The 72,089-nt window shown below is 43.0% G+C and overlaps 1 protein-coding gene across 1 annotated transcript; it reads right to left on the bottom strand.

Moving 5' to 3' along the window:
* Positions 1 to 20,450: 20,450 nt before the first annotated feature.
* On the bottom strand, positions 20,451 to 70,980 carry DHX35 (DEAH-box helicase 35). Its single transcript, XM_075011521.1, has 22 exons — positions 70,941 to 70,980; positions 67,932 to 68,065; positions 66,910 to 67,002; positions 62,674 to 62,751; positions 59,627 to 59,731; positions 57,391 to 57,452; positions 55,542 to 55,611; positions 54,896 to 54,955; positions 53,665 to 53,777; positions 49,839 to 49,935; positions 48,118 to 48,276; positions 45,966 to 46,176; positions 41,495 to 41,619; positions 40,082 to 40,136; positions 37,659 to 37,754; positions 36,015 to 36,109; positions 35,294 to 35,371; positions 32,778 to 32,907; positions 31,794 to 31,875; positions 31,258 to 31,329; positions 27,538 to 27,649; positions 20,451 to 22,209 (listed from the first exon to the last, which is right to left on the bottom strand). The coding sequence occupies exons 1-22, from the start codon at positions 70,978 to 70,980 to the stop codon at positions 22,165 to 22,167; spliced, it is 2,112 nt and encodes a 703-aa protein (XP_074867622.1). The 3' UTR covers positions 20,451 to 22,164.
* Between the last annotated feature and the right edge of the window lie 1,109 nt (positions 70,981 to 72,089).

Here is a 72,089-nt window from a genome sequence, read left to right as displayed (position 1 = left end):
TGCCGAATTTTGTCAACCAACTGTCGACAAAACGCAGTTTGCGTGTGGATGTTCCACTCATTTGGTCAACAAAACCAGGTTTCTGTCAGCAAAACACTGTAGGGTAACCATACCCCATGAGATTACTTACTCTTAGGAAACTAACAATTGTGACATATGCCAAACTACTCACATGACAGCTCACAACTGCAGGGTTAGCCTACTAATCAAGGGCCTGATTCAAAGCCTGTTGATCCCTGTTCTCCTAGGCCATCACCAACAATAGCTCTCCAAAACAAGCCCTGAGGAGGGTCATGCTGCTATTCTTTCAGATGGACAAAAGGGAGAGAAGGTTTGGGTTTACCAAGTCAAGGGTGGCCTGGAATTCCCAAAAGGAGTTGCAGGCACTTGCAGAAATGCTACATTCCCCTTGTTCCTTGGGTTGGGAAACTGAGACAGACATTGACTCACCCAAAATCGACAGGTATGGCCTTCAGGAAAAGAACCATGTGCTAAAGATGAGAAGGGCCCTGACTAGTCCCACCAGACAACACTGAACAGCTCTCTGCCATGATATTTGTCAGATGTTATCCTCGCTGGGCTGGTATCACTGAGCTCTGACCATCAGTCTACCCAGAGTTCCCATGAGAACCATTTGGCTACTGTCAGTGGGAAAGACCCCTCCTAGGTCTGGGACACCAGCCTAGCCCTTTCCAAGGGGCAGCCCCAGCGTTCGCGCCACAGCTTGGATGTGTTTGGCCAACACTAGTCTGAAATGAGCAAGAGTACTCAGGGTATGGGGGATTCTGTCTGAAAGGCTTGGTAAACAAAATTGGACTAAGTGGCTTAACTCTGTTCATTCAGATACATTGCCAGAGCTTTGCAGGAGCAGCCTGCACAGTGCCTGGCTCTAGACATCGCTGTTCACTCCTCTTTTTCCACAGGCATTACAGCCACCCAATTTTCAGTGGGTTTTATTTGTATTTTGAAAGTGGGAGTGGGGTTAAATCCATTAGCTAAACCACTCCACCAGGTTCTTTCTTCCTTTTGCACTTCACAAGACGAAGAAGGTGGTTAAGGAGAACTTTCACAAGCTAAGCTTTTTCTGTGGGTTTTTTTTTATTTTATTTTTACGACCTTCGCAAGCCAACTCATCTGCTCTGATGGGCTCCTTGCTGATATGTCTCACTTTATTAGTGAGTTTGGCCTTGAGCAGCTCAGCTCTTTGATCAATACTGCGGGGGTCAGTGATATTTTCTCACTTTTAGTGTCTGGCTGCCTTTAACTTTGTCACCTGATGAACAGCGCTACCCCTGGAACGCTTATCTCGTATCGATTTTCTCGGGGCTCCTACTGCATTTCCAGCTGTCCCACCATTTCCTCCCCTGTCACTGGCTGCCCATTTAATGTTAACTTATCCCTTTTCTCCCAGGTGCCTCATTTGTACAGGGATTTCCTCCTCCCCCCAACCCCCACACAATAGCAGATTGTCAGAAACACAATTTCCTTTTTTGAGCCAGACTCATTGTTATCCTTCGGCCATTTATTGTTTGTTATCTGGGCTCCTGCTGGCCCTGCTACCCACTACTCACATGCTCCACCAGCCCCTTTAGACTCTACAATAATGACTCACAACACCAAAATTAGCGTAAAATTCACTGCCTGGGGCCCTTCGTGCAAAACATGGCCATCTTTGCACTGGGCGCCTCTTTGCTCTTGGTGCCCACCACTGACTGCCTTCTTGGCAGTGCGGAGCTCTTCTGCCTTGCTAGGTTACAGCCTCTCCACAGTCCCACGAACAGCTCACTTCCAAACAAATCACCTCCTTAGAACAGTGCCCAAAAGCCATGCCGCGCTTTCCTAAACAGCTACTGGGAAAGGCCCGGGCTGATGGAGCCCCCTCAGCAAAGGGCTGGCTCCAAAGGTGACAGGAGAGGTGCCTATACCCTTTCTGTGGTCCAGTGTGAGAAACACCCCAGGACTGAGTCGTTCTTGGACCTCCCCCAAATGAATGTGCTAAGATTTGCTATTAATTTCAGTATCACTGGAACAGCTAGGTCAGGCCAACTGCTAACTCTGGAACCTCTCATCACAGGGGAAATTCAGCCCAGGTTTATAGCCAGTACACACTGTTAGGTTTGTGCTCTTGGGGACAGGAAATGCCTTTTCCCCTATATTACCCTGCAGTGAGGTAAATGACTGAAATCCCACTTTGGAGAACCTGTGTTAAATGGACTGATAGTTTCAGCTCAGTGACCCTGGAAATATCCTGTCAGGGAAGCCTCAGCATGGAACAGGCCTGCAGCCTGAACTGCCATCTCTTCCCTAGGGGCTGGGCCCTTGTACACGATGATGATTTGCACTGTGGTAGCACCAAGGGGGACCAATGGTGGACCAGCATGCTATCGTGCCAGGCTCTGTAGAGGGCCAAAGGGAACTGGAATGGCTCTGGTCAGCAGCATTAGAAGTCTGGTCAGAGGCGCAGCTGGGCCTGTGGCTAAGGTACGCTGCCTACCTTCCCTGGCTCTGGGCAGCTCCTGGAAGCAGCCACGAGGTCCCTGTGGCCCTGAGGCTCAGTGATGCTCTGAGCATTGAACCTACCCTGATTGCTGGCTGTACAGCTTCAGTTGACCAGAAACCATGAGCAGTGAGAGCTGTGGAGGTGGTACCTGAGGGTGTGGGGTGGCACCAGGAGCCTCCCTGGCCACAAATGTGCCTACGGGCCACAGGAACATATCAGCCGCTTCCTATGAGCTTCAGAAAGCTCTGACGTGAGCCTGCATCCTCTCCCACAGCCCAGTCCACTTCCCCAGCCCAGAGTCCCCTCCTGCAGCCAAACTCCCTCCTAGAGCCTGCGCACCCTGCACCCCCACACCTGTCCCAGTGCAGAGCCACCTCCCGCACCCTGAACTGCTCATTTCTGGCCTCACTCCAAAGCTGGCACCCCCAGCCAGGGCACTCACCCTCCATCCCAACCTCTGCCACAGCTGGGAGCCCTCTCCTATACCCTGAACCTCTCATTTCTGGCCCCATCCAGAGCCCACATCTCTGGCCAGAACCCTCGCCTCTCCCCTGCATCCCAGCCCCATGAAAGTGAATGAGGGTCAGGGAGAGAAAGCAACAGAGGGAGAGGGGATGGAGCGAGTGAGGCACGAGACAGGAGGGTGGGGCTGTATGTGATTACCAAGACAACCCCAATTCAAACCCAGAACAAAAGATGTCCTGGCTGCCAGCAAGTTCTACAATTCAGCATAAGAGAAGGAACAGCAGCTGGGGTGTACCCAGAAGCAGTGAGACAGCCCCAGCACACATGGCAGACAGTGGTCTCCTCACAACAGCAACCTAATCCTTGCTACGTTTTGCATAGGTAGCCCAGCAAAAGGAGGGAGCTTTGGGAGTGCTTACGAGAGCAGGAGCAAAAATACCACAGAGCTTGTGTGAAAATATAGTAATGGAGGCAGGTATCCAGGGCCTGTCAGAGGTGGGAGTCCACCTGCTGACACTGAATGAGAGTGGAGAGGACGGGGAGAGCCACAACTGGCCAGGACGGAGAAAACAAGTGGCTCCTATTTAATGTGCCTGAGAAGAGAGAGCCGCTGGAGGGGTGCAAGGAGAGGGGCCTCGTGGGCCGAGTGACTGGCTAGGAGAATGTTCTTCACAGCGGCCTTCAGAAGGGCTCCGGGCAGGAGGAGCATGCATTTCTCAAGGCCAGTGCAAAAGAGGAGAGTTAACTCCAAGCCACACTGCCAGAGCAGGGCGTACACTGCCCAGGCTAGTCTTGCACCACCAAGTGGCTTGATCGATCAGGACTAATTCCTACCAGCACTAAAACCAAACGCTCTCTTTGAAACACAGATCCACTAATGTCATCTGACACATTGATCTGTCAGGCTTGGCAGAGATTGCCAGTTGCAGATACCGTGCAGGATTAGAGACCATCTAGCTAATTAATCAAAGAGGAACAGTGGTAGAATCGCCTTCCTAGCCAGGAGGGGCATTCTTACATCCCCCTTTATCCTGCAACACTGGGCTGGAAAGCGCCTCTCACATTCCATTAAAAGCTTTGAGCCACATGGTGCCCAGTTCCCAAGCTCCTTTCTCTACTCAAAAGTAATCTACACCTGAACCAATTGTGAAGGACCTCCTGGGAAACTCAGAGATCTTCCCGCAGGACTTTCCAAGCCTCTCATCTGTTTATTTGCATTGTATATCGCCCTGAAACAGTTGGCGCAGGGCACAACTTTTACCTATCATGCTACATTAGCCATCATGCTACATCATCAGTTTTAAGTGGCTGGTTCTAAAACTAATAAGGTGCTGGTCCACAGGGAATCAAATCGATATTTCTCATGAAATATATCTGACTGCAAAACATTCCAGGGCACAAATGTCACTGCCCACAAATGCTCCTGCTTCCCAGATGTTTGGGATCTTTAATTGCAGATTCCCTTGCATTCATTTCCTCCCTGTTCCTCCCCCCCAGGCATTTGGGAATTGCAGAAAGAGCTTAATTTAGCATAGTTTTATTATTAGAAAAACCAACCTGCACATTAAATGCATCTCTACCCACTCAAGTTCCCATTTGCAAGTGCACGGATTAAGGAAATCCTGAAGACTGCAACAAACTTGATCCAAACCATTCAGTTCCTGAGGTTAATTGAGTTATCAGACGGCACAACATGGCACGTCGCATGGCCCAGTGACATATGTGGCCTTGTGTCACTGTGTGGGTGAAACCCACTCCTGTGCAGATGGACAATAAAAAGCCTGTGCACGTGTAGGCCACCTTTTGGGCGATGAATGGTCACACGACTGCACCATAGGTTTGTGCTGGCCTCTTGCATGGAGTGCAGCTTGCCCCACATAAGGCAACGCAATATGCAAAGGTAACTCAAAATGACTGTATTAACACCAACTCAGAGGGAGAGAGGGGGGTGTACTGAAAGTTTGCACCTGAAGTGGCCACACAAAGGTGTTACAGCACAGCCCTGTGGTACACACTGTTAGTCACTCACCCTTAGCCTGAAATGGGTGGCAGTACAGAGATGCCTTACTACCACCACGGAATTCAAGTTCACTTATATGAGCTCTGATCTCGCGTGTTCCACCCATGTGACCCCTGCGGGCAGCCCCACTGACTTCAAAAGACCAGGATTCATCATGCCAGTTCACTATTTGCAGATCTGAAGTGGTGGGTGTGCCCCACGAAAGCTCATCACCTAATCCATTATTTTGTTAGTCTTTAAAGCGCTACATGAACTGCTTTGTTGTTTCCTTTCTTTGATCCTAATACAGATCATAGTATTTTCTTCACGAGGCCTGTACTTGGGAACGCAAAAGAAATGACAGGGCTCGGTTTACTGTTCCGATGAGTGGATGGCTGTATCTGTGATGGCTCATGATTTAGGCAAATAAGAAGCCATGACAAGAGCAGCAGTTTTTTGGCCTGCAACGTGCAGGAGGTCAGATTAGATTATCACAATGGTCCCGTCTGACCTTCACATCTGAGAATCTACAAAAGGACAATTTATCTCCACTGCGATTTTCTCAGAAAGTTGTCACTTAATCCCAGCGACTTGCTACTCAGAACCTTCAACTTTCACACAGTTACTACTTTGATATCACACACACACCTTAAATTCTTTTGCCGCAAAGTCAACTTGAACTTTGACAAAATATGCAGATTTTTGCATCAAAATAGGAGCATTAGAAAAAAAAAACAATAGTATGACATTTTCTTGATTTAGTTTGGTAGTTTAGCATTGAAAACTAGCAGAACAAAATGCACTGGGCGGCATTGCAGGGGGGGAGTTTGAAAGTCTCCACATCCAAGTTATATAATGCACAATATGAGCCTGATGCCACAGGACAGAATACCTGTGTTGCATGCCAATGGTAGTTGCAAGCATTCCAATCACTAGCAAACACTTCCTGGAGCAGCCTCTGAATTTGTGGGCCAAGACTTGATACACAGCACTCTAGGAAGATCTCATTAAATTGAGAAAAAACAGCCTATTTCTTTTAACAGGCACACTCCTTTCAATCTGAAACACTGCTGGAAAAAGCCTAACGTCTTGGGGCTCAGAGAAGATCAGTTACCACTCGTCAACCTTCTATTGCATTTTGCTGTTTTGTGCCCTGAGCGTTTACTGCTCTATATCAGTGCTCCTCTGCACTAACCTCACCGTGTTTCTGAAGTATTTGATTGGTCTATACTATAGAAAACTAGTTTGACACTCATTGAATGCAGGGAGAGTATATGGTGCACTTGCTTGTGACTGGGACCAGATCGTCCCATAGGAAAACCCAAAGGAGAGCTTGAGGGGGATGAACTCTGTAGGTCAGTAGTTCTCAAACTTTTTCCGCCCCCACAGATCACTTGAAAATTGCTGAGGGTCTTGGCAGACCCCTTCATGATCTTCATTTGTACCATTAGCTAGCTATTGTAAAGTGCCTTGGATAAAAGCGCTATATAAAAAACTTCAACAGTTAATGCTTTTTTGGTCTATTCATAAGAGCACATAACTCATATTTCAATATCAGTAGGTGTGTTTCCCCAGCCACAGCAGTCACAGATAAGAGGCTGGGAAGAAGGGCCAATCTCCACAGAAGCCTCAGCCCTGGAGCTGGGGAAAGTCACCTCTTTCTCTGGCTGCTGCAGCCCTGAACATCCTATATTCCATTCACCCCCTCTTCTCACCTCACTGTTTCCCCCACCACCCCCTCTCATCTACCCGCTACATTCCCCCAAGGCCACCACTTCACCATACACATGAGGGTCCAGGCCCCTAATTAGTGGAGCCACATCTGCAAGCCACTGATTAGGTGGGCAGCCCTTCATTCTCTCCTGTGCAGCCACCCAGGTGCGTACGTTAGAGGGAACTAGCCATGGTCCGCCTGAATGACGCTCACAGACCACCGGTGGTCCATGGATCACAGCTTCAGAACTTCTGCTGCTGAGTCTTCACTAGGCTGGCTGAGGGAGGGGGGCAGAGAAGGGACAGTGGTTTCCACTGCAGAATAAGCGATAGGTTCTTACTTAGAACAGCAGCCCCCGCCCCGCCCCCGCCCCCCCCCCCCCCCCACACACACACGAGATCTGCAGGAGACCTGAGATGAGATCTCTGGCAAGACAGGGCTTTGCCTAGGAGCTCCAGTTTCCTACTTGTGATGGGAGAGAGAAATAAGGTTCACAAAGCCCCTGTCCAAAGTCAGGGTCCCAGAAAGCTGCCCAGGAGTGGCAGGGGGCAGTGCTACCGAGACATTATTTCCCTTCCATGGATAGGAGCAACACTGCCTGGATCCCATGTGTACATCCCAGCTGGGCCAATCAGGGTAAAGGGGAATCTGGACTTCATTTTATTTCGACTCCTGCCACTTTGCGATATTTGGGAAATCACTCACAGCTCTTTGTGCTCTCTCTCACCCATCTCTAAAGTGTTCCTAAAACCAGACCTACTGCATGGAGTTCCTCTGGGGCTAGAAAACTGCCATGCACTAAGCCGCAAACAGGCCTGCGTAGAGAGGTCTCCATTCACTGTGGGTGTGGCCTCAGGCTGCTGGGGCTGCCAGCTACCCCAGCCTGGAGACGGAGACTTCCATCCCAGGTAGAACCTCCAGAGCAAACAGTTGGTGTTTCCCATTTTCGCTGGGTTTAATACCTCTGTCACGTGTGGTGGGCCCATTGCAGAGCCTGCACCTTACACCCATGTGTCTTTGGCATGGCCCCACACGCTCTAACGTAGACATGCTCTTATCTCCTGAACAAGTTTATACGTTTGTCAGAGGCAGCTTCATAGCCAAAGGCTTTGGTGAGACGGGGTGCAGAAAATTTATGTCTCCAAGAGGTTTATTCATACGGCAGCTATTCGTTTAGGCAGACTCCCCTGTATTTGGCATCTCTGTGCGCAAATGGGGTGAGGCAGAAGGGTGCTTGGCTCTCCAGCAGTGCACAAAGTGAACCGTCGGCACCCCCTTGTGGTCAGCTGCTGCTCCTGGCATCCTGAACATTAATCATAGCAGCAGGAGTGTAAAATTCAATTTTACCTCTCCATTCATTCTGAGATGAGTTGAAGGCCGGCCTTGTACACATGAACCACACTTTACTTCATCAGAGCCGTGGTAACAAATGGAGTGTCTTCTCCAGGGAGTTTAACCATCAGAAAACACTGCGCCAGTTAATTCCACTTGTGCCTAGGGTCAGAGGAGGAGCTCGTGGCATCAGCAAATGCCTCAGCCCTCAACTGCGCAGTAAACTATGTTTTAGAGATTGTTCCTCAATATGAAATGATCAGTCCATTTATCTACTAAAGAAGCCTGTCTCTTTGCTCAGCCTCCCAATATTTTTTCTGCTGACCTGATCTGGACAATAAACCAGAGTCGTCTTAAGATATTCAATTTGTTCAATTTGTTACTTGAGTGCCTCCGAGCCAGCTGTCTCTGCTGTCAGCATCCCAGACTCTGTAGCTTTCACTTTTGCCCAGTGTGCCTCGCTTTCACTCCCCAGGTCTCAGGAGGATCGGAGCCAGGAAAATAACTGGTGGGAGCCAGAGATCCCAGGAAGCCGCTTCATGCCCTGTAAGACTGGCTCAGGCAGAAGAAGGCCAAGAGCCTTAGGTACATCTATGGACCTATCACCTTAGCATTGGAATATCCATAATGAAGCAGGGAAACACTATTATCCTCCTGTTAAAAAGAGGAACTGAGCAAAGAGAAGTTCAGGGACCTGTCTAAGTTCACAAAGACTATGGTGACAGAGGAAGGTCCACCAAGGTCCCTGGTGCCCTAGCCTCTGGACCACCCTTCCTCTCATAGACAAGGGACTGAGCTTCACGAACAAGCTGGCCCTTTAACAAAAAATCCTACAGTCATCACTGTTAATCCTAACACACGGACAACCTTCAGTAGTTCTCTTTGCCACAGTATGGCTGCATTCCTCCTTTAGGAAAATAGGGATAAAGCTATACACGAGCAAGATTTTAACAGTAGCTAGTTAATAAGAAGGCACTTCGGCTGCATCTACACTTGCATTCCTGTTTCAAGAGGCATGCAAATGAGGGAGATCAAAATGCAAATGAGGTACAGATTTACGTATCTGGTGCTTCATTTGCATATCCTTCTTTTGAAAGAAGAAAAGCGGCACGGATGCAGGTCTTTCAAAAGTAAACCCCATCTTTGAAAGAACCTTTCTCCCCCCCCGCCCCCTTTTTTTTTTTTTTTTTTTAAGGGGAAGATGGGGTTTACTTTCAAAAGGGCCGCATCTAACCTGCTTTTCTTCTTTCGAAAGAGGATATGCAAATGAGGTGCCAGATATATAAATCTGTACCTCATTTGCATTTTTGATTTCCCTCATTTGCATGCCTTTTTCGAACGTGGGTGCATCTACACTTGCATTCCTTTCTGTTTAGCCTCCTTTACAGGACACACACTCCAGCCAAACTCATAGGCAGTGTCTACACTAGCCAAAAACTTCGAAATTGCCATGCAGATGGCAATTTCGAAGTTTACTAATGAAGCGCTGAAATACATATTCAGCTCCTCACTGACATGCGGGTGGCTGTGGCACTTCAAAATTGATGCGGCTCGCAGCTGCCTGGCTCATCCAGACGGGGCTCCTTTTCGAAAGGACCCCGGCTACTTCGAAGTCCCCTTATTCCTATGAGCAGATGGGAATAAGGGGACTTCAAAGTGGGTGGGGTCCTTTTGAAAAGGAGCTCTGTCTGGACGAGCTGCGTGGCAGCGAGCTGCGTCAATTTCGAAGTGCCGTGGCCGCCCACATGCTAATGAGGAGCTGAATATGTATTTCAGCGCTTCATTAGTAAACTTCGCAATGGCCATTTCGAAGTTTTTGGCTAGTGTAGATGTATCCATACAGAATTAGTGAATGAGAAATGCCCACAGCCTAGAATCTCATTTCCTCATGTCATGCCACGTGTGGGTGTGAAGAACACTGCTGTGGAGAGCTGAAGCTGGATGCTGTAGGCTGTAGGGCTCTAGCCCTGCAGATAGGTTGGCTGTGGAGAGTTGCCCATGAGGGGTCCAGACCTGCACCTCATAGGCCTTGGTCAGAATAAGTGACTAGATGGCCAGTTAATATTTTTAATTGCTGGGATGCTGGTTTTCAACTGGTCACACATATATCTGCTCATATTGCTTCACTGTAATAGTACAGCTACTTACAGTCTCAGGGTAGAGCTACATAGCAAAGTTATTTTGAGATAACTATCCTAGAGTCTATTTTGAAACAATTTCATAACTGGTTGAGCTCATTGCAGGAGGAAAAGTGCCTATTTTGAAGTGGCTGTTTCAAAACTGGGGCTGAGCAGACAGGAAATAGAACCTAGTGTGTCTAATGGCCCTGTTTCAAAATCGGCTCTGTGCGTCTAGATGCTCTATTTCGAAACAGCTGAGTGCTCTTTGGAAATGCATTTCTGTGTGAAGCAGTTTTGTTTCAAAATAAACCATTCTGGGAATAGCTTATTTTGAAATAAGGCTGATATGTAGATATACTGCCCCAGCTTCCTCAATGCCTTATACAAAAGTCTCCAGTTGCTAGAATGAAATCCAATGCATGAAAGCTTGCCATTAAAAATGGGTAGGCCTTGTGCAGGAAATCTGTATTTTCCACCCAGTTAAATTGGTCAGTATTGTCCCTGTTTCTATCATTTTTTTCCAGGGGGAAAAAGGTCGGGGAGGAGAAATGGGCAGAAAAACCTGACTGTCTCTCATTGAAATGCTTTCCAATAGAAAAATGTCCTTGCACCCATTTTTCCAATCACTTGAACAAAGTGAGTTGAGGCAAAGGAGTGGGTTTTCTATGTCCTCCCTTTCTCCAATAAGAAAAAGACGGGAGTAAAAACAAATCCAGCCTTCCCCGTCCCAATAAAAAAAAGTCTAAAACACCAAAAAAAGGTTTAAAAACAAACAAAAAGTACAACTCAGAACAGAAACATTCATGCAACCTTTTCTGTCAAATCAAAACATTTCATGCCATGACACTTTCCCACAAAATCTAGTTTTCAGCAAAATCCCAATTTCAGCAGGAAAAATCTTCACTTGAAAGATTTCAGCTGGGAACCATTTTAAATTCAGACCAACTTGTCAAAACTCCTGGCTTTTCCCAAAGGCATCTTATCCACAGAGATCAAACTAATTAACAAACATTAAAACCTCCCCAGTCCCTTGGGAGATAAATACTGCACCCATTTTTACAGTTGGGTAACTTACCATATAGAAGGGAAACAAACAGCCCACTAAGTAACAGACCCCAGAAGAAAACCCAGAATTCTTAACTAAGCCTCTACAGTAAAACACTTGGGAATTGGAAGAAGGACCCCATGTAATCAAAGCTGCCACATAGCTGCATACATATGAAACAGCAGGAAGTGAGTTATGCTCCAAACGAATCAATACCACACAGCTCTCTAAAGCTGCAGCACTGCCAGCCAGTTCAGTGCTGGTTTTGGGATATCCATAGTTGTTTTAATGGAAGCTGTCTGGAGTTCTGTGTCCTTGTCTCCACGTGCAGTGTTTGCCTGGGTACGCCCAAAGTTTCTGCTGCCCTGGGCACTGTGACTTGCAATGTGCCTGAGGCAAGGATTCTAGTACAGCCTGGAACACCAGCCTAGGCAGGAATTATTGCTTACTTTAGGTACAAAGCCTCCTGGAAGAATTTCAAATCCTAATGGAAACTTCGCTCAAATCACCAAGAACTGAGTGGTACTTGCCCGTATATTTCCCATTCTACTGGCTCTCCTCCTGGCCTGCGCTATACATCTTCCCCCTGTATAGCACGTGTCATGCAAACCAGCACCTCGGTTAAACAGAGTAAAAAGGAAACTGGCCGCTGGGCAGGTACTCGGAGGTATAAGTAACAGGCTCTTGGACAGAAAACGTGTGAGGAAGAAAAACAGGGGTAGGAGCTACAGAGAATGGTCTCACTAACAGTCGTGTTCCCTTCCCAGCACCAATGTTGACCACTTAGGGTCTTCCTCAGATAAAGTGACCATAACCCCATCACGAATACAGGACAGGGGAGAGAGGGGGCAGCTCCCCGGCTCTGGCTGCCAAGAGATGCAGCCCTGGGGGATCTCCCTGGCTGCCCCACACCTTGGGGCAGCAGGAATAGGCAGGCAGCTGCACTGGTGTGCTCCCAGCTCCCCATGCTTCGGGCAGTGGGGAAGGAGGCGGCAGCCATGCTGGTGCTCTTTCCAGCTCCCACTGGGCATGGGGAGCCAGGTGGCACCAGGCAGGTTCAGCTCCTGGCTCCCATCAGGTCATGGGAGCCAGGCACAGCCATGCCGGTGTGCAAATACAGAGGAATTAACCCCTTTTTTAAAATAAATCAGGACACCTTCCTGGCACCCAAACTACAGGGCTGTCACACCAGAAATGGGACGGATGGTCATCCTATTCTTAGTAGACTGGGTAATCTCTTGAAACACCAAAACTTGACCACATAAACTTCTACAGACGGCCTGCAGAATTCAGGTGTGCACGGACAACAGTCCCCAGCCTCGTTACAGAAGCAAGAAGAACGTTGACGTACAGGAAACAGCCCCAACTCAAAACTGGGAACGGAGTTTGGGTACAAACCTACCTTTAGCCCGGCTCTTTGCTCGTCAGTGTAGGCATTCCTCTGCCAGATGAAGGCTCACTGCATGGGGATGCAGCTGATGAAGCAGGTCTTTCCCCAAGCAAACTTATGTCCAAAAATCTCTTAGTCTATAAGGTGCCACAGAATTTCATTGTTTCTGCAGCTACAGACTAACACAGCTACCTCTGTGATACACATTCTAATTGACGCCATCGGTATGGGTGTTACAGGGATGGGGACAGAGCTAAGGGGACTGGGGCCAGAGAACTGTTACCTGACTGGACCTGTGATTCTGCTACACATAGGGGTCAGGTGAACTGGGCCCCAGTTGTCCCTCTACCTGAACTGCCCCTAAATCCTCCTGTGATGAATGGGATGGATAATACCCCTTTCTGGAGATGCCAACCATTCAGTTAACTAAAGTGCCTGTAAAGGTTAAACCCAGAAATGGTGGGGAGGGGCTTGAGAATCTCCCGGAAGTGTTGGCAATGAGCCAGGTGAGCCATTGAAAACAGAATGTGAGTATATGAATTGGGAAAAAACCAGGACCCTCCCGGGGCAGTCTTTGAGTAGAGGCGAGCTGGAGTGAGCCAGGAACAAGGTATGGAATTTCCAATGAGACCCAGGCCTAAGGGAAGACTAAACCTTGGAACAACCAATACGTGAGCAGAACAGAGAATGTTAAGTCAAGAATGATCAGGCTATTTTCTTTACTTTGTGTTGGTTGCATTCCTCTCTGCTGAGCCCATGGACTAATCCACCCACCCACCCTCCGCTCCCCAGCTCCATACACTAACTGTTTAACTGAATCCCAGGGAAGTCAATCTCTGTGTTTTCCTTTGATCCCAGTCACTCTGTAACACCCAGCAATCCAGTAATACTTTAAGTATGGCTGCTTTGTTTGGTTAATAAAAAAAAAAAAACACCTTTTTTAGATTATGATGTGATTCTTGTATCCTAGGGGGCAGGAGGTTGTGTGTGTAGTTTTAGGTATGTGCAGGGTCAGTTATTTGGAAAATTACATTTGTTTTCAAGCTCTCTCCAGAGGGAGGGTTAAAGAACTTGAGGGTCCCCCACAGGAAGAAATTCCCAGGAGCATCTTCTGGGGCTCTCAAAGGGGGGTTTGCATTAGGGTTGTGGCAGTGTATCACCCAGGCTCAGGGAATCTGTGGCCTCAGGGTATTTTAAAGCAGAAGCCTTTTGTGGCAGGATATTTTTAAAGTCTCTTTCAGGCCCCTCACCTTCAGCACCTGCAGTGGCAGAGTGGGGAACAGCCTTGACAGCACCCTACCCCAAAGGCCGCTGAAGCCAAGCACACCCCATGTGCCTATAGAGGCACTAGAATGAGTTTTTTTGTCAAGCCAGAAAGGAGATCTGATGCTGCTGTTCTCCTACTTGGAGCTGGGAATTAACAGCTCTGCCAAGACTTACATTCAGGCAGAACAAGACACTTTCCCCTCCCAGCCTCCTTCATGTCACATCTAACCACAATTCTCTCTCCACCAGAGGAATTTTCAGCCACTCTGATCGATCCCCTCTCTGGCACCTGATCATAGAAAGCCTTGTTCCCATTAGCGACCTGCCCGCCCTGCAAAGGGTTAAGTGATCAATAGCTGCAATTTCCAAGAAACTGAAACAGTTTCTAGTAAGACAAGTTCATCCCCTGCCTGCTCTTCAGCTCGGCACACATGTAATTTAGCTCTAAAATACATCCCTGGGTTCTCCTCTCCTGACCAGCACCTTCCCCGGGGAGCAATGAAGAGTCCCTTGGTGTTCAGTCCAATTGGATGGTTACCTGGAGCTATCAGTAACACTACTTTATACAGTCTGAGCCTGTATTTACATTTCAGGCCTGCTGCCACGATCACTGCTTTTCAGAAACACTCACCCTAACCCTTCATAACAGAAGAGGTCTGTTGTCTCTGGCTCAGGGTTTAGCTCCCGGGCTAACAGGCTGTCCTCAGGGCAAGAGATAGAAATGTGGTATCAGCATCTCCGACTCCTTTTTTTTTTAAATGCTAAGCAACTCCTTGGCACAGCTTGACTCATTTTTGTTTTACCCTCAAAGATGAGATGTTCTCAGCTGCTCTGGGCATGCATCCCATACCCCAGGCTTATTTGCTTCACACCAACACCTAGAGATCTCAACTCAGCTCTCAGCCCCTTTGCATGAGATGTGCAAACGATGCAAAGAGCCTTGCACCAGGAATCTTTCTATCTAGATAACCAAGACAAGGGAAGGGGAAGAGGAGGGATTGCTCCCCTTTATAAAAGAAGGGAAGAGGGCTAAGGCACACAGACATACTTGCCAATGTCACATTTAGTCTGCAGCAGAGCTGCCAATTTAGCTTGGATCTCCTGAGCTCCAGGCCAGTGCCCTAGCCCCAAGACTATCCTTCCTCTACCTAGCAGGTTCCAGGTAAGCAGGGGTCCTAGCACTTAACTCTCTGGGTCATTTAAAAACTCCTGCTTGCTTTCTGTGTTCTGGAGAATGGAAGTAGAGCAATATGGGATTCTTAAGCATTGTCCATCTCAGCTGGTGGGATCAATCTGTTGACCAGTAGGCTTGTGGGGAAGTCTCATACTACCTGAAAAAGCTTAGAAAACCTGACAGTCCTTAGCAACTCTTCATTTTGCATTTGACCTCATGAAAGATCTACTTGTATTTGTCTTCATCATAACTTTACACTTCTGGGGACCCAGTCGAGTTAGCAGGGATTGAAAAGCATTGGCATTTGTTGGCTTTTAGATGACCTGTTCTATACAGAAGGAGTTCAGTGGGTCTCCATAAGTCTCCCTAGTGGTCCAGAATCCACAGTTCCAAACAACCACAGCTTGTAGGAATTGACCTCTTTGCTGGCAGTCCAGGGAGAGAGGCCAAGCAGCAAATGGCGCATAGAGATTGAACTCCCTGCTCAGCTCCCACAGGTACCCTCTCTGGGTGGGATTCAGGGCTGCTGGCAAGGGACAACAGGGGAGCTCATGCTGCTGCTCAGCATGTTTAGGGTCTAAATGAGCTTTTCAGAGGGGTTAGCTTGGCTCCTCACACAAGTCCTGAATTCACACCTGCAGGGAGAAAGGCCTGGGAGAAAGGTTCTCACAGGGAGAAGAGAACAAAGCTCATAATTTGGGTCATTGAAGAGCAGGAGCAAAAGGACTTCCGTGTCAAGTTTGGTGCTCGTTTGCACATCTTTTAGTTAATGTTCTGTACAGGAAGCCTCTGTTGTGCTGACATGCTAAACTCCTCCCTATGAAAGAGATGACAAAGAGGGCACTACTGCAGGGAAACAGGAATGGGAGTGGTGTAGGAATGGATTTGACCCTGAGGTAGACTATTGACTTATTTCTGAGGACTGTCATATAAATTTTTGCACTGTAGGACAGTGCACCTTACTGCTAAAGGGACTAAATGGTTGTGCATGGAAAAACTTGTTTATAACAATTATCCTTCTATGTTTGTGGGTGCTCATTTACATAGTTCAGCATCCAATACACTAAACACTTGAAAATTTACTCACTGTGGATACACATAGCGAGTAGGACATGGTAGCACTACAGCAGTGCAGTTGGTACCACATGGCTGTACACGTACCCTGCCATCATCCAGCGCAGTAGCCAGTAATGCTTTTTCTCTACAAGACTGCATCCCTTCTGTGCTTTCATAGACCTAGCCATAGCAATTCATGCTATCATCTCTAGGCTGGACTAATACCAAATGTTTTCTTCCCAGCTTTGACAGGGAAGATTGTATAAAGTCCAATGTGCAGCAGCCTGCCTAGCTAGCAACCAAAAGAAAAGTGCACGTCACATCAGCGCTTTTCCTTTTAGAGTATCTGCCCATCCAGTTCTGAACCTAATTCTGTATCCTGGAGCCGAAGGATTGTGTGGACTACCACAAGATACAACCAGGTGGGAATGCTGTTGCTGAATCCAGTCTGATGTACACCTTGGTTAAAGTTTGCAAACACTGAGATTCTCAAGGGAAAGACACCAGAAATTCCAGGGCCTTGCAGAGGGTATGCAGCGACAGATATGGGGATACTTGTGCAGATCAGATGGATTGCCTCTTTTTTGCTAGAGTCAGTAAATAGGACTCAAAAAAGCAGGCAGAGAGTACGCTGTTCTACAGGACAAAGTTAATCCATCTGCACGTGTGCCGCAAGGGGGTTAAGGCTCAGCTCTCAGCAAGACTGTGTCACTGGTCAAACGTTACAAGTGTCTTGCTGTATTGTGTACCTAAGTGCTGTGTGAGAAAAGAAAGCAGTTATCTTGCCACAGGCAAAGACAACAGGCCTAGTTAAAACATGGGAGCTAAGTCTGGTATTACAGAAGTACGTTAGTAAATATCTAGCCTAAGAATTCTTTCTGCTTCTGGCTTCTCCTCATGCACATTTAGCTCCTGCAACAAGTTCCACCCAAGAGACTCCAACAGCAGCACACAGTTAATTTCAGGAATTGTGCACTTGAGGAAGTCAATTTACCTGCGTGGCTCAGTTTTCCTTTCTGTAAAATGAGAATAGCAGCTTTACTGGCCCAGAAGGCTGCAAACTGTATACATAGCAAACTGTAAGATCTCTGGCTAGAAGACAAAGGTATTAAAACAAAATATTTTTAAAAAATTTGAAGCTAAACATTCTGGACATTTAATAACTTGAACAACAATAAACAAGCACAACTAGAAACTTTCACTTTGTTATCAGCATATTCTTTCCTATCCTGCTTATGACAGCTACCATTTTAATGGCCTGATGGATAGTTGAGAGTGTTCATGTAGAGAACAGGTTGTTTTATGGGCTCTTCCCCCAGCCTGTCTAATGCCAGAGGATATCACTCTAGCTATCTGAGCCATCTTTTCCACTGGGTTCTCCTTGTAGTAAAATCTGCACCCATAAAATTGGTTCAGTTTCCCTTCACTCAAGCGTTTTGAACCTGTCCATTTTTTGGAAATGCAACAGTGGAGAAGGGGTCCAGACTTAAAAATTAGCCAATTTACCTTTACAAGAAGAAAGTGGCTCTAGACGTTGATGTTCTGCCACCTACTGTTGTCTTTCTCAAACTGCAGTCACCTCTCTGAAACGTGCATTTCTTCAAACAGCAGCTGTACACATGAATTGCAAGGCTGTTTTTCTGACTTCCACAGCGTGCTCAGCTTGCAAGTGACATTTTTCATCCTAAACGCCACTCCTATAAACTCATCTTTAGAGCTGAGAATCAAGCTGGCTTTTCTCCTTTTTACAAATTGCTACCAAAACCAGCCCTCAGTAAGCCTACTGCCTTCACTGAGTTTGCTCAGGAACGGCCTGGGAACTGGTACTGAGTAATAATGATACTGAAAAGGAACAGCTGCAAGCTCACATGCACAGCTGAGTTGGAGCTGAAGTGTTGACAGGAGTGAAGTTGTATAAAAAACCCTTTGATTTTAATCCCTATTAAAAACAGCTCAGACCTTGATACTCAACATGAGGAGATTAAAGTTTGCAATTTTCTGAGTAGAACCATGCTTTCAAATCAGAATTGTTTTTGTGACTTTATCAGACAGGCTGCAAGCCTGCTTCATTTTTAGGGTGGGGGAATGCCTCACAAGCCAGGCACTGTTGCTTGATCACAAAGCACCTTGTAATAGATTAGATGAATAGCCTCAATTAAATATCACAGTACACACGGTACAATGTCCCTTCCCCAAACAGTATCATGATCATTAGCACTTCTTTAGAGCTAGAGCTTCAAAGTACTCTTCAGAAACATATGATCTTCGTTGTGAGGGGAATGATCGATCTCACAATGCAGGGGAATCTGAGACCATTTTTTTTAGTATATAGGGTCCTCAAAGCACAGCATTGAAATTATGGCAATTTCTGCACCTTTGTAAGTGCTCTGCTACCTTCTCTGCCAACTGATTAACAGAATGCCTCTGCTATTACAAAGTATCAAGTTTAAACAATGAGGGTCTATGCAGTGAGAGAATAGCACAGCTGAGTCGTGATCTGGTTTAGGGAGTCAGACACTTGCAATCCACCTGACACCTTTATGGCAGGCAATAGACTGGGTACCTGCCTCCTCTAGGGACACAACTCATTATTAGTGCCTTGGAGACATTTATGAACCCTGGAGCTAATCTTGTTCCTGTTTCCTTTCTACACACTCCTCCTGTCCCTCCCAGTCTCCTCATGGAATTCACATCAAGGTGGCTTCTTAATTTTGTCTCAGGTTTCAGAAATACTAGTCTCCAGTCCTTCCCTTTTAGGTTTTGTGTCTCCAGTTCCTGGCATAGGATGAACACGCTCTGTCCCATTAGATAGAAGAGGAGGAAAGATCCTGGTGTTCCATTAGCCAAGTGGCATACAGAAAGTAACAGAGCAGAGTTCACCTGCTTGGCTTCTGGCAAGGACCTAAAGCACTTTTTTTTGGTTTAAGGATACAGGAAAACTAATCTGCAAGGAACAGATTATGTTAAGTTCCCATAAGGAAAGTATGTCACAGCCAGGAACAAGAGTACAAAACAGAGTTAAGGCACAGCACTATATTCTGAAATTAAAGGAACATTCTAATTTTTTTTAAATGAAATAACACAATTGATAATCTGCCAGCAATCTGGTTAATATCTGGGCACTTGTGTAAGAGGGCCTGGCTACAGAACTAATAGAAACAGCCTCACCTTAAATCCATCTGCCAGAGCTTTTCATTTTCATCTTAGCCCATCCATGCCTCTTCCTAGGACTGGCTGAAGAATGGGCCACAGCTGTGACTGCTTCCCCATCAATTTGTAATACCCCCCATTAATCTCCAGGAAGCGATTTGCATTTCAATTGCTATTGCTTTGACTGAATTTCTATTCCAATTAGCTTCATATTATTTCTGCCATCAGCAATCCTTTTTATAGTAGGCTATCAATGCAGTGAAGGCCTTGTGCAGAAATACTAACAGCACCTTCTATTGCTTTAGGGTGATTTAATATCTAACTTCAAAGGGTCATGAGTGAGCTCTAACGTGCTTCATTTTTTACAGGAAATCTCTCTTCAAACACAGCTTTAGTGATGCAGGAGCACAAATACCCTATCATCATCCCACTTGTTTCAAGTTTTGGCATTCTTCAGTAAATCTCTTTATAAACACATGACAGGATCCTTAAATCATTCCAACATCTACCTCCCTTCAGCACCAGTTATGTTTCTTCTAAATTCTGTGTTGAATAGAGCATGTGTCAAGCCAGCATGATTAGTCTCTACCAAAGTTATTTAAAACAAGCAGTGAAAGAATTTCACAAAGCAGCTAGTGGTTTTAGTATTGTGGGCAAAAGCCCTGATTTTCAGACAGGAAGGGTATGGTAGTCCGTTCTTTTGTGATAAGCTGTTTCAATTTGGGTATTAAAACATTAAGTCAGCCAGTCTCATTGGTCACTCTTGGGCCAAATCTTCAGAATCAAGTGTATCTTTTCTGACAGAGTGATGCCTCAAGCACTGTCAGTACGGAGAAAACTTGCACGATGATTTACTGGGAAAAATGGGATTTCTTACACAGACCTACTTCACTTTCTCAACTAAGAATGCAATGAGTTATATGTTGCAATGTCAGTTTCAAATCATTGTGCTCCCAACTTAGTATGAGTCACAAAGGCCTTGCAGGGTTCCAGGGCTCAAATGATTGAGAATCAAATTATTTTGCAACAGCAAGAAACACTGGCCAAGTAGCACTGTCAGCCTCTGGAGCAGAGAGTTCAAGTGCACCTGGTATTTCCACACATGCCAATTTATTTGATGATCACTGCACAGCCACATCACAATGCAGATCACCAAGCTACAATCATGGCAATGATAATAATAGCTAGCTAGCTTAGTTGGATGGATGGGAAGGGATGCATTCTGAAGCCTCCTTGATTCAATGCTTTTATTTTTCTAGAGAATGTTTCCAGAGGACAAAGCAACATGGAAAGTTTACAAGTCTTTGTATTCAATACTCTCCCTGCCCCTTTAAGAGAAAAAAATGCATTGGATCTTTTTCTTTAGTGCTGTTGGTGTCCTTCCCACTGTACAGTACACAGAGATAGTCCCTGCCCCAAAGAGCTTACATTCTAAGAGGAAGATACTGAGAAGATGGGTTGCACGGAGAAATCCAAGAGGATGGGGTGACAGTTTGCCATACTACCAGTGCCACACATTGAGGCTAACATTTGTTATTTTTTTGTGCAGGCGATGAGGACATAGACACGTACAAACCACACATTTCACATGACAGAATAAGCCTTTTCTGCAGCTTTGCGGGAGGCAGCAATGTAACTTTTCAGAAATGATGTGCAAGGCAGCCCTATGGCAAGACAACATTTATTCCATGTAGAAAGTTTCACTTATTTACACACTTCTTAGAAATGGAAATAAAATTATAGTTAACATGTTCCAAAGAGGCACATCAACCAAACCAATGCTCTTAGAAAAATAAAACTTTAAACCCACAATTCTAAAATAAATATCATCCAAAGGGTAAGAAAAATAAATACACATGTACCCAAGTAACTGTGTTTCAACACAAAGGGGTAACATTCTTTATGAAAAAGACAGCCATGGAGTCCCAGCTAAATCACTAGCTGCTGAAAATACCCCTCTCCCACTACTGGAGGAGATTCTTCAACAGAAAGAAACAAACTTTTTAACAGCAATATAAAAAGGACTATCTTAGTACAGAGCATTTTAATCTTTCCTGAACCTTGCTAAATGCAACAATCCTATGAAATTTCCCTTCCAAAATTCTCAAGAGGGTTCTAAATGTTAAGAGGCTGGTACATTTATTCTGTCTCAGAAAATAAGGCTAAGTCCCCTCTGCGAACTTGCATAAATCCTGTTCCACAACAGAACCTGTGCAAACATCTCGTACGATTGATAAAAATGTAGCCCCTTCCTAAACGGCTGAGAAATAAGAGATTTCCACTCTGCTGAATAGTGCTTCTCAAGTATGGAAACCATTCATTTCAAATAGAGCACTATCTATAGAGTGTTACAGAGTGGGGAAAGCCTGGTTCATAGACAGGAGGATTCTGCTGCTTCAGGGCAACATCATACCAATTAGGCACACTTGAAACACAGTATTAAGGTTCCCATGGCAGGGAACCTTCCATTGCTGTCCATCTACCCACTCTTAGCAGGCAGTCTTACAGGATGGCCAGCAATGTTCACAGTGATCCCGGGAACGGGAGGCAGGGCATCCTGAGCCCCAGACCTCAATCTCTCTCTCTCACAGGGTGCTATATCATGCTAAGCATTTAGTTTCTTTCCTGGCGGTTTTGATTCTTTGTGGTCCTATGTTCACCCCACCCCTCTACATTCTGCTCATTTGTCTGCTTGTTTAAAAAGAGCAACGTATCCAGGTTACAGAAAGTGGTCAATTATGCCAAGGAATAACATGTCCACAATGCAAGCTCTAGTTAGATTTACAACATATTGGTCATGCGCAAACCCCTACAGGATCCTGGCAAGCATTTAAACACTTAATTGATGTGGGGTCAGGTTGCTAATGAACTGACTGCTGAATGGAATGTAACCAGCTTTGAATCAGTGGTAGGTTTTGCATCTGATGTCACAAAGCTCAATAGGCACATCAAATCAGTGGTCATCTACTTTAGCTCTCTTTGCTTTCAAGGAAAGGTGCTGCAAGGGAAAAGGAAAAAAAAAGCACTTAGTACATATAACACTATCTCACAGAAACCCAAGTACAGTATATTATATATTTAATCCCCCATTGAATCAGCCTCCATACCTGTATCTCAGAATACTTTAAAAACTCAACAAAAATTCGTTGTTTCTAAAATGCATCAAATCTTAATCCTCCTCTAGAAATAAATGTACGAGTTTCAAAAGCCAAAATTTCCCGAAGATATTTAACTGGTCCCAGTGCACACACGAACAATTTGCAAGAGGAAACAATCTGTCAGTGTCCACTCATGCAGGTTTTTGTAGGCACAAAATAGTACCTAGCGTTAGCTATTTATAAGTTAGTAATTTGTCCTTTGTGTACCTGGAAAAGCACCTGCCTAAAGATGGAATTACTAGAAGAGTGCATCCAAACTGATGTTCTTATTAATGCTGCACTGCAGTAGTTGAATATTTAACCTTTAAAATCTAATAGAAAGGAAAATAGTTTCAGAGACAAAGCACATGATGAAGAGGACTAAGAAAGGATACAATCCATGAAAAGTACATTTAATTTAAGGAGTGACACATAGGTAAGCAGCGTCAATACTTGTGACCAAACCACAGGAAATGAAAACACATAAATAAAAACATAAGTAGCTTTTTGATCAGGGATAATTTGCTTTAGATCTAGTGATTGAAGGAATCAAGGTTCCAGTGTTTCTGGAACCTCTTAGTGTGTTACAGACTTTTCTCTGCAAAGCACAATCAGCCAATGATATCTTGACCTAAATTGTTTCAACATGAGGTAACTTTACAAATATTTGTGTGACTTATTTTTTTGTTTGCCTGCAGTGCCCAGATACCATTGCCTCTGCAAGCATCCACGCATATGTTTTTATGGTGCATCGGGGTAAAACAGAGATTCTGGTACCTTTAGTCTATGCAAGGGACAGCAGCAGAGCTATTTATAAGTTAATAATTATGTTCTTTGAGTATCTTAAAAAGCACCCAAAACACTTCATAAAGGTTTTTGCTAATGCCTCCTTAAAAGACATGCTTCCCTATACCTTTGTCGACTCTTCTATTACCAACACCGAGGGAAATTTCTTTTTTTCTTACAATTAGAAAAGTTTAATGTATACTTCAAACACCTTTAGCTAATTGTATGTTAATATATGAAGCCAACAAAATCTCTTTCATATGGAACAAACACGCAGTCATGTAGCACTTTAAAGACTAACCAAATCAATTATAAATTATTTCGTTAATCTTTAAAGTGCTACTCGGCTGCTGGAGTGTTTTGTTACAATATAGACTTACATGGCTACCTCTTTTGTACGGGATCATTGCCGTTCAGAATCAATCACTTGTCTTTGTGTGGGATCAAATGGGCTGAAAATAGCTTGTACAATTACACTGATGTGAGAATAGGATCAATGTAGAGATCATCTCAGTGGGTTTAGATTTGTGTCATGCCACCAGCACGTTTCTTTATTAGCAGAAAGGAAGAACACAGGAGATTTGGGAGCAAGTAATATTTTAAACCCTTCAAGGATTTCCCCAATCTTATCTGATAAACATCCTTGATCTAACCCCTCCATGCTCAATGAACATCGTCCACTGCCCTGTGCTTTCACTTGGTCTCTCTCCTGAAGCTCCTGCTTGTATAACAGCACAGAGGCAGGGCCACAAGAAGGCTCTCTCTTTTTTCAAATAACTAAAGTATTTTTTCTTGCCTATTGCCTGTAATTTTTTGCTTCCTTTGCTACTAACTCTGTATTAATTACATATTGGTTTTTAAGATGAGGCTTATGACTGCTGTACGATAGCAGGCGTGAACAGCTGCGTGCACCAAAAGCACTGTGCTGTAACTTTCCCGTGTGAATGCTGCAGGCACCAATTAAATGATTCCTAGTTTGCAGTAATGTAATCCTCTTCATGTGTGACAACATGAATGCGAGCTAGGAGTCCCTTCTAGTGGTGCATACGGTGTCTGCACTGGGAAGTTCCAACACCGCACATGGGTGAAGATGCTATTCATATGCCCCTAGTCCAAACTTCAGGGCAGCATAGACAAGCTGTTAGTGAAATATGCAATAACAAAATTTATTAGCTCATTTATTCTGATTTTTATCAAGCAAAGTAATGTGAAGCTAAATCAAGAGCCCAGGCACCACAAATCAAATATAAAACTTGCATACATTCAGCAAATTCACCTACATCTTTGGAGCAAAGAGGAGAAAGGCAAGTAGGAAAACTTCCCTTCTGGGGAAGAAAATGATTCTTAGGGCATGAGGAAAAGTTGAACAGATTTGATCTCTTTCAAACTAAACAGGAGGGCAGTAGCGGAGTGAAGTCCTAAAGTCATCACTCAGAACATTTTGCCAGCCATTTCCACCAAAGCAGCTTTTAGATCTAGCATTTTCAATTATCACAACAGTGGCAGTATCATACAGGAAGAGAGATGACCACATATAGGCAGGTTCTAAACTGCTCGTCCAGTGTAAAACACCAACTCTTCCAAATTAGCTTAATTTCCAATAATTTACCCTTTTAAAATGGAACATCCCCTTGCATAAGTCATTGAAAACTGCATCCAATTTTCAGCCATCTCCCACTGAAAGAGAAATCTTGTCCCAGGTTTTGTCCCACGGAAATGTTAAATTGCAGGGTGTTAAAGCACCACATGCATAATCTATGTAAACATATGAGTCACAAGGATGCCTGATTCCAAATGGTGACTCATTTCCTTTTAAAGCCCTGTTTGAGGCATGTGTGTTGAACAGCAGCACCAGAGCCCAAGGCTTGCCTTGCAGTGGCATTACCACCTCAGCCAAGTGCTTTATGGAAAGTTAGGAATAACTCTCAGGAAATTTTAAGCCCTGTATTACACAGAGGTCAGACTAGATGATCACGTTTCCTTCTGGCTTTGAAATCTCTGAATCACCTGAAAAGTCCATTTATGGCCTGGTAAGCATCCTAGATAACAGATGAATTATCCAAGTTTCACATTTAAAAACAAATCTCTGTAATCAATTTACATGGACATAATGCCAATGCACTGTTGTAATCACATAGCTATGTTTTGCTATCAAATGAATTGACATTTAACAATAAGCAGATCTCTCAGGTATATCAAATCTTTAAGAGGATGAACTTCCCTAAAGTTCCACCTGAGTCACCAAGGAAGACATAAGGACAAAAGGGATCTGATTTTCAAGAGATTGTGTGGCTATTTCAATACATGATTTAGCTACATTTCCACACCCAATTCTCTTATTTTGCATGTGCAATTGTGAAATTTGTTCAGGTAAATTAGGCACATCATTTTCATTTGATCTTTTGAAAAATCATGTCTAAAGCTTTCATTACAGTGTTGTCCTGCATCTGAGCATCACAATACCAGCTCTTATTCCAATGCAGACTAACGCAGGAGGTTTTTTCTGGGAGGTTTCATCCCTCCACATTAAAAGAGGCTTGTTGCGCAAGCAGAGCTGCATATTCCTATTCCATGCATTTACTCCTGCACAAATGGCAGTGGCTGGCCTGAATACAGCCTCAGAATAATACTTCTGTGTGTGTGCCCATTTTATGGTCACCGTAAAGAGTACCAGAATTTGGCTATTTACGATAGATACACCCACATCATTGTGTTGCTGGAATGCTGCCCATCAGAACAGCTCTATGAAAATTCACACAAAATCTCAGGATGCATGTGGAATGAGGCTGTTTGTACTGCTTTATAGTTAGTAACTCTCGAATTGCACCAAGGTTAGAACCAAATAGTTAACTTTCCTCCCTGCTTGATCTCACATGTGAAATCCATTTGGTAACCCCTATTATTCGAGGTTTATGTACATACTGCTATTGCAGAGCCTAGCTTGAGTGTCATGAATTCAGAGATAATATTCCACGCTATATCAGGCCTGTTCTTAACGGGCCTAATGAAGGTGGGTTACATAAATGAGAACAAAGGTGGCTGAAGCTTTGTCTAAACAAGGCAGAGGTGGTGGAGGTTGGCAGGAATGGGAGGCTACTACTGAAGATATATGTGAACCTTTTGTGGATATGACGCATCACTTTTAGGAGTTATACTCTATGTGTCACTGCTCCTCTGTTCCCAGATACCAAGAACTTGTAGGCCTTTTATTCATGCAATGTCAATCAAGAGATTGCACCATTTCCTCACTGTAAGACAGACCTTGCCACAGCGACTGATACATTCATCACTCACAAGCTACATTACAGCAATAAGCTCTGCTTAGGGCTATCCTTGGAAAGACATCAGAAGTTTTAACTAGAACATAAGATGGCCTCTTGCCTCCTGAGAAGCTGCAAGGATATTGTGCCAATGCCTCATGTTCTGCATTAGTTAAATGCATAGGGTTTCAGGGACAATGCAAAACTTCTGGTGTTTTAAATAGACTTTTCCCTAGAAGAATAACATCAGCTGGAAAAAAATAAACATCCATCTGAAAACATGGGTGTCTGAAAACCCGGCTCTGTTTTATTATTTCACTTTGTGCATTTGAGCAACTTTGGGTATCGGGAAACAAAACAATTACCTTTAAAAACCAAACTGATGTACAATTTAAAATATCACAGCGAAAGAACAAGCCGGTACTCCTCATTCATAGTCCTATGGCTCGAATCAACTTCCAATTTAACTGCTTGAAGCCTAATTTTTGCTAGTTATATAATTGTTATAGTGATTTGGGGCTTAGGCATACATCTTCTATAACTATATATCCACCTACCTCAGGTGGACTAATGAGACACTCTCCTTAATGTAAAGATGCTAAATACAAAAATGAACCTGTATTACGTTTCTTCAAAAAAGGACACTCCTCTTCTTGACTCCAAATTTTAACATCTAATTAATTTTCCTAAGTAAGAGTGCATTTATCATTGCATTGCTTCAAATAATGAAGTGTTGGGTATTGCCCAGACAGATGTTTCAATGCATGTGAAGACTTGAGCCATACCAAGTTTACACTCACCACAGCAAGTCAATAGTAGCACTGAGAGAAGTACTACGGACCACACATATCTGAATACAGAATGTCTCCGTGCTGAATTTCCACATGGACTTCAATGGAGAAACGCAAGTCTGAGTTAACATCTAAACAGGATGTACTCCAGTATGGCTAACAGAGATCTGACCCTCTGCTTTGCTGTACTCTTGCTTTATATTAAATCCCCTATCATGACTTTCAAACCAATTCATTTCTATTCCAATCAAATAAAACAAAAAACAAAAAATAAATAACAGAAATAAATGTTTAAGTACAAGAGCTGCCAACACAGCAGTGGTGCCATTTGGTGTCTATGTCGAGTCCGTACCGTTCCTTCTTGATAAAAGTGAGGTGCCAGTTCTAAGAGCCAAGAGGATTCAATAGCTGTCACATCTCGCATGTAGTATTTGGAGGTCTGTATGACTTCATTATAGACTACCCTGATAATAGGAAAAAAAAAGACCATGTTATATAGCAGAGAGGTATTTGGCTCTGACTTACTTGGCTCTGACACTCTGAACATTCCACATTATAGAGGTTACTGGGTTATTTCACATATAAGATGCCATCAGGTAGCCCTTGTTGTGCAGGAGAAGAATCAACTATAAAATGCCTCTGACCCACTCCGTCCAAGGTGCTCAGAGTGTTGTATAGCAAGGCAATAAAAAGATTTTTAAAACACCAGAAATAAACAACTCCACAAAACTACGTGGAAGAACAGACTGAGGGGAGGGTGTAAAAAGAAGAAAAAGGGAGGGGACACTTATAAATACAGGGCTCTCACACTAAGCATCTCCAGAGAAGAGACTTTAGGTGTTGTGGGCAGAGTTTGACAGAAGGATGTCGAGTGAGTGCAAAATCTTCGGCCCCTCTGAGCTTCACAACAATCCACACCCTAATATGATGGTAGGATCCCTGACTGTGGGCACTAGTCAGGACCAGGTTCATGGGAAGAAGAGTGTTTTGAGTAAGGCCAGGGCATACAAGCACTGCTGAGAACTTCAGAAAGTGAGCACACCAGAATAATCTGCTGCATCCCAGTTTGTTACAATGACCATCCCTGGGACAAAAGCATCTCCAAGCCTTAGTTCTGCCCACTCACTCATCCAATTCTTAACCTCACCGCAGGGAGCCATCTCCCAAACATAACAAAACAGACAAAGCAATTATCGCATTGCTTGGGGAATGGGTAGGGGTGCAGAGGAGAGGACTCCTCTGAGAACAGAGAGTTGATAAATGGACACAAGAGGAGAGCTCTCACTCTTCCCTTCTTCCCCAAGAAAACCAGTGACTCACTTGAATACAGCCAAAATTTGAGGAAAACCAAATTAAAACAAGAGCGAGAACTCACTATATTCACAGTTGATAGGCAAAACACAAAGCAAGAGATTACACTCTTCCCTTACTAACAAAGAATTAAACTAAATGAACCCAATAAACACAGTCCACACCCAGTACATTGATTCATGCATGGATGTGCTTTGAAACCACAATTAAGCAAGTGGAGATGGAAGGAAGATGAGTGAGGTAACTTTGTCATCATTTCAGTATAAAAAACTAATCTGTAACAGTCTTCCCTCATAATTTCAGGACCACAATTACAGCTTTATCATAGGCTGTTTGCCTTCCAGTCAGAAAGAAATCTGCTCAGTTTTGCTAGCGAACTGTATGATATACTAACTCCTGCATGATTACTCACCATTCTTTGAAAAAAATGGATGGAATGCTCGTTTAAGAGAGTCATGTCTTTGTAAGTCAAGACGTGAGGTACACTATTGCTTACTTGGAAATGATTTGTAAAAAAAATAAATCCCAGCCTCTCTGAGTGTACTGGAAGCCCACACAAAGGTCTTACACAGAATGTATGATTCCAGATGCCCTTTACAAATGTTATATAACACTATATATTTCATACAAAAAAGCAAAATAAATGCAACTCTCAAAATCAAACAAAAATCACTTAAAATATACATGGCACAGGAATGCACAGTTTGATCGCACAATTCCAATCGTCCAAAATATATCCTCCAGTCAGTAAGCACATTTGTAACCCAATAACATATATTGATATTTTAACCCATTTAACCCAATTTGCATTGAAAAGGATGTGAGGAATGTCAAATGGTAAGCATACTGGTAAGCACATGGCTTAACTGGCTGGTGAAATCTGGTCGTGGCCAGTCGTGCCAGATTGGGGCAGCCCTGGCCACAAAGAGGCAGGAAGGAACTTATGGCTGCAGAAAGGCCAGTGGTGGGACCTCAGCCATGACAGGCTGGGCAGCGGGCCCTGAATTAAATCAGTTAACTGGTTTACTGTTTTAACATCCTTGGCTATCATTTAGTTATCTGAGCCCTGTAGAGCAGATACAGTACATCACTGTAGTTGAAATATTTTAAAATGGCAACATATTACCCCAACAGAAAAATGTGATCCTTATAATGTTCTAATTACAGTACTAAACTGTATATAAACAGCAATGTTCCCTGTAAGCTGAGCACTTAGGCATCCTCCTAGGAGACATTCAGGTGCCATCCAGCTGATTAGCAGAGTGCCCACAGCCAGCAACATGTTTCTGCTGGGGTTGCACATCCAGTAATGTTTATCGTAATGTTTCATGTTCTATCGTAAGTACTTACACACAGTATCTTTAATACCTCATAACACCTCTTGTGAAGGAGGAAGATGTTAATAATCCCATTTTACAGAGGTGAAGGAGGCAAAAAACACTAAGCAACTTGCTGAATGTCATACAGGAATTTGGTGAAGCAGCAAATTGCACCCAGGTCTTCCAAATCCCAGCCTATTATCATAGCCACTAGACTATCCATTCTCAGTGTTTTCCCTCCAAATCCTCCCTTCCTGTTGCCACATCTCTCTCTCACACACAGCTACATGTCTTCTTTCAAGTTGTTGCCCCTATGGTATGCTTGAGGTAACATCATCTTTATCATTTCAAATCCCTCCTTGAAGTGCAGGTCTATTTTGAAAAAAACAGTAATGGCATGTTAAACAGACCCATTTACTCAACAGCTCCATCTCCTGTGTTCATTCAGTCATCTCTGCTGACTTCAGTGGCAAAAATAAGTTCACTATTACGATCAGAATGATTAAGATGAATGGTCTACATTCTAACTTCACTTTTTGTGTACCTACAGAATTAGTTGCCAAGTTTTCAATCAGCTACCTCAGTGCAAATGCTGTGCATAAGTCTGAAAGAGGATATAATTCAAAGGCAGTCAAGACAAACAGGTGTCTCTGAGAGCCTAATTTAACTTGCAAAGCTTTTCTCACTGGTGATTATGCACAAGCTTGCAATAACCTAGCTTGATACCAAGAGCCCAGACTGCATCTGCTAGGCTGACAGTGGAAATCAATGACACACAAACATGTAATAGCCCAAGAGGACATGCAAACAGAATTACATTTTAAATCCTATTTCTTCCACAAATCTTTTACACTGCTTCCTTTTCCTGGAATGTTTTGTCTCCTCCATTTTAGATCATAAACTTCCTGGAGAAGGACCAGAGTCACAGTCTACCGTGTACATTTACTGCATTATATAAATATGTCAGAAAAGCAACTATTGCCTTGTATTGTTCAGATATGTCCTTTCAGTGAGATGGTTTTGTTAGCCACCACATTAATCTCAGCATCACTGAACTAAGATAGCCTTCCCAGGGGGTCAAGGGACCCCTTCAGAGACCAATTCCTTTGAGTGATTTTATCTGGGGCACAAGGCTCTGAGTTCTGCCATTTTTGGAAAGGGACACCTGATTTCCTACTCTTGTCTTCACACTTCTCAATATTTGTAGTATGATGTTAATACCACACAGTTTCATATGCTTCCCACCTAGCAGTTTTATTTGGGTGTTGCCTAAAGACATTTGCAGAGCAACCCTCCTTTGAACTTCCATTCTGGGAACCAGGGTCTTCCAGATGTGTTGCCACATTGATGCAGAACAGAGTTATTAATGGGAATGTCTTTACAATGCCTAATTGTGAGGGCCTCCTGGTCTGGGAAGAAAAGTGAAAGCAGCTCTAGCTTACCAGCGAGGAGGTTTCTCTGCATACAGCACCGAGGTGGGATGGATGTGCAGTTCCTGGTCATCACGGATAGTCCTTGAAGAGAGGGTTAATGCTAATCAATTTGAGCACTGAAAGATCTGGAGCAAGTTAATGGGATGCAGAGTTAATGCAGCTGGCCTTTCAGTTGTAGAGATGAGGCCCAGATTCTGGCCTAAGTCACCAGTGAAAAATTTTGGAGCGATAATGGGTTTGTCTACATAGGGAGTTACGCCTGACTGATCAATTCACTTTGTAGACATTTTTGCTCCAAAATAAGAACATCAGCAAATGGAGTTCATCAGGAATAATTAATCCACTTCAAATTCATACCCTACATCATTCCAAATTACTTTTCACCTGCAAATGAGCCCTACCACTAAATGGCTTTCTGCCCACCTCACAAGAATTTGGATTTACAGACTTGGATTAAGGTGACAGGAGGTGCAATGTAACTAAAGGGTTTATCACAGGACAGTTCTAAGGAATTATATATATATATATAGGCATCTGTATTTTACCTGTAAGCTCCAGTGGAGTGGCATTTAGCTGCATTAGCAAAAAATCCAGAAACTATACACCTCAGAACAGGATCTGGGTCACCTAAAGAAGGGAATCAACATGTTATTCTAAACAGTGTATTTGATAAAACAAGACCTGAGGCAATTAAAATAAATCCTAATAATTCTTCTGTCATTAAATTCAAATTTGGGACTTTCACAGACAAGAGACTCAGGATTCTCTACTCCCCTCTCTCTGGTTTCATAGTAACTCTCAATTGCTATGTAAAAAACAAAAGTGCCAGATTACCTGCTCTGGAGATACTACCAACCATAGGTACATCACAGGGCACTATCAAGAGTAAGTGGTTAAAGCCTGATTTTTAGAGGTGCTGAGCAGCCACTCAGGGGAAATTTAAATGCCACCCAGCTGATTAGCACAGCAAACACAGAGAGGTTTTGTTTCTACTTGTGGTGCACATTTGCACCTGCCTCAGTGCACATAAAAATCTATTTTGCACGTGGATGTAAAAAACCCATACATGGGTGGAAAAGATTAGAGGGAACATTGGTGTTGAGCACTTGCAACTTCAACTGATATCAAAGTGAGCTCTACGTACCCAGCACAACTGAAAGTCAGCTCCATATGTCTATACAATACCTTGATTGTAATGAATGGACATTTTCAAGGGTTTAAATGGGGAAGGGGTAGAAATCAACCATTAGGTTTTTACCACTGAAGTTATTATCAATAATCACTCAACTAGACTGCTCCAATCAACTAAGCCTCCAAGACTTGAAGAAATTCTGATTGTAAAATTTGGTTCAGGTGCAAATCTTGATGTGCATATTTTTAAAACCCTGTTTTATTTAACATTATTTTTAGGCTGACAGCACAGTATTTCTTGAATAGAATAAGAAAATAAGTTAGCAGTCTGGCCACTCAATATTCAGATAAGCTCCAACAGATGAGAGAGAAAAAAATTCTCCTTCTGTGGCTCCTACCTTCACTGGATTTCTTTGGCACTTTAAATTTGACAAGAAGCTTTTTCAGCTGCTCCCTCACAGTTGTTGCTCTGACAAGCCCTTTGTAGTTCAGAAAGTGTTCCTGACACCACTGAGAACTCTTGCTGTGCTGTACAGCAACAAAACAAGAACAATTACAAATACAACAGTAAGCCTCCCTCCTGCAAAGTGTCATCTAGTTCTGTTCCCCAGATTTTGTTCTATTTACAGAGAGAAGTCAACTGCAGCCAGTAGGAATATGAACTCCACCGCCTACACAGGATTTGCAAATAGAAATAGTGGTTTCCAGTTCATAAGCACATTTCCAACACCTACTTTCCATTTATATATTTGAGTATTTTCTTGACAAGGGGTGGGGGGAAAATAGTGTCAGCTATTTCATGCTATCACATAAAAGTGCTTCATCTTATATTGATTAAACCTGAGTCCTTTTTTTTTTTTTGGTCCAAGACATAATTGTTTTCCAACATGCACAAAGACAATCAGTTCAAAATACTTTTAAGGTCTTGTCCACACAAAGATTTTGTACCAGTGTAACGACTTTGATTAGCAGGCACTTTTTAAATCAAAATACTTACACTGGTACAACTCCTAATGAGGATACAGCTAGATGGGTATAAATGTGCCCCCTATCAGTATAGCTTATTAGCTTTCCCTACACATGCATTATCCTGGTGAAAGATGTACACTCATCCCTCGTTTAACGAGTACTCTACTTACGAGCACCCGCTAAAACGAAGGATGCATATACTTACCACTGTTCACTATCCGAGTGTACTTCCCCCGCTCATATGAGCCGGCCGCGGGGTCCCTGGCTGGGGCACGGGGAGACCCGCAGCCAGAGCTGAGCCGGCCGCGGAGTCCCTGGCCTGGGGGGAGCCTGGGGAGACCTGCAGCCCTGCTGCTGAAGCTGAGCCTGCCGCAGGGTCCCTGGCTGGGGTACGTGGAGATCCTCAGTCCCACCCAGCTTGATCCCAACATCCCCCCAGCCCACAGCTCCCTGTGCACCCCCCCAACCCACTCCCAACATGCACCCCATCCCCTTCCGAACCTCCCTGCCCGCTTCACCCCCCCGTACCTCTGCTGCAAATGGGAGGAACAAGCCACCACCTCCTCCACTGGAGCCACCTGCAGGTTTTAACCCTCCCTCCCACTCATGGCCCCAAACTGCCCCCAGCCTTTAACCCTCTCCAACCCCCCACCCAAGGTTCACTTACCTTTCCAAAGCAGCACCACCTGCTGCCACTCCTTCCCTGAGTCTGGCGCATTAGGAACCAATCAGACACTTTTACATGTATTTTAATGTTAATTTAGTGTCCCTCTTACGAGTTTTCGCCTACAAGCTGAAAGTTGGGAACCAACTGTGCTCGTATAGCGAGGGATGAGTGCATAATCAAAAGCTATGTCTACACTAGAGGGCTTTGTTGAGAAAACCCAGGGAGCATCCAGGTTCCCAAGGGATTCTGTCCACACCAAATGGACAGAACGCAGCACTTGTGTCAACAGTGTTATCCCGCTCCACACAAGGCACAATGCCTCTACTGACAGAGATCTGTCGATAGAAAGCCAGTCTGGGTGTTCCAGGGGGCCCTTTGTCGACAGACAGGGTTTCCGGGACACTGGGCAGCCCTGTCTGCTGCGTTTCCATTTTGTTGAAAGAGCTGCCAGGCAGTCCAGCCACTGTCAACAGAGCAGACTGCCCTTGCGATCCGCTTGGCAATTTGGCGACAATCTCTCAACAGAAGTTCTGTCAGAAGATATCTTCCATCAAAAACTTCTGTTGATAAATCACTGTAATCTAGACATAGCTGAAGTATTTAGACAAGCACTAACATTTCAATTTAACCTAACTGATCACCAAGTACCCTAAGGCCTGGGAAAGGCTTTATATAATAAGGGATGGGATTTTCAAAGCAGCTGGAAGGAACAGGTGTCCAATTTTCACCAAAATTCAAATCAACAGAAAATAAATCAGGTAAGGAATTTTTCATGTTCCTTTGAAAGTCCCAGTATAAATGAAGAAATGGAGGCAACAATGGAGGCCTGTGCATTATACATCCACACATTGTATGTCTTGTCAGCTCGGTGTGATTATGTGAGCACCTGCGACAAATGTAGCCATTACTTAATTAAACAAAAGGTATCAGACACTTGGATTCTATCCTACATAGGCAAAAGCTTTTAGGATACTTAGGGCAGGTGTACAGTACCATGTAAGTTGATCTCAGGCTGCTCACTGCCCCCCACCCCACAAACAATGCAATCTGCAGTGACCTAAGTGCTGTCCACACTGGGCTTTCCTATCACCAGCTCTCACAAAGCCAGAGTAATTCTGCCACCAGACGACCACTCTCACATTAACACAGTGCATCTTACCAAATGTATTTCTAGTATAGACCTGACCATAGTTTTATGCTTCTGGTATTAAAACCACTGGAATCCACCCACTCCCCTTCCTCTCCCTCAGGAATTCGCATGCACTCTAACCTGCTTACTTTAATAAAAGCTTCATAAATATTAAGCATAGTGAGATGATCTCCCTCTTCCACAGCAAATTTTCTGTGCTTCCTGATCTGTAAAAAGAGAGTAGATATGTTTTTATACAGGAATTGGCTGTTTTTAATGGTCTTTCCTGATGCTGTCAGTTCTCACTGTCTTGAGCATTTAGTGATCTATAACTTATCATATCACTGCTCCCCGAGGCTGATGTGAACGTGTCACTAGTCAACATACTATACTTTAAATGAAATTAAATTAATAAAATTAAAACTTATTTGCACAAAAGAAATGAGATTTACTTACTGTATATAAGTTGAGGCACAATACTATTTCTACCTCAAAATTAACCATTTCATATTAAATAATTTTATAAGCCTGAAAATAAATTTACCTTTTTCTCTCAAAGGGAAGGTCATCATGAACAATCTTCCTTTCCATGCACCCTAAAACTGTTTAACACCAACTTATGACTGTAACATTTCCAAACTCCTTCCTGGCCCTCTGTAATAGAAGGCCTCTATCATTGGCAGGGGAATGTCAGCCGGTATCACTATCTTACAGCTTTCCCCTTCTGCATTACCAAGCAGAATGGGCAAGAGAATAAACCCTCAGTTCCAATGAAACACATCAGACTTTGCAAATCCCTAACAGATATCAATAAGAGTTGGCAGACATTCAAGATATGGAAAAAATGAAGAAAATGATGAGACAACTTACAGCCTGAGCCTTTTGGTTTGGAGGGAACACAAAGATGTTCTGAATCTGCATCATGGCAGCAATGCTCAAGATCTCTTGGGAGCAGCCAAAGTTTCCTGGAAAATACATGGTGAAAGAAAATAATGGTTCTTGTTTCTAAGCTGATGAAACATAAATAATACCACAAAAAAGGAAGAAGGAACTTCCTCTTTGGTTTTCTAGATGGAAATATTTTACAGTGGTGATGGGGAAAAATTATTTCATTGTGAAGGAAGACTTTGCTGAGTGGATTTCTAACTGTGAATCACTTAGTCCCTGCAAATCAGGTACATACAGTTCTGCCAACACATCCACATTCTGTCAAACAGACCTTAGAATCAAGGACTAGCCAAAGCCTCTTGTTATATTTTTGTCTGCACTTACAGTAAAAAGTATAAAGAAGTAAAGAATATGTATTATTTTGCAGATTTAAGAGAGACCTGTGCAAACAAAGGCTGTTTTTATAAACTGGGCATATATTAAAAACAACTTTCCTTAAAAAGGTATGTTCCTTTTTTCCTTTAAAAAGAGAACTCAGCAAATTATGGAGCTTGTGAAAGATATCAAACAGCAGCTCTGCCAGCAGTACAATGTGGGCATATTGAGTCTGATGCATAGCTTGGCTAACATCCCCATCCCCTCTGTTTCAGTCCTAGGCCCCTCTTGATCAAGGGCCACCACCTGTGAGGGAACCTACGTTGTTTCTCTGAAAATATATATTCAGCACTGAAGACTGAATTTAAGATAAACTTATTTCACTGATAGCCTTAGCAGCACTTAAATCCAGGTTAACAGGAATAAGAGGATAAATCATTAACTCACTAACCTGCAAAGACTCATGCACATGCTTAATTTTATGCAGTCAGTAATCCTTTTGACTTTAACAGGACTAGTTATAAGGGTAATTAAAAGAACATGCATGAGTCTTTGCAGGACTGGGGACCCCTATTATACCACTGAACCTATTATTTATTGTACTGATTCAAAAGTACAGTCTATTCCACAACATTTTTTCTGCTGGCATGGGGACCAATTATTTTCCAACCATGCAAGGGGGTGTCCGTACCCTTTCCCCAAGCTGAGGTCCTGCTCCATCCCCCACTCTACCTCTTCCTGCCCCTGCTCCAACCTCTCCCCACTTTCCATCCATACCCTAAAGCCCCCTCCCATGAGGAACACAGCCTCAAGGGCAGGGCTGGTGTGGGGCAGCAGCAGGCATCTGGCCTCTCCACACTCAGCACGGTGGTGGGAGCTGTTGGGAAGCAGAGCGACACAGCAGCCTCTGCTCCACTCAGCTGCCATTCTGCAGGCCAGTCCAGTCATTCTGCATCACCGGCAGAAGCTGCTCTCACACCGCTACTCTGCTGGTGGCTTCAAATCGCCCAGGGGTCACAGGACACACTGGGAGAGTGGGGAGAGTGCAGAGACCCATGAAAGAGGGACATGCCCACTGGTCCACAAGGAGGACCTGAGGACAGGCACTGGTCCTAAAGTAAAATGAGTCTGAGACATTTCTTTTAGATGCAGCATGCTTCTTCTACTGCAGCACTGGGTATTATTGTCCCAAGGTAGAGAGTATCTTATACTCAGCACTAGGCTATTGATGGCACCTTGTCTTTTACATACCTGATTCCAACAGCATTTTTGCAAACATAGGGTTCAAAGGGAACTCTGCTATTCTCATGCCAAGAGGTTCTGTCAGGCAACAGTGTTTATCCAGACCTGCAGGAATAATACTATTTAGAAAACTGACTAAAATAGCATAGAAAATTATTTTAATCTCTGTGCATTCAGCTAATATGTAGCAGAAACTATTAGAAAAGCTTGTTGAGCTAGCATGTATCAACTGGGATTTCAGGAGCTCTGACAAATACCCATTTTCCCCTGAGTCCTCAATACTTTTTAGCAAACATTATGACAGTTACATAAACACTGTCCTCTTGCCAGAAACACAAGCCACTCAATCTATAATCAAGTTCTACTGGGACCTCCAGTAATTCAGGAAAGATGTAACCACCAAGGTCAATGTGGCAATGCAATCGTTAGAGATACACTCTTTAATGCATCTTACTTTTATCATTTGGAAAGCATTTAACCCTGCAGAGTAAGTTCTGTACAAACACTTCCACCTACTCTTCTGGAATTAGCTTCTAAGTTATTTTAAAAAAAGAACATTGATAAGAAAGGAAAAGAGTGAGCATGGCTAGCAAGTACAGAATGGGTCTCTGAGGTGAAAGGGTGCAATTTGTCTGAGTCATTTCTACTTGGGACACTGACAAAAATAATTTAATAACATCAGCACTATGGCACTTACACTAGCTACGGGAAAGTTAGCTGCAATATGTTCTGCCTCATGCATCAGTATCTAAATCACCAGCTACATTTTAGCTCCAGAATGGTGGTTCCTGGGGACAATGACAGAGTGATGAGACTTTCATTTTCAAAGTATCATCACCTAGCACAGGGTGAGGTTATTTCATAAACAGGAAAGACTTGCTGCTTAGGAGTCTAGGACTGACACCAACAATAACATGCAGCCACAATCCACACAGTGCACCTCTAAACTTGGATCACAGTAAACTTCTTCAGAGATCAATGTGGTAAGATTTCATGGAAGAAAATACCATCAAGAAGGAGTAGAGTGAAAAGAGGTCTGCGCATAAGAGGCAACAGGGAAGAAAACACAAAAAGATGAAGCCATAGAGGAAACAGCTTGGAATGGAGAACAAGAGAAACAGCATCAGAAAGGGCAGAGCAACTGTTGGGAGTGCAAGGAGGAAAACAAGTAGCACATAGGCAGGACTGTGCAAGACCTTCAAGGGGAAGAGGAAAGGTGCAGCCAAGAGGACAAAGGAAAAAAGAAGACTCCTGAACTGGAAACTGAAAAGGGCAGAGTGATGGGGAATATCATTCTGGCCCCGTCTGCAATGAGTAAATAACCAGGTTTAAGCACAGCAGTCACACCTGCCTGGAACCAACACACTTCATAACATTTTTGGATTTTTTGCCCCTGAATACACCAAGACAGACCAATAACATGGCTGTGCAACTGTCAAACCACTGAAACATGGTTGTTCATGCAGTATAGACATGATGGCAAGATTTTCCAAAGTGCCTAAAGGTGTTGAATACCTAGGCACTTTTGAAAATTACTTTGGGCCTTTAGCAGCACCATTCAGAACAGGTTTGAAGAGGGAGGATGTGAAGGAAAAGAAGAGACTATTTGAGGTTCAGCACAGCATGGATTAGTGTTTCCAGTGGCATGGAGGGAGAAAAATTAACAGAATGTAGAGGCATCTGACAGGAAAAAGTGTCAGGTTATGGCAAGAGCCTGACTGTGTAACTTGGGGAAAATGGGTGTGATTTGCCAATCTGACTAATGGAATGAGCACAGTGGAAGAGACAGGATGGTACAGAACAGCAAGAGTACACATGCAGAGAGAGGCAGAGCTGTGAGGAGCCTTGGCAAGGTTGCACAAACAATCACAATGATATGTTCCTCGTGCTGAACAAGCCTCCTCTCAGGTTTGGAAAGAAAACCAAGAAGTGAAACGGATGCCAGTATGAGCTCTTCTCCTGAACCCTGTAATGTCAACACATTTTAAACCACAAGTTACCAGTTATTTAAATCTTGCTTTAACATTCAGACTATACAATCACTAAATCTGTCTTTCTTGGTCAAAATGGGAAGTCACTCAGCACAAAGGTTTCTCATCAAACTGGGTCCAATGGGCATTTCATACATTCTAAATGTTTTCTCTCCGAGTTAGGGAGGCGGGGGGAAATGAAGCGTTGCTCCCACACCCAACAGCACCAAACACTCTGTGACAGGCAGACTAATGGAATGTTGTGGTGACAAACACAAACCTGACAAAGTTGCAGAAAATAGCAGCCAGTAAAAATCATATTCTCAAAAGGAAAGGGCTGGTTAATATTGAAGTTAATGCGCAGGAAAAAACTAAAAAATTACCTTGTAAAACACACATTGATTTGGATTTGTACTCTAGTAACATACTACTAATACAAGATGAAAATTATCACATGCTCACCTCCTAAAGCATACAGCAGCTCTAATGCTTGCACCATAGACTGAGCGGGAGGTGGCTGTGGAGAAAAAAATGAAACAACTGAAGTGACGCTGGTGGAATATGTGAAGATTCCTACTGAGAATTCTTGAATTCTCCCCTCTTCAAGGAGTCAAAGGCGTCAAAGTCAAAGGAGTCAAACTGCCTCAAAGGCACTGATTCTAACCCTCCATGTTCCTGTCTTCCCAGAGGCAATATTTCCCACGCTCCTTCAGAATGGTGGAAGATGGCTCAGAGCATCACCTCAATTCCTTAACTGACCAGCAACAGACCATAACTCAATACCTTCTCCAGCAGATTCCAGCATCCCTATTATGATGCTCTCAGGATCGAGACCACATGGAGTCCAGCCTAGAAACACAAACTTGGTTTGTCCAACGAAGTGGGTGCTATTACAGCTTCAGAACAATTGCTTCCTGTATTCTATTTAAATTCTAATGTATTGGGTTTATCAATGTAATTGGAAACATTATAATGAAATTCACTAAACAAAGTCATAGAATTACAGAATGGGATCTGTCCACTGATCTAGTGGCAGAACCAAGCACCATCTAGACCATCCCTATCAAGTGCTTGTCTAACTTGCTCTTAAAAATCTCCAATGATGGCGATTCCACAACCTCCCTAGGTAATTTAATCTAGTGTTTAACCACTCTGAGAGTTAGGAAGTTTTTCCTAATATCCAACCTTAACCTTCCTGCTGTAATTCAATTAAGTGTAACAATTGCTACTCGAGATTTGTTAATAAAAATGAAAGTAAGTGCAGAGGCTTGTTACTATAGATTTCATTTTCACCATTTCACTGAAAGGTCTCCACAATTTTACATATTGATTTTTTTTCTCTTTATAAGATGTTCAGAGTCATTTATCCTACATCTCACAGGAAGTTCTCAGGTACAAACTGTACAATAATCTAAGAACAGTAGTATTTCAGGAGCACTGGCAGATTCATGGAAAGCTGATCCTCCTTCACAACGTGGTATTAGCTCATCCCTTGTTTCTTCCAAAGTAAAAGACTTTAGGTTAGTAGACAATGATCCACTGGCCTCAAATTGTCCGTACAGCACTGGCTGGTTTTCATAGAGAGTAGGTAAGTGACATGATGTCAGATCTTTTTCTTTGTTTCTAGGTGCATCTACAGGCATCCAGGATCTTTAATGCAAAGAAGAACCCAGATATCTGTAGAATCAATAGGAAACAATGAGCCAACCAAGCAAGTAAGCCACTACTGGAGCTGCCACAGGAATGTTACATGATTATAAATGGGATATTGATTTGGAGGTGGTCAACAAGATGATACTTCTGTTATATGGTCTACACTGTGAAGAAGTTTAACAACTCTTGTAACAGAATTTCAAACAGAAGTCCAGCACTTACAGACAGGAAGGGGAACCTGAGCACGTTGTCTATCCCCAAAGCTTTCAGCTGCAGGATAACGGGGGCCAGGTTACTGCGCTGCATCTCAGGAACAGTAGATTGTGGCAACTTCTCAAAGTCTTCTTCTATGGGGGGAGAAGTCAAAGCTCCTCATGATCATATTTCAGATTCAGACACAGATCATATTAAGCCAACATCCTCCCACTGTCTTCACTTTCAGTTTAGCACTGCTAAATGGGGGTGTACGTACTACTGAGGTGCTAATTGCACCAATAAAATCACTGGTCGCCAAATTAAAGGAACTTAAATCTTTGGCCACAACATTTATGTGATGTGAATCCTACTAGGCAAAATGAGTATTTATATAGGTTTATTTTTATATTGAATAGAGACTGTGATGGTTGATAGTCTCCACGCTTGACATACTTTTTAATTAGCTTTGTGAAAATCTTATACACATTTTTCAAGACAAACTTTCAACCTTTTTTTCTTAACAGCTCAGTGTATCTAAGAAGCTAGCAGCAGGCAACAAGTGTTCACATATTCTGAAAGCAGTTTTATCACTCAGGAAAAAAGCTTAAAAAGGCTTTTTACACAGAGGAAAATATTTGTTCACAATGGGAAGAATACACACAGCCCCATTATCAATAGGTGGGCAATAAGCTTTTTAAAAGCATATTTAGCATTACCTTTGGGTTTTTATATTTTAACCCACATTTGCTATTTTACAGTGCCTTTATAAAAATGTTTTCCTCATAAGACTCAAATCAAGAAAAATATTTCCTACAAAGTCAACAAATCTGTAATTACATTAGTTAGCGTACTATTCTAAGGCTGCATTTATTATCAAAAATGCTCTCTATAAGACTGCATCAAACCTATATCTCACAGCTGCTGCTGACCTGAAATACCTACATGAAGGCAAAAACTACCTGTGTTTTATTGCCAATTAGATTTTACATCAAATTATTACCTTGATAGAATAACAAATCTTTTTTTGTAGTGATGACTTAGCTAAAACTATCAGAATTAAACAAGCTCTTGCAGCCCTCAAAGTAACTCATATGCAACAGCAACGAAGGGTCCTGTGGCACCTTATAGACTAACAGAAAAGTTTAGAGCATGAGCTTTCGTGAGTTAACTCACAAAAGCTCATGCTCTAAACTTTTCTGTTAGTCTATAAGGTGCCACAGGACCCTTCGTTGCTGCTACAGATCCAGACTAACACGGCTACCCCTCTGATACTTGACATCATATGCAACAAGAGCTTTACACATTTGTGCTAACACTATTCCCTGTAAATACCACTACAACAGCCATGAAGTTTGAACTATTATATAACATATAAAAGAACTCTGGTAATAACCTGGAAGATTTGAAGTATTTTTGTGAGTGCCGATTCCAGACATCAGTGCTTCCATGAAAAAAGGTTGGAACGCTACACTATAAATTGACACGAAAATAAAAATCTTTGCTTCATAATTCCTAATCAAGACTGCCAGAAGTGGCCATGACCCTAAAATAGCGTTTACTTCAGCCAGGTATACAGTCACATGAACTCTGGATCAAATCCTCAGAGTTCACCAGTACGCTACAATAATATAGACTAGCTCCGATGTGAGTACAACCAACCCCACTGTACTCTCAACTGTCAAAAGTTAGTCAATCAGTCAATGCAAGACAAATACATAAGAGGCAGAAAGTGTTTGTTCAACAAAAGAAAAAAGACAGAGTGCTTGCATGTGGCTACAAAAAACAAACAAAGAACAAGTCCTTTTAAAAAGCTGTTCTTTCCACTCAGTATACTGAGTCATAGTGTTGATAAAGCACACTAAGAACTCTGGTTTATTGACCACAGTATTATTTTGATGATCTCCCCAGACGATGCATTATATCCTATTTCAAATATGGAAGAGGTCATTGGTCAGATCTGGGATTGCAGATGAGAAAGAGCTTCCAATATTGCTGTACCCTGAAATCATGGACACGTATCTGTTTTTCAAAAGAATGAGAACTACCCTAATGAAAAGAATATCACAATTAACGAGACATCTAACATAACAATGGAGTACTTTAAATCACAGACCACCATAACCAGAGACATACAATGAATGTACAGACTATAAACTGGAAAGTTGCATTTTAACTTACTATCACAAAAAAAACTTACCGTGGATAATTAATCTAAACAAGACACAAAACACGTGCCTTCTTGTCTCACTCTCACACAGTACTGGAACACTCTCCTGCTGGAACTAAAGTAGCACAGGTTGTAGTTCCCTGATCTGGCACACTTGGGACCTGAGTGGTCCCAAACGGGGATTTGCCGGACCAGGGAAGGTCAGGCCTCCGGGCTGCTCTGTGGGTACCACCAGCCTGCTGTCCAGGCTTCCCTCCTGGCTGCCACCAGCTCCCTGCCCCAGGATGCCTAGGATGCTCCACTCTTGTTGTGTTTCCCTGTAGGACTCCCCATGCCCTCCTGCCTGGCTCCCAGCTGCAGGACTGCTGGCAGGGCCCCATGCCCCAGCCTGGCTCTCCAGCCTGGCTCCCTGCCGCAGGCTGCAGGGCTCTGCTAACCCCAGCTGGGCTCCCCACTGCCGCAGGGCTGCCAGCAGGGCTCCATGTCCCAGCCAGGCTCCCTGGCCAGCTCCCTGATGTGGGTCTGCAGGGCTTCCCCACCCCAGCTGGGTTCCCTCTGCCCCAGATCTGCACTGGGGCTCCCTGCCCCAACAGAGCTCCCCAGCCAGGTTTCTAAAAGTGAGGCTCCCCACTGCAGGGCTGCCAATTGGGCTCCCAGAGTGGGATACTAGTGGGGCACCTCTCTGGTCCAGGTGCTCTTGGTAAAGTAACATCTCAACAAAAAAGTTCCAGCCTATATTAACTACAGTAGCGCTCTGATTGCATGTGGTGGGCTCATGGTAAATTCACAGAACAGACCAAGTTTACATTTAAAATTGTAATTTTTGCTGATACCCTAGAAAATGTAAAGACACACTAGGCCCATCTAAATCTTAAAGCATCCATAAAAGCTAGAGGAAATCTGACAAGCCTTCTCCCACAAAAAGAAATAGCCAACGACTAAGGTACTTAGATTGTGGGTTTTTGAAGGTTACCAGTAGACTGACAATCATTTATAACAAGTGTTCTCGCTACAGCAGTTTCACTGGATCAAGCAAAGCAACTGATTATGGCAGCCAGTGTTACGAGAGGGAACACAGGAGAAAGGAATTTTACTTGAATTATTCAGCCAATTTCCAGATGCACATCTTTGGTAGATGCAGTATCTAAAAGAGCCTTTTCAAACATAAAACAGAGTGATATGTAACAAATAAATAGGTATAAAGACTTTGAGTAAATACCCAGCACGCAGCAGCCCAGAAATATCAAAAACAGTGAACTGCTTAGTGGTGTTTATGATCTAGAGCAGCATCTCACATTTGCATCTCACGTTTGCATCTTAGAGCAGCATCTTACGTTTGCAATTACTGCTGGTCTCACAGAATGTCTCCCAATCTGCTTTTGCATTTTATTTAAGGGCCTCAATTTCAGACACTCAAAGCGCATCATAGATTGGCATTATTCTATTAACCAGTCTGACATGCATGCCTGGGTGCGTTTATTTGCATGCAAATGAATGTGCCTGTATATACTGTGCGGATTTTCTGAAGCTGTTGGAAAATTTGACCTTAAAGTTTTAACTATTTATCTATATTTGCTCCTTTTTAACTGTTCAATTTAATACAGTACAACTGAATGTATTTGATTAACTCCAACCAGTAGGAAGCCTCTGGTAGATGATTACCATGCTGTCCACATGATGCAAAGACCATCAAGATTAGCCAAGGAACTTTCCACTAACATCACCCTGGGCTAACTGTGAGATGGAGACAGTGCATTCTCAGTGAAACATTTAATATAGAGTTTGTTCCTGCCTCTCTTCAGTAAGCCTGTTGACTTCCAGTCATGCTGTCAAGCTTTCCTGGTGAATATCTGGTGGGAACAGTTTTGGAAGTGAATTGGTGGGAGGTGGAGAGACCTAATTTTGTCAGCTGTAGGAACTAAAATATTTATGAAGGCTGAAGCAAAAGCAAACATCACAAGAGGAGAAAATGTAAAATAAACACCAAGTTGAGATTTAATAATGACAGTTGGTTCCTCTGTATTTGCCGTACACTTCTATTTTGCTTTATTAATGCCTGAATATCTGTTACTGCCTTATACTTTATACAAAATCAAAGGTTGTTGAGAAATGATCAATTACTTCTAGACAGGGGTTTGTGGCTCTTGTAGACTGTGCTGTTTACAGAACTTGATTAACTAATCTATGTGAACAGTGTATGGAGGTCACTGCTTCCTGCTGAAGCATCAATTCCAATTCTTTCCTTCATTATCTAACGTTTGTGAAAAGAAATTTGCAAGGCTAGCTTCAAGTCCCACAACAGTAAGAGCTCTTGGGCAATGCACTACTTACCTGTGTAAAGTCTGTAACATTTTCCAGAGCGGTTCCGGCCTGCACGACCTGCTCTCTGATTAGCTGATGCCTTAGATACAGGGACAACCACCAGACATTCAATTGCTGTTTTTGGATTATAGGCCCGAAGCTTCACAAAGCCACAGTCAATCACAAATGAAATCCCATTAATTGTGATGGATGTCTCAGCAATATTGGTGGCCACTACTACCTAAATGTATCAGGAAACATGAAATTAGTTTTGAAACCTTCTACTACTGGTAGTGTTAAAATATGCAGTCAGTGCAAAAGGACTCCGATAAGAGTAACTTAAAGAAGCTACAAAGAATGTACCTGAGAGCAAAAAAAGTACTACATACATGAGGAAGTTCACATCACATTAAATCTGTCTGACAATTTTTGAGAGTTTACAAGCATTTTACTAGTTAATGTGAGGAAACTGCTAATATGGGAAAAATAATGAAATTAACTATATGCAAAGTGCTAGAGAATAATATAAAACTAGAAACATGATTCCTTCTAATTTCTTTCTGTTATTACCATAGGTTTCACTTGTAATAACAATGAAAACTAAGATGGTTAATTTAAGCTGATAGTTTCCCTGTTAACTTACACTCTTTGTCACTTTAACCGGAAAGAGCAACAGGAAAATGCTATAGTAGAATGACGAGAAGTTTAATTTTTATTTCATCTGAAAAAGAAAAAAGTTAAATCCTCATAGTTCCTAACTAGTATCAGATACATGAGCAACAGGGACAGCTATGCAATTGCTCATCACTCTCCAACAGCAATGGAATGATATAGCACTAGCTAAAGCCAAGCAAAATCAAAAACTATGATTGCTTGCCCTGGGAAGGTCTGCAAATACATCTGTTTCAGACATAAGCCTCACCTAAACAGAAAAATCCAACTGTTTCCAAATGCAAGGTAACTCTGGAAAAGTGTCCAATACAGGCTAACAAGAGCCAGAGAAGCATAAACAGGTCTTAACTAATTTCTTCAGATCCAGTTCTAGAGCATTAGCCCACAGGTCACCAAGCCTCCTTTTATTACTGACACAGCACCTTAGCTGTATTCAACTGGGAAAAGTAGGTAAGAGCAGGATACTTTAACAAGGATGATGAGAAGTGAATGCAGAAACACATGGGGAGCCAACACAGGGACTTAAAGATGGAGAAATTGATCAGGTAGCTGGAAGGGAGACTTTATTACATTCTGGGAAGACTAAGGACCCAGAGGAAAATGAGGGAAGCCAGAGGAGTTTATGGTTGCTGAACATATAATGACTCCCTCTGTACCATGGGGGGGCCAAACCACAGCGTGTTAGTCACATGCAGCTCTTACAGTTGAAGTGTGGTTTGTGGAGTCCTCCCTGCAGCAGGGGGTAAGGGCTTCTGCCAGACATGACTGTTGCCTGCTGAGAGTGGGGTTTAACATCCCCCCCCCGCAATATAGCTTGAGTCACGTGTCCCCTTCTTCCCCTCAGCAATTTATCCCTGCAACCCCCAGAATTAACTCTGTGGCAAGGCAGTGGCAAAGAGCTGGCAGCTGCAGGGAGAGGCTGTTGCTTTAGCTCCCTGGGGAGAGGCAGCAGCTCTCATTGCATCTCCCAGCTGTATGCCACTGCCTCTTCCCACAGCCACAGCTCCTAGCTTGCTGCCTCCTTCTGCTGCCATACAGTAAAAGATCTGGAGGCACCATGTCACTCAGCAAGGCCAACAAATGTTGGCAAAAGTCTGGGGAGGGATGGGGATAGGACTGGGGCTTAATCCCTGAATCCTGGCAGGTGCCTGCTGTGGAGCTGAAGTCCCAAGAGTCCCCTTTCTGGCAGGACATAAGCCCTTCACCCCCTACCCTGCCAATGAGTGGAGGCTCTGAGCCCCAGCAAGTACCCCCAGTCTCTCAAACTCCTGACAACTGTTGCATGCAGCTCAGAGGATCAGTAAGTTTGGCCACTTCTGCTCTATACTGACATTTTTCACTTCTCTTCTGAAAACTGATGGGCAATGTTAACTGAGGCAGAAAGACTGCCAAGGTCAAACCCAGAGACTGCTTCAATTTCAAGATGGGCGGGCAATAGCTACACAGCCAAGAAATCTGGAATCCTTCTGGATGACGGGCAATATAGCAGAACTGCATATGGCAGCCTTACCTTTCTGACACTGTGCGAAACCCTCTCAAATACTTTCATCTGCTCAGAGGAAGGCAGCCCAGCGTACATGGGAAGAACACGAAGATGTTTCTTCATCCCAGAGCGAGAAAGGACTCGAGCCTGTTCTATTAACATAGAAACTACAGTCTCCACCTCCTCCTAGAACCATATCAAACCAGAGGACAGACCAACAGAGATTTAGCCATAAGGTTGCACAACTCACTCCCAATTGCATAAGAAAATGGTACACACAGAAAGCTTGTCTCCAGTACCTTGTTACTAGATTGGGGACAACTTCCTATTGCCACTACCCCTTTTTGTTTCTTTTGTGCTTTGATCAGCAGTTAAATAGTTAACAATGCTGATGCCTGATCTGCCCTTAGCTGCAGGCTTCACACCTAACTGAGATTAACAGAATTTGACTCCAAAGCTCATCACGGAATAAATCATTTTTTAGTCTTTAAAGTGCTACATTTCTGATGTTTTGTTTCCTTCCAAAACCTTTTTTTCAGGCTGCCTGCAAGCCCAGGCAAACACTTCAATGGGCAACATTAAAAAAAAAAATTAGTAACAATAGGGTCTAGAAGAGAATGTTTCTGTTACACGAGTTTGGAATCTGGAGCACAAGATGTTGATCGCTACAAACAGCTTCAGTTTGTCAAACTCCCATGACCAAGCCAAACTTAACCACTAAATGGAAAAGCAAACAATTTCTAAAAAGAAATAAAATTAGAGGTAAATATATAACCCATTATACTTGGCTGGTTCCCTTTATTTACATAGTCAAGAAAAGAAATTGCACTAGACAAGGCAACAGGCTTCCTTCACCTGTAGCTAAGCCAGTTTGCATCACAGCAATACCTAGAAGATCCATGTGAGATCAGGGCCCTCTTGTTTCTAAGCACTATATAAACACATGGACAGGACTTGACCACAATTCAAAGTTCAGTTAGATTAAGTTAGGATATTAATTTAAATTGCAATGGCTACTCATGAGTAATTCCATTTGTAAACACCTATTCTGCTGTTCCTGAATAACTCCATGTGTAGATAAGACTCCATTAAGAGAAAGTTCCTGCCCCAAAGAACTCATATCTAAAGGAAATCCACACTAGCAAGATAGCAGTTGTTACTGCACAGTTTGTGGCTTTGCAATCATGTTGGTCCACAGCACCCATATAGGATAATAAAAAAACTTGCCTGAAGGGGGATTAAAATCTATCCAACAGCATGAATTAAAAAACAAGATGAAAAATATTTCTGTATCTGAAGTACTAGCTAGGTGGAAACATTACTTGTCAAGTCATTTTTAAGATATTTGACTTAACTAACACAATTTTATAAGTTTAAAACCTCAATAGCGCTTACAATTGCAGTATCTACTCATGAATGAGGATTTACAAGCATTTTAATAACTTGCTGTGTTAGATTACCATCTGTAAATTTTACATTATTTCATTGGGTAGCAACAATGAAAGTACACAGTAACATCAAAGGACATAACTCACTATCTCACCAAATGTTTAACTTCGAGAAAATCTATTTTACTTTGCAGGTAGGATTTTCAAAAGGGCTCAGTGTTGCCCTAACTCTCCTCCATTAATTTCTATCCCGCTGCCTTTAATGGAAGCAGAGCTATGCCAAAGATGAGTGCTTTGAAAATTGAAGAGTAGATCAAAGTGGAGACTTAAAGAAAAAAAGAGTATCTCTTTTATCTGTACCTGGCCAGTTAGAAATGCTAATATATCTCCATCACTCTCCGTCTGGTGAATTTTCATCACAGTTTCCACAGTTGATTTGATGTAATCTGGAACAGGACTGGGGGGAAAGAAAACAGGTGTTAAATACATGTATCAATACCATATTCTTTCTTTATCAGCAAGGAAGGAATGCACTTTGCACAGATATTACAAATCAGTCACATGCTCATGTAATTCTTTACATGCTTTCATGAAACTAACCAGTCAACCCTCAGGGCATCCTGAACCCCATATCCTCCTATTTGTTTCCTTCATCAGCTTTTACAAACGTATGATGCTTCTGACGGTAAAAGTATACAAAAAATAGCAACATTTTAAATATTTTGTTTTCTAGCAGATGACAGGTGACTGTAAATCTGTAGAACAATCAGGTGAAACTCTAGTGCAAATATTATGGGCTAAATGAGGGGATCAGCAACCCTTCCAAGGCAAGTATCAGAGGGGTAGCCGTGTTAGTCTGGATCTGTAGTAGCAACGAAGGGTCCTGTGGCACCTTATAGACTAACAGAAAAGTTTAGAGCATGAGCTTTAGTCACCAGCATCTGAAGAAGTGAGTTAACTCACGAAAGCTCATGCTCTAAACTTTTCTGTTAGTCTATAAGGTGCCACAGGACCCTTCGTTGCTACTTTCCAAGGCAGAGTGCCAAAATCTGACCTTTTGACCTCTACAGTCCAAGTGATACTTTTTAAAGTTGTGAACACTCCTACTTACAACAGATTTTAAATAAATACATTCAGACAGAGCTTTACCATTTAGGTGGTGGTTGGCAGCATTAGCTGGACTTTTCTTAATCTACAGATGTCATTGCTTTGAGAACACTCCTGGCTGCATGGGAAAAAAGGGCAGGGCTGAGCTCCAGCCTCACGTGCTACTGAAAATTAGCTCGAATGCCACTCTTGGCACCTGTCCCAGGGGTTGCTGACACCTGGAGTGAATTTTCCAACAAGGATGAAGCTCTTCACTGCAAATGCTCTTACAAAAGCTCCTAGTTGCCCAAGTGGTGTATGCAGGTTTTTAAATCTGGTCATAACCATTTCCATTTCCTAATATTCTACTGGTTTTATTTTATAGGACCTTTATAAAATTGGGATCTGGTCCCATTTGTATTCAGGAAGAGTGGCATTTTCCCACACAAAATGTGATAACATGTCAAGGCATGTTCGTACAAATGTGAGTTAGGGGGCTCAAAGAGAAACGTGTATAAATTAGCAGGCTTCTTTGAACATGTGATCGTAATGGACAGCTGTCTTAGTGACCACACTAATCTTGAGGGGATGCCAGGGTTTCCTCCAAACATCTTTTCTCTCCCAGAGGTGTATAACTCACAGTAAAATTTAAGCAGTATTAAGAGGCTAAATGCACTTCTTTCAAAGGAAACCAAGGGAAAATTAAACATCCAGACCTACAGCCTGTCTGTAACTGAGGATTCTCACTAGTAACCACAGGCTACACCACAATAATACTAATTCTGGAACTTTTCTTTGAAACAAGCCCCGTTGCCAACTTTGTCCACATAACTATTCTGGAAATACCATCAATGGACCTAACCACATTAATTACAGAATCATGGGCACATTCTCCTGTTCCTCAGCTAACATCATATATGCCATCATGTGCCAACAATGCCCACACACCATGTATATAGGATAGACTGCAAACCTCTTAGACAAAGAATAAATGGACATAGAACAAAACAAAGCAGCTGAAATGTAGCACATTAAAGATTAACAAAATGATTTATTCGGTGATGAGCTTTCATGGCACAGACCCCACTTCTTCAGATCAATTTCATTTCCAATATAGGCTCACATTTATAAGTACAGAGGACCAAAAAAAAAACTGCAATAAAAACTGACAAATCAAATAGGATTGAAGGGTGTGAGAGGTAGAGGGATGTTAATTGTCCTGTCTCGTCTAACATCCTTCCACCTCTGACACCCTTCCTTCAGTCCTATTTGATTTGCCAGTTTTTATTGCAATCATTTTGTTAGTCTTTAAAGTGCTACATTTCTGCTGTTATGTTTTGTTGGCATACAGACTAACAAGGCTACCTCTCTGTTCTATGTCTGTTGGACATAGAACAGACATCAAAAAACTCCAGATACACAAACTTGTCAGCCAGCTCTTTAATGGAGTGGGCCATTCCATTGAAGACCTGCGAGTTTGTGTTCTACTGGAAAGGGACTTTAACAACTGTCTACAGAGAGAATGCTCAAAACATTCATATTCAAATTTGACACATTAACACATGGTTTCAACAGGGACGGCAATTACCTGATCCATTAAAAAGACTTTTTACATACTTTGATGTTTTATCTAAGTCTTAACTTCCCAATCCCACAACTCCCCTCCTCCTCTCCTCCCGCACCATCCCTCTGCTCTTCTATTTGCCAATCTTGATAACAATTTTTGAACCTCTATGCTTTATATATGAGTCTGCTCTGGTAAGGCTATGATCTGAAGAAGTGGGTCTGTCTCACAAAAGCTCATCACCTAATAAATTATTTTGTTAGTTTTTAGGGTGCTACATTACTGCTTTTTTGTTTTGATAGAATTCAGACTAACACGGATATTTCTCGGTCACTGTTAACGACTTAGTTCTTAGAACTGCAAAAGAGAAGAACTCGTTGAACAAGCTATTAAAAGTACTAACTCTACTTAAAAAATACTACTATTAACTTGGTAATTGAAACCATGTACAGTAAATAAAAATCAAAAACTGTTTTTCAGACATGCTACTGAGCAGCACAGGAGAAGTCCGTCTGCAGCCGAAGGCGGTTGAGAGGAACTGGTCAGACTGGATCGTGCACATGACTAGATGCTTGCGAAGGACCTGTCATGCTCCTGTGCACGCATGATCCAAACAGGAACTGCTTTGTGAATCTCCAGTCTGTGGTGTGTGGCCAGCCCGACTCCTGATGGGGAGAACCCACAGGGACCACTCGAAGAAGAAACATCCAGACCTACCAGCCTTTCTGCAACTGACCCCATCATGGGGCTCAAGGTTGAGGATGGCCTATATTTGAATGGGAGATCTTTAGATAAACCCCAGATGTAGCACAAGTAGTGATGACGGTCCAGTGCCTCACCCTCAACATGGTGCACAAAGAAAGACCATGTTACCAAGATTTGAATGGTGATTCCTTCATTTCTAAGATGTTCTGCCCCTTGAAGTTTATCACTATTATTTTTTATTTTAAGCCTCTCCCAACAGCACCTGGAGCAAATAGCATCAGGATGAAAAAGACCTAACTTACTAATGCATGATGGACAAAGTACCTAACACAGCCATGTTTTTGCTCAGCAAAAGTGCAAACTGAGCACTAATGACTTGTCCATCCCATTCTGTGGAGGGAAGGGAGCAAGTTGCTTCAAGTTCACGTGTATCCCTTCTGTGAAAGAAAGGGAAATAACAATGAAATACCACTGAGCTTGTGCCCTCCAGGGAAGAAAAAGCATGAAGATGCCACTTAGTCCTCATAGGACATGTCTGAAGCCTGCTCCAGCTGGCCAGCACAGAAGGGGACAGAAGGCTCCCAAAGCCCTTCCCCACTGAAATCTGTCCTGATGCTCACGAAACAGGAGAAAAAACACATTCAACTACAAAATAATGTCAGTTTTATAATCTTAATGTGTTGGCACTGAAAGCATGTAGGAATACTTTAAAAGCATGACTGACATGCATTTGTAAACTGATTTCCCTCCTGAGAGCCACTCAGTCATTAACTAGGTAATCTTGAGGTGCTGGTGTAAGTCATCACTTAAAAGGATTAAACAGGAACAAACCTCTGTATGTAAAAGATGTCCACTGGAAACGTTCTCCCTTCCACGGTCAGGATCATACTGGTATCCTTACTGGAATCGTTCGTTTCATTTTGATTGAAGAAATCTCTAAATTTCTTGACAAAGCAAATAAATAAAAATATTTTGTTTGAAGTCAGTATTTGAATGAACTGAGGCAGATCCCAGAGAATTCTGAAGAATGCCAACTTAATGTCACTTGCACCTTTCATCTTTCCAAATCTGAAAATTTGTTATTTTAATAAAAGTTGGTGTGTTCATTTTTTAAAATTAAGTTTGGTGTTCTGGTGTCCTAATCCTATTTATGTTCAATGGGAGATGGGTATTTAAATCTTGAGACTCTTGGAAATCTCTGCCTGCAGCTTTTTTGTGTTATTGTTTTTACTCTTTTGTACATCTACAGCTGAACTAACAATTTAAACATGCAATCATGATAATCAAGCACACGCAAACCATGGATCTTTCTTTTTGAAAAATAGAGTTAAATTGTTTAAGAAAGGATTTGATTTATATTTTAAAGTGTTAATTATAAACTGATTAATTTAATACATTAAATTTCTTGGTTTTGTATCATTAACAAAACATAAGGGATTCAGTAACTATTGCAGTTAACTATATCACAAGGTTCCAAAACATACCCAGTAGTAAGAAAGCAAACATACCATGTATAAATTATAAGCATTTTAAATTAAGTTAGTGCCAAACGAATAACATATATTTTTTGTCATACATCAGTCTTATCTGCTAATTAACTACATTCTATAATTCTCATCGGGCTGTTGAATTACTAGTGAGAATTAGCAATATTCTTCTGTAGTAGAGCATTTAATACTCTTACATCCTTAATAATCAATAATTGTGTCAATTTGTCATCATCAATACAGGACATAAATCTCTTAGTTGTGTTAGCCAGAAAACGAGCTAAATTATGCAGAAGGACCAATTTCTCAAATAAAACAGCCATGTAGGAAAGGAACAGCCACAAATACATGATAGAAACTTCCAAAAGTCTTACAAAAAATTAGGTTATGTAACCAACAAAACTGAAAAGAAACAGAAACACAGCAATTTCCCTACATGCAAGTTCTTTTTGTCCATTATCATCACTCACACACACTTCCAGATAAACAGATGACGTAGATGGGATATCTTTTCCACTAAAAGTGAAACTTCCACTTGAGTTCACATAATTTTTAAAACGAAGTATAAGCTATACCTCTGCATCCAGAGTGGCTGATGCTACAATCACTCGAAGATCCCCTCGTTTCTTCTGAACCTGAAACAAACAGTAAAATTAATTGATAAAAGCCATTCACTTAGATATGATTAACAAATGTGAGATGTCCCTAAAACAATCTGACCATCATTAACTATTACTTAGAAATACTCAACAAGCCCCAAGACAATTGAACAAGTTAAATCTCATCCAGCAAGGACTGGGCAAGAGTCTTCTTTCAAACACTGGAATAGGCTAAATACGCCCTGTCCCAGAATGACCTTGGTAATCCTACTTGTCACGCCTGCAAAATCCAGCAAAAGTATCTCCAAGGATGCCAACCACTTCATACCAGATTCCTCAGAGGGAAGTACTATCAGCAGCTATGGAAAAACACTGTCCTCTACACCCATACGGCACAAAAGAAAAGAGGAATTATATATCATGGAAGCAACAGGGTGAGCCCTGACTGCCAAATGGAGAAAATAAAAGGCCATGTATAAAGAAAGAGTTAAGCCTAATGGAAGCATTATAAAAATTTCCTTATGAAGTTTTTCCCAGCAAGGTCACAAAGTGGTGCATCATGATTAAAAGATTAATGGTGCAAATAATTTAAAAAAAAAATAGGGGAGCTAGTGAGGAATACCTTTTTTAACAAACCAATGGCAATGTCTGTGTACAAGGTTCTTTCATGGGCTTCATCCAGCATGAGGACACTGTTAATCAAAGCAGAAAAAGTCTCAACCATCACATCCAACTGACTTTGGAACCAAGACACCCTGCGCCTCAAAAGCTCTACACGTTCAGAGAAGTGCTTGGAATTTTAGGCATGTTACTCATTAAAGTCAATAAGGCTACATCTACACTACATTCCCCTTATGAAAGGGGAATGCAAATGAGGGAGATCGAAAATTCAAATGAAGTGCTGTTTTACAACTCTTGCACTTCATTTGCATAATCTCTTGTGATCATGTTTTCAGAAGAGACTTTTTCTAAAGCAAAAAAACCTATGTAAAGGGGGTTCTTCCAAAAATGAACCCTGTTTTTGAAAGATCCCTTCTTCCTATTTTCTTTCAGGAAGAAGGGTTCTTTTAAAAACAGGGTTTATTTTCGAAGTACCCCCATCTACATGCCTGTTTTTGCTTCCAAAAAAGCATCTTCCAAAAACGTGATCTGTGCGAGATTATACAAATGAAGGGAAAGATTTGTAAGTCAGTGCTTCATTTGAAATTTGGATCTCCCTCATTTGCATTCCCCTTTTGAGAGAGGAATGTAGTGTAGGTATAAGCCTGTATATTAGTAATCAAAATCCTCTTTAAAACAGAGGGAAGTGGAGCAAATTACCAATGACAATCCTTTAATATACTAACCATAACACTGGGCATTACAAATAGGGAAAGGCAAGATTCTCTTGCCTAATTGTAAACCTTCTTCCAATGTTGGGTTTGAAAGTTCAGTCAGAGATTACTATTCAGATTCTACTTAAATGAGACTGGAGAGAAAAGGAGCAGAGACAGAGAAAAGGAACAAAGAGGGAGGGGAATAAAGATTGAAAAAGTGGAATGACATGGAGAGAAAAAGAACAAAAGAGGAGAAATAGAGCATGTGCAGTATATTATGCATCTAAGATTTTGAAAGAGGTGCAAGAGGGAATTTCTTTAATCCTTGACAAACAAATAGTATTTCATGGAGCTAAGAATTTTGTCTGTTTTTGGGGAAAATCTTGAAGGGAAATCCTGAAGACTAAATGGTTTGCAACTTTAGCAAATGCAAACAAGGGAGAGAAATTAACAAAACTGCAAACTCCATGAAATTCATTTATCCCTTAAGCCATTGGATCCAAAGATACTTTTTACCTACACTATCCAAATTTATTTTCCATAAGAGACAAGGTATGCTGCTTTTCCAAGTTTTTACTTTTATTGATCCTGCAGAGCCAGCACAGCTATAAAAGCATGAGATGTATTCTATTTTTGCTTGTGCATAATAAACCATTAACTGAATTTTGATTGAAAGCTGCTGTTACTGACACACAGGCTGCAACAAGCCCAGCTTGGCTTTCAGACCACATCTGCATGGATGGCAGTAAGGAAAAATAATTATCTGAGCTGAAAGAAACTTTAAAATAAAATAAAAGGAAAACTTACACTGAATTTTTCCACTGAATTTTACCAACTCACAAACATTTTCAAGCATACCCTCATTTTAAGGAAGGTGTTTCCCATTGCTAGTATAAACCTCATTTTCCAAGGGGCTTATAACTTGACTGTGCTTAAATGTCTCTGGACTGAAACAGAATGTTCATGTTATCAGTCTGAATGTAAATAATTTTCTATAATTCCTAACAAGGCCAATATTCAAATTCCAAGATGAGATTCCGTTATTGGGAGATTTACTAAGTGCCTTTAAGTCTGCAAAAGTTCAGACATTTGCCACATGTCTGCTAGTTGTCAGAATGCATTAGAAAGGATCAGCTTCATTGAACATGTCCTTACCTGTATCTTGTTAATAAGGGGTCAGCCATCATCTCCCTCACCAGCATACCATCAGTCAAAAACTAAAATTAAACACCAAGAAAAATGAGTCATCTATAATCTACCTTACAGAACAAGTGCAGATGGATGGGATATTTATACTACCTGCTTGTAAGAAATTAAAATGTATTCTGGATTACAAAATGCATTTTTTACTGTATTTATATTGCCTTTGACTCACTTTCTATGTGCCTTTCACTCTCTACAGTGTCAGCTACAGACATGTGCTTCTGAACGCTAGTACTGAAAAATAAGAGCCACAAGTAAGGAATGCTAAATCAATGCAAGTAAAAGCAGACTGAGTTTCTTAAACAAATTGGTGTTTAATTTTTTAACAGATGAAATTAGATCTGGTGCAAAAACATGGACTGACAGGACTAGAGACAGCAGATCCTTGTTCTAGCCTGCCATTATGCCTTAACCTGCTTTAAGGGAAGCCCCATGTAGAATCTCTAAGGAAATTGTTTTAGAAGTGTCAGCTAGCTCAGAACAGACTACGGATTCTGTTTTGTGATATCATCTTTTTCCTTTTATAAGCTAATAAAACCATCCCCTTCTCTCAAAAAACCTCTGCACAGCCAGCAGATAACAATGATTTCTAACTTCTCAGAACTTAGAAGCCAATCCCTTTCAGCAACGAAGGGTCCTGTGGCACCTTATAGACTAACAGAAAAGTTTAGAGCATGAGCTTTCGTGAGTTAACTCACTTCTTCAGATGCTGGTCTGAAGAATCCCTTTCAGTTTACTCACTTTCACCAGCAGCATTTTGCCTCTCAGCCATGAGACATAATGCTGCTGTCGAAATCTGTCGACAAAAAAGCTGTGTGGATGCTCTGGGGGGCCTTCTCTCGACCCACAGGGCATCCAGAACAATAGGCATCCCTGTCTGCTGTGCTTCTGGGTGCCTGGTTTGCCGAGAGAGCAGCTGTGCAGTCTGGCCGCTCTGTTGACAGCACAGAGTGCTCTTCCCGTTGGCTTTTGTGTGTGGCTACAGTCTGTCGAAAGACATTGTGTCAGGAAATCTCTTCTGACAGTGACTTCTGTTGAAAGATTGCTGTAGTGGAATGATAGTCTGCTATTTATTCCACAAAAAACCAGGCAAACTCTCTTCTCTGCATATTATAAATAATTTCAATGTTCCCCATTATGGTAACTGAAGAAAGCTGTGAGGAGGGATACTAGAAAGCATGGACCACACAAAGTCACCTTCAACTAGTTTGTTCACTCTCTTAATCTAATTTTATCTATAAAAGGTGTCTAGGACACCCTAGGTTCAATTCATTGCAGCCTTGCCTTTCCACTTCACTGATGTCTTGGGTTACACTAGTACTGGAGAAGTATCTGATCAGACCCATCTAGAAAATTTGTTTTGGGTTTAGAGTGGTGGTGGCTGGTATTTGCAGAATAGAACATAATCTTCTATTCCAGGGGTCAGCAACCTTTCTTAGGCAGAGTGGCGAAATTTGACCTTTTGACCTCTGTGTATGGTCCAAGTGCCAGTGATACTTTTTAAAATTACTAATAGTTCTACTTACAACAGATGTATCAATACATAAATAAAGATGCAGAGCTTTACCGTGTAGGTCGTGGTTGGTAGCATTAGCTGGCTTTTTGTTAATCCCCAGGCAGCATGGCTTTGAGCAAGCTCCCACCTGCATGAGGGAGGAAGGGCGGGGCTCAGTTCCCACCTCCCATGGTAATGAAAATTGGCTCGTGTGCCACTCTTGGCACCCGTGCCAGAGGTTGCTGACCCCTATTCTATTCATTGCATTGAGATTTAAACACATGCAAACACACAAAAAGAGGTAGAATCAAGAATGTTAAATATGCTGGCATTAACAATGGGCAACAAATCCAAAATTAAGACTGGAAATTCACATTATGTGACTTTTTTCCTCCTTCCAATAAAGTGAACCACCATTCCAGAAATTGGGATTATAGCAGAGTGCTATAACCACTTCCTTATTAAACTTTTAAAATACTGAAGACAGTGTGACTGGCAGAGTCCTGGAAGCCTGTACACTTTATTACTCTGTACAAGTCACCATTCTGTGCCTCAGTTTCCCGATAAGTAAAATGGGTTTAGCACCATTTACCCCACTCATTGGGTGTTATAAAGATTAATTAATATTCACAAATGTGTTTTGAGAGCTTCGGCTAACCATTTCAGTGTATTGGCATTCTGCTTAAGTTTCACCTTAATTCTTGTAGCCTGTGGGTCTGTGCAGTCATCAAATCGAATAGAATATCCAACTTCATGACCCAGCACTGCGCCCCTTTCTTCAGCCACTCGGCCTGCAACCTAAGAGAAGAGAAGTCTTAAATGTGACAGAGACAGTACAATGCAACTGATTTACAACAGAGTTCCTTTTCATAACCTTGCTTGGAAGCGAGGGGGCAGAAAACATGGAGTGTGAAACATGAACTTGAATTGTACTCTGTATAGCAATGTGTCCTGAACAAACATTCTGTAGTTACTTTAAAAAACTTTAGGATTAATTAAATTTAAAAAGATGTTTGCTTTTCTAAAATAAATTATTAGAACACCAGATGAAAAAAACAGGATATGTAATTTACTTGTAGATAACAGTGAAACCCACAACAATCAGGTCAGTTTCACACTGCTTTTGCTTCAGAAAGCTATGGAGCTACTCTCTGTGATGGGACACTTCAAACAGAAACATGGGAAAGAGACTGCACCTCAAAGCAGACAGAAAGCTGATGGAAGGACAGAATAACAAACGCCCTTTGCCAAAGCCTGGACACTTTGAACTACCTTGCAGCAGACAGCGTACAGAAGAGGTTCTATTAGATTATCTTAGTTTGGATAACATGGCGCTGTTAGTGGGCAGAAAGGGGAGTCAGAAATTTAAGGTTTGATTACCAGACCTATGCACTTTAATAGCTTCACTGCTAACCAAAACAATCTTTCTCCAGTAATCCTGAGCAGATTGCTCTTTTGATCCACTTTGCAGTCTAGATGCAATCTGTCAACAGAAGTAGTAACTTTTGTCTACAGACCGCTCTAGTGTAGACATAGTCACAGAGAACAGGCAGAAATAATTCAAACTAACCCTCTACTGTTTTGCCAATGTCACACAACTGGGAGAACCACTAGGGAGGGGAAAAGGTAGCTCTGTCTTCATGGCCTTTCCAATAGTTGGCCACTCTTCTGAAACTGGATAAACTAGTTTTGAAACTTTTGTGATAGTGACACACAGGAACTGAACCAACTAAATATTTCTGATGGGTTGCTACATGACTTGCAGATGGTACTATAAGACACCGTCAGCCTGGGACAGTTTTGAACCAATACCCCCAGGGATGAAAGCTCAGATCTTGATTAATTAGATCCTGTTCTATATTAATGGATTTCTGAACATGGAAATCTGCTGTCCAAAGCCTATTTTTAATGAAAAACTAAACAATGTGTATTTTAATCTCATTAATTTGGTCAAAACTATATTGTTTTTAACAGTTGTTTGGATTACACTCTTTAAATCATTTTAACAGGCTCCACATGTACATTTGGCTCTTCCCTTTCCATAAAATGCATCTCATAATGGCCCATTTTCTCTATTATTCTCTTCCATAAATTCCTTCATGAACCCATTACTTCAGATGGGATCTTCTCAGTTTCCTTCCTCCCTCAAACTGAACATTCAAGCAGACAACCAGGGCTGACAACATAATGCTAATTCAAACAGATGTCCCAAAGTTTCTAAATTATTTCCCCTTTACAGCTCTGCATCTTTGTTTTTCTCCTCAGGCAATGTTCATCCTCTAGTGTGGAGAGCAGATGAACAGTCTGCTTTCAAAAACAATTTCAGTTAGTCAAAGTAATAAATAATGCCAGCCATGCCTTCCAGTCCCTTCAAATGCCCAGGTAGTTGGGAGAAATTTCAAGGGTGTTCCTTCATTGAGACCTCACTATGGCAATACATTTGACTATATTCAAGCAATCTCAGCTTTTGAGCTTTAGAAGGAAAGGGGATAAAGCAGAGGCATGAATTAGAACACAGACTATAACATAACAAATCTTTACAATACACAAAGTATATCGGGTACAGAAGTACACAGTCAGTTAGGCATAGTATAAGGGGGTTGGGAGAGAAGAGATGTAGGTAAGTAGTTCTCTGAAGTACTATTCTCAGGTCACTGCTGGAAGCAGGATGCTGGACTAGACAGATAAATGATCTGATCCAGTATGACAAGGTAACAGTAATCCACAAAGCATTTCTTTTTCTAAGACACGTAGAGTTTGACAGGCAGCGCACACAATGTGATGTAAAGAAATTAGGACAGGGTATAGAATAGCACAGAGATCTGTGTATTAAATGGTCAGAAGCTGCAAAACACAGCTGAACAAAACAGTTGTGGCTGAAAAAAGAATTCTGTCCTCTGTAGCATTCTCAACATCCGGTAGCAGTTAACAGAGGAACAAGGAACACATCAGAAGAAGAGCAAAATTCACTGGAAATGATCATGGAAGCATTATTAAAGGCAGAAAGAGTCCATATTGAGTAATGGGGACCTTGCTACAGGAAAGATATTGAATGAAATAAAACAGAAAAGACCAACAAAAGCAAAATGTGTTATGAGATGTTGTGAAAATTGGGTTTATAGTCATCAGAAAAAAGGACCTCAAGAAGGGAACATGTCTGAGGAATACACAATTCTATGTGGTATAATTCTACATGGTATAAAAAATGCTACAAAGGGCAACCAGTTCAACAAAGAATGAAAGAATCTAAGAAAGACAAGTTACTAAGAGATCAAAAAGGCTAACTACATTAGGAACCATTAGGAAAGGCACAGAGACTATTATAATGCTATTATACAAACCCACAGCACAGCCACATCTTGAATACTCTTTCTGGTCACCCCATCTCAGAAAGATATAGTGAAACAGGAAAAAGTAGAGAAAGGCAACACAAAACATTACCTCACACAACATTTCTCTCTACTAGTTTACTGATGCAGACAAATGGAAACCAATATTCAATTATATAACCTGACACAAACTGACTCTACACATCTATTGAAGGAAATCACTAGTAAATTAACCTGAACACATATGTGGCCATTGCAAAAATGTTATGTGGCAGGACTTGATCTGATACTGTACAATTTTTACTGAATTCAGAACTTTTGAACATTCCGCTTAAGGAAATTCACAAGAAGGATCATTTAAACTTGCAGGTATAATAGAAGTAATTTTTGCAGCAAGAGAAAGGAACTCACTGAAACAGCGGCAACCCTGCGAGGCTGCGTCACTCCCACTACTCTCCCTTCGGCTGTCCAGCCAGCTTCTGCTAGATACTAAAACAAACATTGAAGATACGAAATTAATTAGTCATACATAACACAATCTAGCCAGCAGTTAAAACAGGGTACACTCATCCCTCACTATACAAGCACAACTGGTTCCCAACTTTCTGCTGGTAGGCAAAAACTCATAAGAGGGATACTAAATTGCTATTACAATACACGTAAAAGTCTCTAATTGGTTCCTAAGGGCTCCTAACTCAGGGAAGGAGTGGCAGCAGGTGGCGCTGCTTTTGAAAGGTAAGTGAACCTTGGGTTGGGAAGGGTTAAAGGCTGGGGGCAGCTTGGGGACATGAGCAGGAGGGAGGCTTAAATTCTGGTGGGGGGTTCAGGCTGTGGGGGGGTCCAGGCAGTAAGGAGGGGGTCTGGCTGCTGCAGTTTAGGGCCACAGGGCTGAGGGTCTGGCAGAGGGGTCTGTCTGGGGGGCCAGTTAGGCTGCCATGGTATGGGGCTGCAGGGCCAGTAGTGGGGTCTGTCCACTGGGCTGGTTAAGCTGCTGCAGTACAGGGCCGTGGGGCTGTGGACTGGTTAGACTGCCGTGATACGGGGCCTGCGGCGGTGGGGTCTGTCCAAGGGGCTGGTTAGGCTGCCGCAGTACAGGGCCGCGGGGCTGGCAGGAGGGTCTAGCCATGGGGCCAGTTAGGCTGCCATGGTACTGGGCTGCAGGGCCAGTCTGGTTGCAGGGCCTCGGGGCCAGTTAGGTTGCCATGGTTTGGAGCTGTGGGGCTGGCAGGGGGGGGTCAGGCTGTGGGGCCGCGGGGGGTCTGGCTGCAGTGAGTTGGGGCTGCAGGGGCTGGCGGGGGGGGGGGGGGGGGTCAGACTACCGGGGGTTGCAGCCGTGGGGAGGGGTTACACTTGAATTAGTGGGGGGAGTTCCCTTATTGAGTGAGCTAGGAGAGGTATACGTGTCCCTCGTTTAAGCAGGTACTCGTAAATAAAGTACTCTTTTAACAAGGGATGAGTGTACTGGATAGCAGAGCTTCTAAGATTTATCCTTGATTCTGATATTGATGCTCTGTGCCATCACAGGTAAAACAAAGATTTTATGCACTAGTTGACCCCCTCTATAAGACAGGTATACTACTACTACCCCTTCCTCATTAGCATTTAGAAAACATTTTAAGATATTCAGATGAGAGGAGTATCAGAGAGGTAGCTGTGTTAGTCTGTATCTTCGAGAACAGTAAGAAGACCAGTGGCACCTTATAGACTAACAGATATTCCGGAGCGTAAGCTTTCGTGTATCTGATGAAGCGGGTCTTTGCCCACGAAAGCTTATGCTCCAAAACAGACGAGAGGAGATTCACCCTGTACAGTATTTCTTACTGATTTCTCTCCTGCCCCTCTTATTTAGTAGTTCCGTCTCAGGAAAAATGTTTGAATAGGTAGTCATGCTGAAGAGGTTAATATACATCAGTATTTTTGTAGTTATGTGTAGTCTGGCAAGAACAGCTAATTTTATGTCCTGAGTAAATCTTAATTTTTTTTATTACCTGTCACGCAAACATAGTTACTAAGTTTCTGCAACCATTGTACTTCAAGGTGTGTGGCATATATCTATTCCACATTAGGCATGCATGGGCCTTGAGCACAGCTGCTGGAAATTTTTCCCTCAGTAGTACCCATTGGGTCAGCTCTAGTACACTCTGGTGCTACGCACTCATGATGCAAGTGTAAAGGGACTAGCTGACCCTGCACTCCACCTCCTGTGTCTCATCAAAAGTTTTGTTTAGAGCCTCCCAAGTATTCAGGTGGGGTGGGTACAGATGGTAAGGCACATGGGCACTGCCTCGTTCAGGAAGGAGGAGGAAGGCTGTATATGCAGGAGGCCCTCCTCTTTTACTTCTGTAATGAGTGGGTTCTGCAAGTCTATGTCCTATGGATTGATACTGGGATCAGTACTGGTGTCCAGGTCAGGTGCTGTGCAAAGGGATGGAGGAGCCCTTCTCTCCAAGGCCACTGAATATGAGCATGTTGTACGTGACCCTGACAACGGTGAAAACAACAAAAGTTCCAAAATGATCATTGCATCAACTTAGGCCAGTGCCCCACTGGACCAAGCACTTGGAAGTACCCCTGCACCTGAGTCTACCACGGCATAGGTCTGAGCAGGGGTTATCATTAGCGACCCGTTGGCTGAGTAAATGACCCTACTTTTGACTCGGATGATAAGCCTTCCTCGAGGGACCATAGTGATGTGTTACTGACTAATGCTTGGATGGGGAAGCCTGTATTGAGGATACCAGGGACAGTTATTTGGTACTAAGGGGCCCAGTAGCAAGCGGCAACCTGAGATGATGTGCTTCCTTCTGCCCATCCTCACTGCCAAGGCTAGCTCTTGCACTGCCAGTGTTGGTGATACCACCAGTGCCAGCAAGTATCTATCTATGAATATCTTCAGGGTGATGAGACCCACAATCACACCAGAGCCTTGGTGTCTCTCAGACTGCACTCTGTTGCACTACACATGGTTCTCATTCTTCTGAGTCAGGGAACGCTCCCTCTTGGACGGCTGCTTTTTAAATTTTTTTCTCAGCACCACTGACGGGGAATAGTACCAAGAGTCCCATACGGCAGGAGGAGCACTCGGCACTGACACTGGAATACTCAGTGCTGAGTCCGATAGGCTTGGCTCCAAAAACAGTCTGAATTCCTCTTCAATCAGTGGGTACTTCAGTCTGGTCTCTAAGTTCTTCTTCATACAAGGCTTGAACTCCTGGCAGATATGACAACAATCCGGACATAAGCCTCACCAAAGTGCTGTAAGCAACTGGATTGCAGGTCACTCATAGGCATAGGCTTACGACAGGAGGTGCAGTGCTTGAAGCCTGGTGATGGAGGCATGATTTGGCACAAGAGGCAGATGAAAATCTGCTAAAAGCAAAAAGCTCCAAACAGCACAATGTACAAAAGCTACCTACCATCCAAACAAAAAACAAATAAGCTGTGAAAAAAGAAATAGGAAACATGGTGAAAAATGAAGACTGCTTAGTACAGCTGCCATAGCATGAAGAGCAGGTCCAGAAAATGTCACAAGTGGTAAGAAAGAGCTGAGGGGTGCATGGGGTTAGTAGGCGTCCTTCAGTCTGCACAGACTATGGATCGCGCCCTTTAAAGTTTCAATTTAAGACTTCATTTACAGCGTCTATTATGACTATAAAGACCCACACGAGAGTGACAGTCCTTGCTGCATCTCTTGCAGATGTAGTGGGTGTCTGGCAAGTCCTTATTGTGCTTTCTGTGCGCTCGCTTCTCCTCTGCTAGCTGTCTGATCTTCAACTCGCCCTTCTGAAGGCCCTTGTGTAAGCCCTCCCTCCATCTGCCGCAGTCGTCTGCTAGTTTTTCCCAGTTGTCCAGCTCGATGTCTACCTCTCTGAGGTCTCTCTTGCAGACATCTTTGTAACGCAACTGGGGGCGTCCCGGGGGGTCTTTTGCCAGAGGCTAGCTCACCATACCAACGTCTTTATGAATGCACCATGAGCACACAGCACCAGCAAGTTGTAGAAATGACCTGACAGATACCACTGGGGAAAAATTTCCAGACACTGTGCACCAAGTTTGCACATATCTAATGCAGAATAGACATGTGCTAGTGCTCAGGGAAGATCAATATTTTTGATGGAATACAAAAAGGTACCATACAAATATGCAATATGTTTCTCCCACCAGGGTTTCAATTTTCTGGCCAGTATGCAAACAAAATAAAAATGGTCAGTCTTTGAGCAGAAAATTATAAAGATCCTGAATGAATTTTTTTTCTTTTCTTTTTAAAAAAGAACAGTGTACAAATGGTGGTGAATTTAAAAGAACTCTGAAGGAGTAACACATTTAAGAAAAGCTGGCATTCTTGTTGAGCAGGAGCGTTTTGCAGGGGGAATGGTGGACACAAGTGTGATTCCTGAATATAGTTCTTAGTTACATAGGTAACTAAGTGATGTGGCATGAGGATTTTATACTGTAGCAATCTGTTGGCTGATAGAAAGCTCGCATTTTGTCTCTTCCTTGTTCATACCTTAGTGGATTACAATACCAGCTTCCCAAAAGCAACGACCTGGCCCCATAAGGCCTCTGCACTACTGCCAAAAGTTGGCTGTCATCCTACATAAGATCTCACAGAAAAATATGATTTTGCCAAGTTACATGCACACTCACTTGTGGAATCTGAGTAGTTTTCCCACATCCTGTTTCTCCAACAATCACCAGTGTCTGATAGTTTTCCACTAGATATAGGATGTGGTTTCTAAGCTGGAAGGGAGGAACATATTCAAGTTAGGAAAACAACTCTGTATAGCAGAATTTTCAGTATATTTCTGTGAAGAGTAACGCACATATACTCACACCCATTAAAAGATATGAATTGTATTTAGAGCTTGATATCAGAGAGCTAAACAAGTTGTTAAAATCCATCTATGCAGTGTATAACATACAATCATCATTGTCAATAACCATGGGCTCAATTCCCGTTGGTTCCTGATGCCTCTCGCACCACTTCCTTCCATCTTTCCCTGTCCAGTGTGTAGTGGCTTAGTTTCTGTAGACTAGCTCTGCACCAATCTACTACATCATCTATCCATTCTCCGTGGGGTCTGCCTCTCCTATTCAAACCATCCATTATGCTGAATACCAAGGTCTTGATTTTTGACTCGTCGTTCATTCTGCAAATATGCCCAAATAGTTGTAAATTCTGTTTTATAACCTTCTGCAGCAGGTTCTCTTTTGTCTGATCTTTCTATATAATTCCTCATTGGTGACCTTCTGCATCCATCCTATTCTCAGAATCTTTCTATAACAATTCCTTTTGAATGCCAATATTCTTCTTTTCGAATCTTTCATTATCACCCATGTCTCACATCCATACAACATGTTTTCAAGATGCTCAGCTTCATTCTTAAGCTAATTGCTTTGCTTTTCCAGATCTTATCCATCGCCTTCAAACTCACTATTGCTAACATATAATACTTGAACATAAATCCACATAAAGACTGTAATAAAACAGCAGATACACTTTTGCCAACATCTAACACAAATACTAAATTTAATCACATAAAAGAATGCTGACTTCCATTACATAAGCATCACTTTGCACCGCAAAAATAAAGAGAGAGGATCAAAACCAATCTATAAAAGAAACACAGCCTGAGTGAGATTAAGCATTTGACAAAGTCCTTTCATACCTTAAACACTGGCAACTTTTGTCTCTGTTGTTCAATAGAAAGAGCTGCATAAGGATTATAGATGACAGCAATACCAGTACTTTCAGAAGCACTCTGCCTCTCTTCTGAGATACTGACACCAGGACCTTCTGTGCCTACATGACATAAGAAAATTTTAATAGGAGGATCACAGAAATAACTCATACAATTGACTTCTTTAGGAAAAGGAACTCTTTCTCCCGTCTAACATTTATCGTTAAGCATCTCTAACATACTAAACAGAAACATATTATTCAGGTAATGCTCAACAAAGAGGAACTTGTCCCAAATTAAAAAATAAATATCCATTTAAAGTCTGCTCACATGGCAGGGTATCTCTTTGTTTTCAAATGAAAATTCAAAAAACTTCCATGAAACATTTATTTCATGAGAAATGTACACTGTCCTTAACTTTTGGCCCCTCTCTTTTTCATTTTCTTCCTATTTAAAGAGAGTTTTTGACATACTGTATTTCTCACTATTTTTCCTATAAATTCCTCTATTCATTTAAAACCAGGAATGACCAGTAAGAATCAATATCAACACACAATGCTAGAATAAATGACCAAACAGAGCCTTTTTGCTCGACAGGAATTCTAAGATGTTCTTTTAACCCTATTTATGTATGAGCCATGGCTCTCATTAAATGAAATTTGGGCCAAATAGGGCCTGTGGGCTGGACTCAGCCTGCCATACCTTCAGATGTGGCCCACTAATGTCCCACAACCCAGTCAGACCCTGGGGCAGGCTCCTTGCCTGCCACACCGCCACATGCCACTCAAAGTATCCATCTGCTGGAGCCATGTGTGTCTCTGCACAGTGTGTACCTGATGGGAAGGGGAGGTCTGCATGCTGCCTCCCCCTCACCACAATTTTGCAGCTCTTATTGACCAGAAAGCTTCCTGAGCCATGCTTGCAAATGCATACAGCACATAAGTTCCTGCCCCCAAAGGGGTACCTGCTGCAGACAGACAACACTTCAGCACATGGACACTTTGTGTGGTGTATAGGAGAGCAGCAGGCAGGAAACCTACCTGAGGGACTCTCTGGGATGCAGGTTGGGAGCCAACAAGAGTAAGTGGTTCCTGGTTAGTGTCTGTACCTGGTACCCTCCTCCCTGCCCCGATCATACCCTTTCTGGTCACAGCTCCCTCAGAGCCTGCTCCTCCTCGTGCACCCCAATCTCCTGCTTCACAGCACAATCCCCTCCTTCACTCAAACTCCCACCCAGACCTCACAACCTCCTCCCGCTCCCCAATCCTCTATCCTGAGCTCCCTTCTGCACCCAACCTCTATCCGAGACCGCCCACTTCTTTCATTAACATAAAAGAGTGCAGGCCTTGCCCATTTACCAAATTTTAGAGTTGTCCCCCAGCAAAAATTATTGCCCACTTCTGCCTAAATAGAGCTCATAATAACTCTCTCTCTTTCTCTCTCTCTCTCTCTCTCTCTCTGTGTGGCGGGGGTGGATTTTCCTCATTAAAGTAATGCATCTTTTTCTATTCCGCTGAGTTCCTCCTCATTTTGTAGGATCTATGTTGTACACAATTCGCCATGTCCACAGAAAGATTTAAACTATATTTGCTCAATTCCACTTTCGAATAGACAGGTCCCATCCACATGCAACAAGCTGATTACATTTTGAAATTAACAAAGGCCCGTTTAAAGAAGGACTGAAAATAGTTCAAATAAGAATTTAGTCCCCGATTTAGATATGGCTTTAAACGTCAGCATCATGACATTTGGATGACAACTGAAAGATAGGGAATATTTCCTGTGATCACCCATATGTTTTGTTACAGAAATTTTATTCTCACACAATTAAAGCAAATACAAATAAACATCATGACACGTGATTATATCTTACTACACGTTCAAATGAAAAACAAACAACTAACGGCATTCATGACTCATTAAGTAAATTAACCTTGCAGGTAGAATAGCTTTGCATTCCTGGACATGTCATTTATTTGATTTAAATAAATACTAATTCAACTTGCCGAGGCTCATCCACTGGGAGAGAGACCCCCCTCATTTTAGATTAATTTTACAGCAATGTATACATTCTTCACTGTTAATATTCAGTACAAGGCCTGAATCTTCTCATGAGTTTATACAATGATCAGGCCACAGGGTATTTGGATCACACAAGAGACTTCAGTATAGCCCAGGAAACTGACTACTTGAATTAAAAATGTTTCTGCCTCTATCTCTACTATTAATCAGTCTAAATTCCGGCTCTTCCATGAGTTGATTCTTGCTTTGGACAAGTACATCACTAGAGCCTCTGCGAGGCAGCAAATTGCTTTCAGATATTGACAAAATATGGAGGTCCAGTACAAGTTAATACAAGTCTTTCGGGAAGAGTTGTGCATGTCTCAGTTAGATTTGCTCCGTTTTGCTTATATCATGCAACAGTTAAGATTGGGAGCCCCTTGCTTACCAGATAATTAATTCTGTTTCATTTTAGAAGCGTTGGTGAATTTAGTGCTGGTGAAGATGCCTGCTTGAAACCCCTAAAGACTCAACAGTCTATTTATCCGCGGTGGAGTTTGAAGCCACAGAGCAAGAGCACAGGTTCGTCCCTCATCCGGCCAGCCCTGCCAAGGTGCCTTTCCTCAGAGCCCTGGGCCCAACAGCACACCTCTACTGACCGGGACCGGGCAGCCCCAGGGAGGACGGCAGCTCAGACGATGCGGGCGCCCACACTGAAACCTACCAGGTCAAGGGGAACCGAAATGGCAGCCCCTCCCGCGCCGGGACCCTGAGGGCGGGACGCAGACGGGGTGATCGCAGTCCCTAGTCACGGCGGTGGGGTGGGGACATCTCCGCCTGCCCACCCCGGAGGCGGCAGGAGGGATGGGACATGGGGAGACGCCTGCCGGGCAGAGCGCCACGGCCCGGGCGAAGGGAAGCAAAGGGAAGCAGCACAGCCAGTCCCTATCCCCGGCCGTTGCTCCCTCCCCCACCCCAGACCGGCTCGCCCCTCACCCGGTTTCCAAAACTTCACCGGTCCCACGGGCGCCGCCATCTTGGGGTGAAAGGTCAAAAGGGAAGCAGCGCCCCCGCCCACAGGCTCTGTGTGTGTCACGTGTCACCCTAAGTGATTGGCCGGCCGTTGCCACGGCGACTGTCTGTCTGGCGGGCTGGGGTTTCGCCCTTCCCAGGCAGCGGACCTCTCGGGCCGGAGGGGGCCCATCGCTCTCCGGGCAGCGACGGCCTCCCCAAAGGAGGCGCCCAGAGGCTAGGACGATGGGCGCCAGGGGAGGATCCTAACCAGAAGGTCCGTCCCCTCGGGGTGATTGGCAGGGGAGACCCCGAGGGGCTGCGTGCCTGGAGCTGTACTAGGGAGACATGGGTAGGGCGACCATCTCTGTCGGTCCCAAACACGGGGGAGGGGCGGCTCCTCCAAGCCCCGGCAGCAGGGAAGGAGGCGGCAGCTACTGGCCCTCCCCCAGAGACCCGGGGAAGCTCCCAAGCTCCTGTGCAGCTGCTGGTGGAAAAGGTCGTGGGGGGACCCAAATAAGGGACAATGAATCCCATTTAAAAAATAAGCTGGAATGCCTTTCTGGCGTCCCAAATACGGGACCGTCCTTCCGAATGCGGGACAGCTGGTCACCTTGCACATGGGAGGACTTGGATGGGTGAATGGGGTAAGTGGTGATTTCCCCACACACTTAACAGAGAGGCAGATACTGGTAGCAGTAATAGGTGACATCTGCAACTGGGCGAAGTCAAGAAAATCCGGCTTGAAAATACGTGCAAGCAGCTACACTCGGGCCAGGTGCACCCAGAGCCAAATTAGCGATTGGCTGTAACTGCAACAGACACAGAGGTGTGAATTTATTGTTGCACTGTAGGGGTGCCAGATGTCCCACAATGTCTGGGACAGTTCCAAATTTCCTTGACAAGTCACATCTCCCTCATTCCTGCTGGACATTTTTGCATAAATGGGGGCTGCAGGACTTGGGGAAATTACATCCTGCAGCGGGGGCAGCTGGCAGGAGTCAGGCCCTAACGAGATCCCATCTGCAGAGTCCCTTGCTCCCAGCCAGGGTCCCTTGCTCCCAGGTTTCCAGCTCCCAGCCAGGGAGCCTGTGGAGTCCCTCTACCCACTCAGCTGGGGACCCTCCGGCTGGG

The sequence above is a fragment of the Carettochelys insculpta genome, chromosome 17, assembly GCF_033958435.1.
Source record: "Carettochelys insculpta isolate YL-2023 chromosome 17, ASM3395843v1, whole genome shotgun sequence".
NCBI classification, from domain to species: Eukaryota; Metazoa; Chordata; order Testudines; family Carettochelyidae; genus Carettochelys; species Carettochelys insculpta.
Note: the sequence above shows the minus strand (reverse complement) of the source record. Positions and strands in the feature narration are given on the sequence as shown.

What these genes read in the sequence shown, in the direction of transcription:
- DHX35 (XM_075011521.1), bottom strand. Translation starts at nt 70,980, where the DNA reads ATGGCGGCGCCCGTGGGACCGGTGAAGTTTTGGAAACCGG. An exon ending in GGTGAAGTTTTGGAAACCGG is followed by an intron (nt 68,066 to 70,940) that starts GTGAGGGGCGAG and finishes TATGTCATGTAG; the next exon opens with GCACAGAAGGTCCTGGTGTC. An exon ending in AAAAGTTGCCAGTGTTTAAG is followed by an intron (nt 67,003 to 67,931) that starts GTATGAAAGGAC and finishes CCTCCCTTCCAG; the next exon opens with CTTAGAAACCACATCCTATA.